General features: G+C 54.6%; 8 protein-coding genes and 2 pseudogenes across 8 annotated transcripts; 8 read left to right on the forward strand and 2 right to left on the reverse strand.

Moving 5' to 3' along the window:
* Positions 1-3,713: 3,713 nt before the first annotated feature.
* Positions 3,714-5,795, forward strand: LOC113991762 (avidin-like). Its single transcript, XM_027728319.2, has 4 exons — positions 3,714-3,800; positions 3,898-4,108; positions 4,541-4,661; positions 5,750-5,795. The coding sequence occupies exons 1-4, from the start codon at positions 3,729-3,731 to the stop codon at positions 5,793-5,795; spliced, it is 450 nt and encodes a 149-aa protein (XP_027584120.1). The 5' UTR covers positions 3,714-3,728.
* A 2,576-nt stretch (positions 5,796-8,371) lies between these two features.
* Positions 8,372-10,056, forward strand: LOC113991756 (non-lysosomal glucosylceramidase-like). Its single transcript, XM_027728315.2, has 2 exons — positions 8,372-9,139; positions 9,233-10,056. The coding sequence occupies exons 1-2, from the start codon at positions 9,026-9,028 to the stop codon at positions 9,458-9,460; spliced, it is 342 nt and encodes a 113-aa protein (XP_027584116.1). The 5' UTR covers positions 8,372-9,025; the 3' UTR covers positions 9,461-10,056.
* Positions 10,057-13,680: 3,624 nt separating this feature from the next.
* Positions 13,681-14,631, forward strand: LOC113991755 (avidin-like). The gene is made up of 3 exons (XM_027728314.2): positions 13,681-13,767; positions 13,865-14,075; positions 14,507-14,631. The coding sequence occupies exons 1-3, from the start codon at positions 13,696-13,698 to the stop codon at positions 14,629-14,631; spliced, it is 408 nt and encodes a 135-aa protein (XP_027584115.1). The 5' UTR covers positions 13,681-13,695.
* Positions 14,632-14,753: 122 nt separating this feature from the next.
* LOC113991761 (avidin-like) lies at positions 14,754-16,112 on the reverse strand. The gene is made up of 3 exons (XM_027728318.2): positions 16,041-16,112; positions 15,026-15,236; positions 14,754-14,791 (listed from the first exon to the last, which is right to left on the reverse strand). The coding sequence occupies exons 1-3, from the start codon at positions 16,110-16,112 to the stop codon at positions 14,754-14,756; spliced, it is 321 nt and encodes a 106-aa protein (XP_027584119.2).
* Positions 16,113-20,939: 4,827 nt separating this feature from the next.
* LOC113991753 (avidin-like) lies at positions 20,940-22,837 on the forward strand. The gene is made up of 4 exons (XM_027728312.2): positions 20,940-21,318; positions 21,416-21,626; positions 22,059-22,179; positions 22,506-22,837. Exons 1-4 carry the CDS (start codon positions 21,247-21,249, stop codon positions 22,549-22,551), a joined length of 450 nt encoding a protein of 149 aa, XP_027584113.2. The 5' UTR covers positions 20,940-21,246; the 3' UTR covers positions 22,552-22,837.
* Positions 22,838-23,783: 946 nt separating this feature from the next.
* Positions 23,784-25,706, forward strand: LOC113991760 (annotated as a pseudogene).
* Positions 25,707-27,729: 2,023 nt separating this feature from the next.
* On the reverse strand, positions 27,730-34,559 carry LOC113991752 (non-lysosomal glucosylceramidase-like). Its single transcript, XM_027728304.2, has 7 exons — positions 34,517-34,559; positions 34,175-34,393; positions 32,832-33,071; positions 32,347-32,449; positions 30,902-31,055; positions 28,305-28,378; positions 27,730-27,854 (listed from the first exon to the last, which is right to left on the reverse strand). The coding sequence occupies exons 2-7, from the start codon at positions 34,250-34,252 to the stop codon at positions 27,730-27,732; spliced, it is 774 nt and encodes a 257-aa protein (XP_027584105.2). The 5' UTR covers positions 34,253-34,393; positions 34,517-34,559.
* Positions 34,560-40,809: 6,250 nt separating this feature from the next.
* LOC113991754 (avidin-like) lies at positions 40,810-42,470 on the forward strand. Its single transcript, XM_027728313.2, has 4 exons — positions 40,810-41,132; positions 41,230-41,440; positions 41,873-41,993; positions 42,321-42,470. Exons 1-4 carry the CDS (start codon positions 41,061-41,063, stop codon positions 42,364-42,366), a joined length of 450 nt encoding a protein of 149 aa, XP_027584114.2. The 5' UTR covers positions 40,810-41,060; the 3' UTR covers positions 42,367-42,470.
* Positions 42,471-42,849: 379 nt separating this feature from the next.
* On the forward strand, positions 42,850-45,388 carry LOC120323619 (annotated as a pseudogene).
* Positions 45,389-48,013: 2,625 nt separating this feature from the next.
* LOC113991764 (avidin-like) lies at positions 48,014-50,110 on the forward strand. The gene is made up of 5 exons (XM_027728322.2): positions 48,014-48,088; positions 48,981-49,094; positions 49,202-49,415; positions 49,768-49,888; positions 49,970-50,110. Exons 1-5 carry the CDS (start codon positions 48,014-48,016, stop codon positions 50,001-50,003), a joined length of 558 nt encoding a protein of 185 aa, XP_027584123.1. The 3' UTR covers positions 50,004-50,110.
* Positions 50,111-50,940: the final 830 nt, after the last annotated feature.

A 50,940-nucleotide genomic window follows, 5' to 3' on the forward strand; every position in this document is an offset into this window, starting at 1 on the left:
GGCAGATCCAATCCCCAGGGGAGACCCGGCTCCCTGGACGGTGACAATCTGAGCCCAAGCAGCAGGTCCTGGTCTGGTACCATGGCCCCCCTCCCTGCTGGCGCCGGGGGCAGGCAGTGGAGCACATTGAAGGGGATAAATCACTTGAAGTTCTTAATAAATTTGTCTGGCTGTCTCCTTTCATTCTTCATTGTCTTCTTTGCCAGAGGACCAGGCCAGAAGAGGGAGCCCTTGCTGCTTCCCTTTTTCTTCTGGGGTTGGACCTGGAGGGCTAGGGATGCAGGGATGGGGCCAGCCCAAATCGCGGCTGGCTCTTGTGGAGTTTTGCCAAAGGAAGCAAGATGTGCCTCTCTGCCTGCCCACTCCGATGTGGCAGCAGGTGCAACCTGCTCCTTCCTTGGCTCCTGGCCTTACCCTGCCTTGCAGGAAGCAGAGGAGAGAGCATTCCTCCTGAAGAGGCCTCTGTGGGGAGCAGTGGAGTCACAGGGCTGCAGCCCTTGACTGAATTGTGTCCCCTTCTGGCCAGGGCTGGGCACTGTGCTTCCTTTTTCTTCTGGCTCTGCCAGTGCAGCATTTGAAGGCTGCCACAGCCTGGTTGGCCTTTCCTCTCATGTCCCCAGACACACAGATCTCCGTGGATAGATAGATGGGTGTGACTCCTGCTATATCCCTTGGACAGAGAGAGGGGCACCCCTGCCACCTTTCTGTATATGGGGATACTCTGGCCAGACTGGGTGTAAACCAACTTGAACAATGCCCTGTTTGCAAAGCTACCAGTGGTGAATGGAGAAGGGGATGTCAGGCTGCTTTTGGTGTTGAACAAGGCTGAAATGAGCGTGACTCATCAATTCTAAAGCTAAACACCCCAATAGTGAGGTAAAGATGTGGTCGGATTGGTAAAGCATCAAATAAAGGAACCCACAAGTGATACTGCTGATAACATATCTAAAGCTGTTGAGCTGACACAACTGGCCTTGAGACACCTGGCTGCCAGACAATAATTTTATACTATGAAAGCCCAGTCCCACTTTTTAACAGCAACATCCTTGAACATAGCCCTGCTTGGGATGTGTGTGGAGTTTCCTCCCTGGAATGGGGACACACCCCAAGGCTATTCCTTGAGTCTGAGCAAAATTTGCCCCCAGTCATTGTTATGAGGGGGTAGCGTCAGATTCTACTTCTCAATTGGTTTTACTGGCTTTAATATAGCTTCAAAATAGTGGCATTATACTATACTAGTAGTATAGTAGCTTCCATACTGTGTAGTTAAATAAAGATATTTGTCTAATTATCATAATAAATCATTTATTTCTATAAATATATAACTGGTTTACCCTCCTTAATCCTGTGGGACTAAGTTGTACAACGTTTCAATTCCACCTATATCATCCTTTAAACTTAAACAGTTGACAAAGTCTGGGGTAAGACTTGATCTGTACCCAGACTCCTCTCTGAGGAGGAGTTTAGTATGCAAGGGAGTCATTTCTGTACCCTGTGACTCAATGGGAGGGCATCTTCAATAAGCTTTACCTGAAGCTCCCATTCTGCCTGTGTTGCTCTCCCAGACAGACACTCTCACCACCCACCCCAAACAGGCAGCTCTGCCCCCACCATGTCCCAGGGCAGGAGCAAGTACAGGTGGCACCGGTGCTGCTGAGCCCCTTGCAGGGGTGACCCCAGGCTCTGCTTGTCGGTGGCTGTCACAGCAGTGTGCTAGAAGCCCAAGAAGGTGCCGGCGTGTTCAGGACCAAGAGGATTGTGTTGGAGCCCAGCTCGTTCCTCCACAGGCCCTGCAGGTCACACTGGGGCTCGTGTGGGTGGCTCGGTCAGTGCCAAGACACAGTCCCGCTTTCAGCTTCACAAAGCAGTGGGATGCATGTCCCATGGCAAAGACCCTCTGCCTGGCATCTGGGACTGCTGGCACCAGTGGGACAGCACCTCTCCCTCCCTGGGCAGGGCAGGGAAGAGCTGGGGGTGCTGGGTACTGCCCTATATGAGGGTCAGGTGACCAACAGTACCCCCAGGGCCAGCACCATCAGAGCTGGCAGCCCCCTCGGTCACACAGGCTGTGCTGTGGGATGGCATGGCATGGCATGGCATGGTGTAGGATGGCATAACATGGCTTGGCACAGGATGGCACAGCAGGGCACACCCAGAGCACGCAGCCCCTTGTCCACAAACACTGTGAGCTGGGGTGTCACAGGACAGCAAGGCATGGCACAGTGAAAACATGCAACCCCCTCAAGCCCTGCACACTGTGCCCCAGGGCTGGCACAGCGTGGCACAGGACAGCAGAGGATGGCATAGCACAGCATGGCACCAGAGAGCAGAGCCTGGCACAGCAACAGCAGGCAGCCCTGTGCCTGCTCACAGTGCACCACAGGGATGGTGGTGCACAACATGGCACAGCCAGGGAGTGACAACCTCATCCAGCCACCCTCCTGCCTGGGAAAACACAGTACAGCACAGCCAGACTCTGCCCCAGGGCTGCCCTTACCTTCCTGGCTGCAACCTGGTGAGGGATGAGCAGGGCCAGGGTGAGCAGCAGGCAGCAGCTGAGGGTCCCCATGGTGTTGTTGGTGGTGGCTCTGCCTGTGCTGCTGCCCCACGCCCGCTTGGCCCCTTTTATAACAGAGGGGCTGTGGTTGGGCAGCAACCGCCCCTGCGGGGCCTCCTGCCAGAGGACAGCCATCAGATGGGAGAGCCCCATCCCCTCTGGACGGTGATGGAGTCCATGAGGACAGCACGGGATGGGGCAGGAAGCATGGCCTGAGCAGCAGGTCAGAAGAGCATCAAAGATGTCACAGGGAGGGCAGGAGCATCTCAGAGTGGAGGACTGGGGAGATCTTGGGACACCACAGGAAGGGCAGAGAAGGTCTGGGAACACCACAGGTAGTGTATGAGATCTCTGGGGACACCACAGGAAGGGCAGGGGATCTCAGGGGACGTCATGGTGGAGGACAAAGGAGGTCTGGGGACACCCCACAGGAAGGGCAGGGGAGGTCTGGGGACACCACCGGAAGGGAAGGAGATCTCTGATGATATGACAGTGCAGGACAGGAGAGCTCTGGGGACACCATAGGCAGGGCTATAAGCTCACTCTCTCTGCCTTAGATCTTTTTTATTCTAAAGAACTCCCTTAATAGTTAATAGCCATGAGGGCTGGGGGAAGGAAGCAGCGTATCCTGCCTGCTGTGACCTTCCTTTCCCCACTTGCCTGTTCTGTGAGCTGATGCAGGCAGCACATCGCTGTGGTGCCCAAGTGCTGCCAGCAGGTGACAAATGGTCTTTTCTTTGCTCCCTAGGGGATTGTTCCTGGGCAGAGGAATAATGTTGTCTGGGAAGAGCAAGTTCCCAGATGCAGTCCCCCCTTGACCAGCTGGTGTCCTCCCATGGCAGAGCCCACAGCCAAGGGAGAGGGACAAAACTGTTCTTCCTTAGGGTCACCGTGGTGAGACTAGAAGGGTACTGTGGTACCAGGATAAGGGTGCAGCTCACCTGAGCTGTCCACTTGCATTTATCTTGGAACAAAGGTATTCTGGAAATACCAGCTGAAACCAACCCCTCATATGGCTGGTAAATTTGGAACCACCCAGATTGCCCAATGCCCTGGTCAGAGCTGCCACCCACCGCCCTGGCAGCAATAAAAAGGAGAAGGAGCAGGAGCATTGGCAGAGTCCTGCAAGGAGTACCTCCCCAGGTACATCAGCTGTCTGCCTGCTGCAGAGATGGTGCAAGCAACTGTCTTCCTCCTGGTGCTCAGCCTGGCCCTGGGGGCTCACAGCCTCTCTGTAGAAAAGGTAAGATCAGGTCTGGGATGCAGAGGGCAGGGTGGGCAGGGTGGGCAAGGGCTGCAGGCTGTACTGTGGTACCTGTGCTGAGTCACCTCTGTTTCAGTGCAACCTGATTGGGAACTGGACGAATGACCTGGGCTCCAACATGACCATCTTGGCTGTGGATGAAAAAGGCAACTTCGCTGGCTTGTACAACACATCTGTGGCAGACCACCCGAATAAGATCCAGCAGTCACCACTGGTGGGCTTCCTGCACCTCACAAACCCAATAGACCAGCCCACCTTTGGCTTCACTGTCAACTGGACCTTTTCAGGTACTTCTCCTTTCCCAGCCTCCCGGGTGCGTCTTCAGACCTGCCCTGCCCTCCCTGCTGCGATGCCCTTGAAGCTCTTCTGCCCCTCCCTGCAGCGTCCTTGCTGATTCTCTGCCTTCCCCTGCACTATGCCAGTGCTCTCTCATCCCCTCTGGTGCCCCTGATGCTCCCCCAGCCTTATCCCTGGAGCTCCTTGGCTGCTGTCACCTCCCAGTCCCAGTGGGCAGGAGATGCAACAGGGACTGAAGCCCACAGCTGTCTGCCCATTTCCATGTGAGACCCCCAGCCCTCTGAACCCTCCTGCCTGCTTTCCACATCCCCAATGTCCCAGGGGCCAGGCACAGCAGGGCTCTACTGTCCCGTGTGCTGGGGCAGGCACTGACCTGACACCCTGGCCAATGCATCACTGCACCTCCTGTCCTGTCCCTGCAGAGGCCACATCTGTTTTCACGGGACAATGTTTCGTGGACAAGGATGGAAAGGAGACTTTGAAGACCATATGGCTCTTTCGGCGTCACATGAACACAACTGAAGACAACTGGGCAGGCACTCTGTGAGTTCCCTGTCCCTGCCCTGCACAGGTCCCCTGTGCATCCCCCAGGGGGTTTGGGTTGCCTACAGTGTCACTGTCAAAGGTGTTGGCAAAAGCAGGTTTAATATCAGTTTGGAAAAGCATGACTTAACAAAGTTTGATGGCAAGGTTCATTCTATTGCCTACTGCATGGGTAAAAGCATTCAAAGGAAAAAGGAGTGAGAATCAATGTAGAATGATTTATGTGGAGACTGGAGATGGAAAAGGGTAAGGGAGATGCTCCCATTGAATCCCACTGGAGTTCAGAGAGGTCCCCCTTGCTTTCAGAACTGCTGAGAGATCCTAGGTGTGGCTGACTCCAATCCTAGTCCAAGACTTGCTCAGTGCTTTCTGTCTAAAGGATTTGACAGCATTTAATCCTTGATTGATTTAACATCCTAAAGTGCTTTAGGATGCTTTGCCACAATTGCAAGAGAGATTTAACTATAGATCCAATCTGGCAGCAGTCCTACTACACTTGCTATAGGGAGTTTACATCCATTCACAGATGTGCTCAGAGGGATATGTTGGCACAGACACCTGTGGGGGTCCAGCAGAGTTTGAGGGGCCTCACTTAGGAATGCTGTTGTAGAGTCGTAAGATGATTGACTTTAGTCATCAGTCCATCTCCATCCTGGACATGGTCCAAGACAGTACTTATGGGAATTTTTCACAAGTCCAGCAATTAGGATATGATTCAGGCAAATCACATCCCAAGGCTCCCAGAGTATTGTTTCTTTCCTTAGCAACAATACTTTGTGGTATGGACAGTGTTTCTGATAAGCTCAAGGGGAGCTTGACCACCTGAGAGGCATTACTAAAGCCAAAGGCCCAACAAGGACTCTTGAATGGTCCCAGAATGGGAATGGGGGTTGGTGTTCCCACCCAGTGGTGATGAGCACCTGGCAGAGCTGCTGCAAGTGTGGAGGTGACAGAGGGCTGGGTGCTTGTGCACAGCTTCACTGGGGGTCCTGCCAAGGTGCAAATGTTTCAGGGGAATATGGGTCTGGGCGGTCATTTGGCAACTCCCATGTCCCACCCTTACATCTCCTCCCTCTCCGTCCCTGCAGGGTTGGCACCAATGTCTTCACCCGCCTGAAAAAGCAGAAGGAGTGAGGGTGACAGCATTGGAGTTCCCAGGCCAGCAGCAGTGCCAGGGACACATTTTGTCCTCCTGCCCCACCACCCGCTTCTGCCAATAAAGCTTTGCTGCAAACACACACTGTCTCCTGTCTTGTCGCAGACCAGCCCCGCTATTCCCCTGTCCCCACCACAGCACTCCCTTGCCTCACCTGTCACCATCCCCAAGGCCAATGTGTTTCCACTGCCATGACCCTCCATGGCTCAGGCTCCTCTGTCTCAGCCCAATCCTCCCAGTGTTCTTCTTTGATGCTGGCTGTGAGATCACAGCCCTCTGCAAAGGGCTGAGGGCACACCAGGCTGCTCCAAGGCCCTCCTCAGCAGGAGACATGTAACTGTCAACACCCTCTTAAGAAAGGACTGGGAAGGAACCCCAGTGAGCTCAGCCCTCCCACAGCCCAGCAAAAGGCTCTGTTCCAACACTGCTCAGGCCACCACCAAGCAGCCCCCAAGGCCAGCCAAAGCACCAGGGTCTGCAAACAGCCAAATGTGTCTCCTCTGCAAGGGGCACAGAGAGAGCTGGCAAGACCAGGGGCTCTCCCACGACAGACAAGAGCCACCTGTGCACCCTCAGCTCGGCAAGAAGGCATCCAGTGTTGGGCACAGAGATGCTGAGACAGCAACACTGGGGGTCTGCAAGTCCTGGGCACAGCAGAGGAGCTGGAGAGGGATGCCGGATCCATGGCACAGGTCTCTATGGCAGGAGCTGTCCCAAATCCTCCATCTCTTCCCCAGCTGAAGACCCCTTTGGGATGTCATCACCTCCTTGCCTTATAGTCATGGGGGATGAAGGGAGAGACCTGTCAGCAAGTGAGCACCACCTTCTGCCCCGGGAGCTCATAGACCATCCAGACCCGGGGGTACAGGGCATGGTAAAAGGCATAGTGGCCACAGTAGCCCCAGTTCCAACTCTGCAGAGTGCTGGGTCTCTCCACAGACAAGACCTGCTGGTAAACTGTCTGCCCCTTGGAATGCAGGCACACAGTGAACTGGAGAGGAGAGGAGAGGAACACATGTAGGGAATGAGATGAGCCCAATGACAGATGTCCCGATGACCCAGACTGCTGCAGTGCCACTGACTCCCCCTGCATACCCTGCTGCACCTACCTGGTTGGCGATGACTGTTTCATAGTTATAAATGCCAGGATTCAGCTGCCAGCAACAGAACTTGCTCCCAAAACACTATGCGTCTAAAAACAGGAGAAAAAAGTGTATGGAACTTTCCACATGTTATTTGCTGCCGTAAAAAAACTGAAATCCGTACCTGAGAGAACTATGGCTTATTTGGGTCCCTCCAGTCTGTTGCTCTTCAGTTGCAAGAGAAGAATTGACTGCAGATTCCTCAGGTGTGCTGGGTGGGAAGAGCTGGTGGTGCCATATCTGGAAGAGAGCTGAGCACCGGAGAGCCGTTGTATGGATTATTTGTGCCTCACGGGCAGTTGTCAGACCAAAGCTTTCTGGTGATGATGGAGAGGTAGACAAGTGTGCTGACTGAAGGAAGGAGTGACTTTGTGTGTGGGAGGGTGATGAACCACTTCATCATCTGTTGTATGGGCACTGAAAGAAAAATGGAGCTGCACACACACAGAGTCCCATTTTGGGACTTGTCCACCCATCCTTTTCAGCATTCCCCTTTTATTCATATTCTCTTGTAAACAGGACCTGGTGTTTTACTTTAGTTAGCCGGAATTCCCAGGATCATCCTAAACCAGTGCCCCGATCCCACACATTCACACTGGCATCAGGTGGTGGCTGTGTTCAGCCACCAGAGAACATCACACACATGCAGACCATTCCAAGTGGTTTTCCACGTGGAGAAACACAATATTGTCTCTTTCAAAGCACTTAGGCAAGGTCCGTCTTCCCTTTGGATTCCCATTAACTAAGTGCAGGTGCAGAGTGACTGAGCTTGTTGCCACATGTTGGTAAATCAGAGGGGAGAGTTCAGAGGACCTGACTTGGGAGTTTGTGCTGAAGACTGTGGGCTTTAATATGAAATGGACCTGGGGTCAGGCCCTCCTGTGTTTATCCCAGTGTGGGACTGGGGCTGTGCCTGGGGCTCCAGGCAGGATCTGGCCCAGACCTGCAGTAATACCCGCTGGGGAGGAAACAGTGAAGGTGGTGCACTCCAGACTGTCCCTTGCCTTTCCTAGCCTTGGACTTGTGTTGCTGAAGGTGGCACTTTTCCCTGCCCTCTGGTGAGCTTTGAGCTCACTGGAGGTGGGACTGATGAACTGGTCTCCTCTGTTCCTGTGAGCATCGAGGTGTTTTCCCATGTATTTTGATCCCTTGCCTGGCTGGCAGCGCTCCTCTTTGTAACCTCATTAACATGTCCTTGCTGCGTGCACGAGTCAGTAATGAAATGTAAGAGAAGCCTGTGACCCGGTCCTGAGGAAACTGTGCCCCAAAAGCTTGTGCCAGAGATGGCTGCTTCACACCAGCCCTTTGGTGATCCCCAGAGCAGCCCGTGGACTTCTCTGCAGAGGCAGACTGAGGAAGAATGGCTGTGTGGATGCTTGGCTTTAGCAGAGCTGAGAGGGATTTGCTGATTTTCCCTTGAACCTGCCAAGGTGTCTGGTTGAAGTGTCCAGCCTCCCCTGGCAAGCTCCTGGCTGGTGTCATCACAGCCTCTGCTTCCCTTGGCTTTGGTGTCACCAGAGTGGCAAGCAGGCTCTGGCAAGTCCCTGGGTTGTGTTGATGAGCTGCCTGGATCTTTGCTATCTTGCAAGTGGTGCCCATAAAGGAAATGAGGGTGGTGTGGGTGTCCAGGTCCCCAAAGCAAAGTCCCAGGAGATGGCAGGGCATTTGGCCTTGCCTGTGGGTGAGAAGCTGGTTTTGGAGATGCACTGGTTGGATGAGCTGTTAGCCTGCTCCAGAGGAAGGTAGAATAAAATTCAGCATCTCTATCTTGAGCAATTTTGGGATTTGTTCTGTTGTTTTCATGGAAAGAGGAGATTTCACTTCCTGCGGTTGTTTTTGTGAGGTGGGAAATTTGTGTCAACTGACCCAGCGAGCAGTGTTGACCTTTTCCTCCAAGGAAATTGAATCCTGCTCTCTGGAGAGCCAGGCTGAGGGTCTGCTTGAGCACTGAGCCCAAGGCTGCCCCCTCCCCATCTCTGTCCTCTCAGGTTTTCCCCAAGAGTCACGTTGTCAGCGCGCTCAGGACCATCTTTGAGAAGAACGTGCTGGGCTTTGCAGGGGGCACCATGGGGGCGGTGAATGGCATGAGACCCGACGGGGTGCCCGACACCTCCAGCGTCCAGTCCAACGAGGTGTGGATCGGCGTGGTGTACGCCCTGGCTGCCACCATGATCCAGGAGGTGAGTGGGGACGCTGCCAGCGCCCCCCTGGGCGCGTGTGCCATCTCCTTGCGCTGTGTGAAGCTGCTGATGGTCGTCTTCCCTGTGCCGCAGGGGCTGGTGGAGGAAGGCTTCCGTACGGCGGAGGGCTGCTACCGGACGGTGTGGGAACGGCTGGGCATGGCTTTCCAGACGCCGGAGGCCTACCGGGAGAAGAAGGTGTACCGCTCGCTGGCCTACATGCGGCCCCTCAGCATCTGGAGCATGCAGCTGGCCCTGGAGCGCCGGGCTGGCTGGGCACCTGCACCCGCACCGCCCTGCCAGGTCCCCATCCACCCGTGAGCCTGGTGGCACTGGGCGGGGCACTGGGTGCAGCAGGGGCTGGGGATGGTCCTCAGATGGCAGGCAGGGACCCTTCCCTCCCCCTCTGTGCTAGTACTCCCATTGCTCTTTTCCTTCCCTACCTCCACTACATGCCCTTGACCTCAGGGGCCTCCAGTCACTGATGCTGAGCACTAAGAGGGGGGGACCAGAGGTGTGGGGGATGTGTGAGCTAAGGAGTTGCTGCTGGAGCCTGTGCCTCGCCTTCCCCATTGCTCAGGGCTCTGATAAGCCTGCAAGCTCGCCAGCCATTCCAAACGGGGGCTGGTCCCTTGCCCAGTGGCACAGGAGTCCTCTTGTGCAGTCAGAGGGCTGGGTAAGGTGGGGACCTGGCCTGTAGGAATAAAAGGTGTGTGTATGTGTGTGTGAGGATGTTGGACTGGTGCACGCAGGCACGTGGCTTTGGTGGTTGTGGTTGGGTGACACTGCACAGACTGAGTGGCTCTGCCCCAGGAGGGCCTGTGGCAGATCCAATCCCCAGGGGAGACCCGGCTCCCTGGACGGTGACAATCTGAGCCCAAGCAGCAGGTCCTGGTCTGGTACCATGGCCCCCCTCCCTGCTGGTGCCGGGGGCAGGCAGTGGAGCACATTGAAGGGGATAAATCACTTGAAGTTCTTAATAAATTTGTCTGGCTGTCTCCTTTCATTCTTCATTGTCTTCTTTGCCAGAGGACCAGGCCAGAAGAGGGAGCCCTTGCTGCTTCCCTTTTTCTTCTGGGGTTGGACCTGGAGGGCTAGGGATGCAGGGATGGGGCCAGCCCAAATCGCGGCTGGCTCTTGTGGAGTTTTGCCAAAGGAAGCAAGATGTGCCTCTCTGCCTGCCCACTCCGATGTGGCAGCAGGTGCAACCTGCTCCTTCCTTGGCTCCTGGCCTTACCCTGCCTTGCAGGAAGCAGAGGAGAGAGCATTCCTCCTGAAGAGGCCTCTGTGGGGAGCAGTGGAGTCACAGGGCTGCAGCCCTTGACTGAATTGTGTCCCCTTCTGGCCAGGGCTGGGCACTGTGCTTCCTTTTTCTTCTGGCTCTGCCAGTGCAGCATTTGAAGGCTGCCACAGCCTGGTTGGCCTTTCCTCTCATGTCCCCAGACACACAGATCTCCGTGGATAGATAGATGGGTGTGACTCCTGCTATATCCCTTGGACAGAGAGAGGGGCACCCCTGCCACCTTTCTGTATATGGGGATACTCTGGCCAGACTGGGTGTAAACCAACTTGAACAATGCCCTGTTTGCAAAGCTACCAGTGGTGAATGGAGAAGGGGATGTCAGGCTGCTTTTGGTGTTGAACAAGGCTGAAATGAGCGTGACTCATCAATTCTAAAGCTAAACACCCCAATAGTGAGGTAAAGATGTGGTCGGATTGGTAAAGCATCAAATAAAGGAACCCACAAGTGATACTGCTGATAACATATCTAAAGCTGTTGAGCTGACACAACTGGCCTTGAGACACCTGGCTGCCAGACAATAATTTTATACTATGAAAGCCCAGTCCCACTTTTTAACAGCAACATCCTTGAACATAGCCCTGCTTGGGATGTGTGTGGAGTTTCCTCCCTGGAATGGGGACACACCCCAAGGCTATTCCTTGAGTCTGAGCAAAATTTGCCCCCAGTCATTGTTATGAGGGGGTAGCGTCAGATTCTACTTCTCAATTGGTTTTACTGGCTTTAATATAGCTTCAAAATAGTGGCATTATACTATACTAGTAGTATAGTAGCTTCCATACTGTGTAGTTAAATAAAGATATTTGTCTAATTATCATAATAAATCATTTATTTCTATAAATATATAACTGGTTTACCCTCCTTAATCCTGTGGGACTAAGTTGTACAACGTTTCAATTCCACCTATATCATCCTTTAAACTTAAACAGTTGACAAAGTCTGGGGTAAGACTTGATCTGTACCCAGACTCCTCTCTGAGGAGGAGTTTAGTATGCAAGGGAGTCATTTCTGTACCCTGTGACTCAATGGGAGGGCATCTTCAATAAGCTTTACCTGAAGCTCCCATTCTGCCTGTGTTGCTCTCCCAGACAGACACTCTCACCACCCACCCCAAACAGGCAGCTCTGCCCCCACCATGTCCCAGGGCAGGAGCAAGTACAGGTGGCACCGGTGCTGCTGAGCCCCTTGCAGGGGTGACCCCAGGCTCTGCTTGTCGGTGGCTGTCACAGCAGTGTGCTAGAAGCCCAAGAAGGTGCCGGCGTGTTCAGGACCAAGAGGATTGTGTTGGAGCCCAGCTCGTTCCTCCACAGGCCCTGCAGGTCACACTGGGGCTCGTGTGGGTGGCTCGGTCAGTGCCAAGACACAGTCCCGCTTTCAGCTTCACAAAGCAGTGGGATGCATGTCCCATGGCAAAGACCCTCTGCCTGGCATCTGGGACTGCTGGCACCAGTGGGACAGCACCTCTCCCTCCCTGGGCAGGGCAGGGAAGAGCTGGGGGTGCTGGGTACTGCCCTATATGAGGGTCAGGTGAACAACAGTACCCCCAGGGCCAGCACCATCAGAGCTGGCAGCCCCCTCGGTCACACAAGCTGTGCTGTGGGATGGCATGGCATGGCATGGCATGGCATGGTGTAGGATGGCATAACATGGCTTGGCACAGGATGGCACAGCAGGGCACACCCAGAGCACGCAGCCCCTTGTCCACAAACACTGTGAGCTGGGGTGTCACAGGACAGCAAGGCATGGCACAGTGAAAACATGCAACCCCCTCAAGCCCTGCACACTGTGCCCCAGGGCTGGCACAGCGTGGCACAGGACAGCAGAGGATAGCATAGCACAGCATGGCACCAGAGAGCAGAGCCTGGCACAGCAACAGCAGGCAGCCCTGTGCCTGCTCACAGTGCACCACAGGGATGGTGGTGCACAACATGGCACAGCCAGGGAGTGACAACCTCATCCAGCCACCCTCCTGCCTGGGAAAACACAGCACAGCACAGCCAGACTCTGTCCCAGGGCTGCCCTTACCTTCCTGGCTGCAACCTGGTGAGGGATGAGCAGGGCCAGGGTGAGCAGCAGGCAGCAGCTGAGGGTCCCCATGGTGTTGTTGGTGGTGGCTCTGCCTGTGCTGCTGCCCCACGCCCGCTCGGCCCCTTTTATAACAGAGGGGCTGTGGTTGGGCAGCAACCGCCCCTGCGGGGCCTCCTGCCAGAGGACAGCCATCAGATGGGAGAGCCCCATCCCCTCTGGACGGTGATGGAGTCCATGAGGACAGCACGGGATGGGGCAGGAAGCATGGCCTGAGCAGCAGGTCAGAAGAGCATCAAAGATGTCACAGGGAGGGCAGGAGCATCTCAGAGTGGAGGACTGGGGAGATCTTGGGACACCACAGGAAGGGCAGAGAAGGTCTGGGGACACCACAGGTAGTGTATGAGATCTCTGGGGACACCACAGGAAGGGCAGGGGATCTCAGGGGACGTCATGGTGGAGGACAAAGGAGGTCTGGGGACACCCCACAGGAAGGGCAGGGGAGGTCTGGGGACACCACCGGAAGGGAAGGAGATCTCTGATGACATGACAGTGCAGGACAGGAGAGCTCTGGGGACACCACAGGCAGGGCTATAAGCTCACTCTCTCTGCCTTAGATCTTTTTTATTCTAAAGAACTCCCTTAATACTTAATAGCCATGAGGGCTGGGGGAAGGAAGCAGCGTATCCTGCCTGCTGTGACCTTCCTTTCCCCACTTGCCTGTTCTGTGAGCTGATGCAGGCAGCACATCGCTGTGGTGCCCAAGTGCTGCCAGCAGGTGACAAATGGTCTTTTCTTTGCTCCCTAGGGGATTGTTCCTGGGCAGAGGAATAATGTTGTCTGGGAAGAGCAAGTTCCCAGATGCAGTCCCCCCTTGACCAGCTGGTGTCCTCCCATGGCAGAGCCCACAGCCAAGGAAGAGGGACAAAGGTGCTCTCCCTTAGGGTCACCGTGGTGAGACTGGAAGGATAGTGAGGTACCAGGATAAGGGTGCAGCTCACCTGAGCTGTCCACTTGCATTTATCTTGGAACAAAGGGATTCTGGAAATACCAGCTGAAACCAACCCCTCATATGGCTGGTAAATTTGGAACCACCCAGATTGCCCAATGCCCTGGTCAGAGCTGCCACCCTCAGCCCTGGCAGCAATAAAAAGGAGAAGGAGCAGGAGCATTGGCAGAGTCCTGTAAGGAGCACCTCCCCAGGTACATCAGCTGTCTGCCTGCTGCAGAGATGGTGCAAGCAACTGTCTTCCTCCTGGTGCTCAGCCTGGCCCTGGGGGCTCACAGCCTCTCTGTAGAAAAGGTAAGATCAGGTCTGGGATGCAGAGGGCAGGGTGGGCAGGGTGGGCAAGAGCTGCAAGCTGTGCTGTGGTACCTGTGCTGAGTCACCTCTGCTGCAGTGCAACCTGATCGGGCACTGGGTCAATGACCTGGGCTCCAACATGACCATCTTGGCTGTGGATGAAAAAGGCAACTTCGCTGGCTTGTACAACACATCTGTGGCAGACCACCCGAACGAGATCCAGCAGTCATCACTGGTGGGCTCCCTGCACCTCACAAACCCAATAGACCAGCCCACCTTTGGCTTCACTGTCAACTGGACCTTTTCAGGTACTTCTCCTTTCCCAGCCTCCCTGGTGTGCCTCCAGACCTGCCCTGCCCTCGCTGCTGCGATGCCCTTGAAGCTCTTCTGCCCCTCCCTGCAGCGTCCTTGCTGATTCTCTGCCTTCCCCTGCACTATGCCAGTGCTCTCTCATCCCCTCTGGTGCCCCTGATGCTCCCCCAGCCTTGTCCCTGGAGCTCCTTGACTGCTGTCACCTCCCAGTCCCAGTGGGCAGGAGATGCAACAGAGACTGAAGCCCACAGCTGTCTGCCCATTTCCATGCGAGACCCCCAGCCCTCTGAACCCTCCTGCCTGCTTTCCACATCCCCAGTGTCCCAGGGGCCAGGCACAGCAGGGCTCTACTGTCCCGTGTGCTGGGGCAGGCACTGACCTGACACCCTAGTCATGCTTGGCTTCAGCTGCTGTCCTGTCCCTGCAGACTCCATCACTGTTTTCACGGGACAATGCTTCGTGGACAAGGATGGAAAGGAGACTTTGAGGACCATGTGGCTTCTGCGGTTACACGTGGATGACCTTGAAAATGACTGGAAAGCCACCAGGTGAGCTTCCTGTCCCTGCCCTGTACAGGTTCCCTGTGCATCCCCCAGGGGATTTGGGTTGCCTACAGTGTCACTGTCAAAGGTGTTGGCAAAAGCAGGTTTAATATCAGTTTGCAAAAGCGTGACTTAACAAAGTTTGATGGCAAGGTTCATTCTATTGCCTACTGCATGGGTAAAAACATTCAAAGGATAAAGGAGTGAGAATCAATGTAGAATGATTTATGTGGAGACTGGAGATGGAAAAGTGTCCCATCAGCACATCCCAGGGCAGAAGCAAGTGTGTGTGGGCAGTCTGTGCCCACAGCCAGAGTTCCTCTGGACATTCTGAGTGCTGTGGGAGACCAGCTGGAGGGCTCCCCACTCCCAGCACGGGCAGGGGATCGCTGGCACTGCTGTACCTGAGAACTGCCAGTGCACGGAGAAGCCGAAGGTGGGGTGTCTCTTGGCACCGGGGTGCTGCTGGGCCCCTGGCAGCTGTGACCCCAGGCTCTGCTTGTTGGTAGCTGTCACAGCAGTGTGGTAGAAGCCCGAGAAGGTGCCGGCTGTGTTCAGGGCCAAGAGGGTCGTGTTGGAGGCCAGCTCACTCCTCCACAGGCCCTGCAGGTCACACTGGGGACCGGGAGTTGTGTGGGTGCCTCAGGTACTGCTGAGCCACGGTCCCCCCTCCAGCCTCACTGAGCAGTGGGAGGTGTGTCCCATGGCATGGCCCCTCCATGTGGCAGCTGGGAATGATGGCATGGGCACCAGCTGGGACAGCATTTCCCAATCCCTGGGCAGGGCAGGGGAGAGCTGCGGGTGCTGGGTACTGCCCTATCCCAGGCCCAGGTGACCAACAGTGCCTACAAGGACAGCACAGTCAGAGCTGGCAGGCCCCTTGGTCTCACACATGCTGCACTGTGGCATGGCATGGCATGGCATGGCATGGCATGGTGTGAGAGATGGCATAGGATGGCACATCAGGGTACCTCAAGGCTGCATCAGAGCATTCAGCCCCTCAGGCAGAAATAACATAAACAATGTGAGCTGGGGTGGCACAGGCCAGCACTGCATGGCACAGTGAAAACATGTAAACCTCCCCCCCCAGGCCCTGCACACTCTGTCCCAGGGCTGGCAGAGCATGGCACAGGACAGCATGGCAGAACAGACTGTGGCACAGCACAGCACAGCACAGCACAACGTGGTACCAGAAAGCACAGCAAGAGCAGGCAGCCTCCTTGGCAGTTTACACTGCACCCCAGGATGGCAGAGCCTGCCACAGCAACAGCAGGCAGCCCTGTGCCTGCTCACAGTGCACCACAGGGATGGTGGTGCACAGCATGGCACAGCCAGGGAGTGACAACCGCATCCAGCCACCCTCTTCCCTGTGGTAGCACAGCACAGCATGGCCAGACTCTGCCCCAGGGCTGCCCTTACCTTCCTGGCTGCAACCTGGTGAGGGATGAGCAGGGCCAGGGTGAGCAGCAGGCAGCAGCTGAGGGTCCCCATGGTGTTGTTGGTGGTGGCTCTGCCTGTGCTGCTGCCCCACGCCCGCTCGGCCCCTTCCAAAGCAGGGGGGCTGTGGTTGGGCAGCGGCCGCCCCTGCGGGGCCTCCTGCCAGAGGACACCCGGTGGGAGATTGGCCACCGGCCATTGCTCCAGCTGAGCGGGGTCTGGCTCCCCTGGGCCAGGGGGGGTCCTGGGGACCATGGGGAGGTGGCAGGGCTGTAGAAGAGGACCCTGGAGGGTCACAGCAGGGGACACACATTGGGTCTCAGGTATGCTGACAGAAGGGACTGCGTGACGCCATGGGGAGAATGGGGGAACGTCCGTGCTGAGCCATGGAATTGTTGTCCAGAATAATTGGATTTGTTCCCCGGTGTGCAACAAGCCAATAATTACACACTCGACAGAGACACTGGTCATTTATTTCAGAGTTGCACAAGCCTGGGTGTTCAGGAGCATTCCACAAATCAAGCACATCAGCTATCAACACTTTTTCCTGTTTATACATTTTAGCAAACAAAGGCATTAATGTTCTTTGGCTACAAGTTACCTAGTTCTTCCATTAGTTAGTATTCTATCTGCTATTCATTAGCGATTCTCTGATTTCTCCTGCTAAGTAGTCTGCAGGCTCACTCTTTCTCTTCTTTTGAGTCAGTGGGTTTCCAGACTCAGTGGGCAATAAGCCGATGGTCACGATCTCCCCCTGCCGGAATTCCTTTCTACCCAGTCGGAGCTGGTTCAGCACAGTTGCTGAGTTATCCATATTAGTTTCTTCCGTATCTTGGGGGTTCTGCCAAATGTCCTTGTGGCCCCTAAATGCTGTATTCTTTTGGTTCACTAGCAGTGGTACATCCTTCTTCCCAAGATTTGTTGACCTCCCCCTAGGTCTGAGATCATGGAAGCCTGTCCAGCCCTAAACCATAACGAGGCAATTCTACCAAGAAGTAATTCGTAAGATGTCACTTAGAGCTTGTTAGCTGCTATCTGTTTCCTGGATTAAATCTCCCTTTTTGTTGATCAGTCTTGAAAACATACAAAGATCAAACATCAAAGAACACACTTTCTTAAGAATGTTTTTTACATACTCCACAGTTTTCAACATCAAGACAGGAAACAGTGGAGCTTTGCAACAAAGCTTTATTGGGAGAAAGAAGTGGTGGGGCAGGAGTGGGGGCTTTCCCCCCAGTGTTGCTGCCGACATGGGAACGCCCCTGCTGCCCTTCTCACTCCCTCTGTGACTGCACACGGGTGAAGATATTGGTGCCGACCCTGCAGGGACACAGAAGAAGATGTAAGGGTGGCACATGACAACGTCCAAATGCCCAGCCAGCCCTGTATTCTCCCATAGCATTTTCACCTTAGTGGGACTGCAGAGGCTGTTATTTTGACATGCTTTTACCCATGCAGCAAGCAATGGAGTGAACTTTGCCACTGAACTTTGCTAAGTCACACTTTTACAAACTGATATTGAAGCTGCTTTTGCCAACACCTTTGACAGTGACGGTGCAAGCAACCCAAACCACTCATTTGTAACAGTTCCAACACCCCCCAGGGATGCATGGGGAATCTGTGCAGGGCAGGGACAGGGAGCTCACCTGGTGGCTTTCCAGTCATTTTCAGTGTTGTCCATGCGTGACCGCAGAAGCCACATGGTCTTTTGCTCAAGGCACCAACCCACCTCTCCAGCTGTGGTGGCAGGCAAGACCTGCCCCCTGCCTCTTACTGGCTCCTCTGCTGCCTGCAGGGGGGCAAGGCCAGGAGGCAGAAAAGGGCTCTGTGGTGAGCAGCTGTGCCAGAGGCTGGCACTAACCAAACCATGTGCCATTCTGCCCAGGGCTGGGCACCTTGTTTCCTTTTTCTCCTTTCTCGGTCAACACAGCACTTGAAGGCTATGCCAGCCTCGTTAGGGAAGGGTGGGGGATAGGGAGATCCACTGCCCTTCTTGTTGTGTCCCCAGACAGACAGCAATGAAGACTGGGGGCTGTGTGGGTGCCTCGGGCACTGATGAGTCACAGCCATCCCTCCAGCCTCCCTAAACAGTGGGACATGTGTCCTGCATGTATGGGGCTGGCAAGGCCCCTCTGTGTGGCACCAGGGACCAGCAGCATGGGCAGCGGCTGGGACAGCACCTCTTCCTCCCAGGGAGGGCAAGAGAGAGCTGGGAGTGATGGATACCCTCCTATACCAAGGGGAGGTGACCAACAGCACCCCCAGGAGCAGCACAGCCAGAGCTGGCAGTCTCTTGGTCACTCATGCTGCTTGTGGGATGGCATGGCACGGAGTGGGATGGCATCAGATGCCACAGCAGGGCACAACAAGAGCATGCAGCTCATCAGATGACATGGTATGGCACAGCCAGGGCACACAGCCCCTCATCCAGCCACCCTGCACCCTGGGACAGCATAGCATGGCTCAGCAGGGCCAGACTGCATCAGGGCTGCCCTTATCTGTCCTACCTGTTGTGACCATTCATCCTCTGCTTGCCTGTCCTGGAAGCTGGTGCAGGCAGGGGATCACTGCAGCAGCCCAATGCTGTCAAGTGGGTGACACATGGGCCTTTCTTCACTCCCCAGGGGAGTGTTCCTGCTTCCGTGTGGGTAGAGGAATAACAATATCCAGGAAGGACATACTGTCCCGGATGTGGCTCCCCCAAACCAGCTGGTGTCATCCTGGCATGGCAGAGCCACTGATGATGGAGAGGGACAGAGATGCCCTCCCTTGGGATCCCCAGGGTGAGGTTGGTGGGGACGGGGGTGCCGAGACATCAGTGTGGCTCACCTGCAGTTCCCACTTCCACTTGTCTTGTGTTGGAAGCTACTGACAGCAGCAGTGATGTCCTGATCCAGCTGGAAAGGGACAAAAGCAGGTACTGAAGCCAGCACAGCTTCTGGCATGGCTGGTGTTGCTGCAACCCATCTGCATTGTTCTTTAACCCCAGGCAACAGGCTGTCTGCAGGCTTTTTTTCAAAGGTTGGGGTATTCAGTCTATATAAAGGGATATTTCTGCCTTTTCCTCCTCTTTTGACCCTATGACCTCAATAAAGCTTTTATGTGATAGGCTCAGCTTTCAGCAGCTTCTACATGGGCACAGCTGCAGACAGGGAGGACAGTCCTTAGTCACAGATTTTCATTACAGTACAGCCTGTACTATTGTTTTTCAAGGCTGATTAAATCCCAGTTTAAGGAAACAAGTTGAATTATTTATTAACCCTTTCTTCTTATTATAACTTCTTATGATTAACCCTTATTTTTCATGGTTACTCCTGATACTGATGTGTTTTAAACCACAGCCCTGTCAATTTTTAGCTTCTTCAGTGCTTTCTGCATTGCATTGCCTCCCTGCCTGCCCATCGTCCCTTGCCCGCTTCCTGCTGCACCAGGGCTCAGGAATGGCATTGCAGAATTTAGCCATAGCAATGATTGCCAGCTCCAAGCTGCTTTGCTCTCTGCCCTTTGGAAGGTGCAAACCCATGGAGATAGCCCAGCTCTTGGCTTGTTTTATTTTTAACTCAACTGAGGCTGGTCAAGAAATTTGCCTCCTTGAGCACTGAACATATCCCTGCCCCTGGAATGTACACCGGTGGGACAGGGAGTGTTCCATACAAGAAAAATAAAGATTTTGGACAGAAATAACCAATATGGTTTGTGTGATGCTAAACTGAACCTACAGCTGTGAATGAGCTATGGGTTGCTGGGCATGGAGACCTTGCATTGCCCATCCCCAGGGTCCCCGCTGGAGCAGGAGCTCCCTGAACCATGGTGATGGCAAGGGGGTGATAGAGAGGGGGTGATAACAGAGGGCAGATGGCAAGGGTGTAATAGAGAGGGGCGATGTGTGCCTCTCTTGCCCCCTGAAACCTTTCCAGACCAACCCTGACCTTTATCACAAACGTCGGCCACACTCCAGGCAGCACCTGCTTGCCAAAAAACAGTCAGAGCAAACAGCAGCTATGTGGGAAAACATACCTGGTTGTGCAGTTAATTTCTGAGACAACAAATACTGGGGTAGGAATGTCCTGCAGGCAGCCAGCCCTCTGGACAGGGATCTCTTGCAGGCAAGGTGCCAGAGGGCTGTGGGACTCCTGGAGAGAGGAATGGAGGTTGTGGAGAAGCCAGCAGCAGAAATGCAGGGCTCTCCAGCCTGGATAGCATTGAATTTTACTGTCAGGGAGAAACTGGGGCTCAAATGTGAGATTAAAGAGAAAGACAAATTTGAAAAGTATTTCTGAGATGTGGCCAAGAGCTGCCCTGTCTCCATTTTAAGAAAAGGATTATTTCCTGGTGAATAGGGCTCCATCAACTCTTGCTATGAGGACTGGGGGAATTAAAACATATTTTTGGAGACTGCCTTGAAAAACATTGAGAGATGGGTGAGAAACTCTGGCATGAACCCAGACACTTCAGCCTTCCTGGCCAGCAACCACTATAACGTAAGGGGAGTTATACAATATGTACTTACAGAGATTCAAGAATCCCTGCGTAAGTACAACTTTTGTCAGCATTAACATGCAATGTCTAAGATATTCAGGAAATATTGGTTTTCCATTAACTAAATAATTTCCTTCCAAGAAACACAAGCCAGTTTGTAAAAAGAGCAGCAAACATTCATGTCAGCTCCAGGTGAGAGGGGACGGGGCACTTTGAGTGTGGAGGGCCAAAAACAAATCCCGAGGGAATCCGGATGCTGGGTGGGTTTGCATGATCATGTCTGGTGAGGAAGAGCAGGGTGAGCTGTGTGCTGTGGCCAGTCCTGAGGTGCACTGGCTTTAAGGCTCCTGGCACTCCGGGGCACAGCAGTGATGTGGCAAATAGGTGGCAGAATGGACAACAGGTCCAGAGAGGGGTTTTCCCATCTCACCATTGCCGACAGTCCTGGCAGAAGCCAGATTTGATCTGCAAGGTGCAGGGGAAGCAAGGAGGGGCATTTCCAGCAGTCTTTTCTGGGAATATCTGCTGCAATTACCCCCTCATATGGCTAGGAACCAAGACTTTGGAAACACCCAGATTGCACAATGCCCTGGCCAGAGCTGCCACCCACAGCCCTGGCAGCAATAAAAAGGAGAAGGAGCAGGAGCATTGGCAGAGTCCTGCAAGGAGCACATCCCCAAAGTACATCAGCTGTCTGCCTGCTGCAGAGATGGTGCAAGCAACTGTCTTCCTCCTGGTGCTCAGCCTGGCCCTGGGGGCTCACAGCCTCTCTCCAAAAAAGGTAAGATCAGGTCTGGGATGCAGAGGGCAGGATGGGCAGGGTGAGCAAGGGCTGCAGGCTGTGCTGTGGTACCTGTGCTGAGTCCCCTCTGCTGCAGTGCAACCTGATCGGGCACTGGGTCAATGACCTGGGCTCCAACATGACCATCTCGGCTGTGAATGGAGACGGTGTCTTCTCCGGCTCCTACCTCACGGCTGTGACAGTCACCACGAACGAGATCAAAGTGTCACCCCTGCAAGGGTCTCTGCAACGCAAAAACCGGAAGGGCCAGCCCACCTTTGGCTTCACTGTCAACTGGAGCTATTCAGGTACTTCTCCTTTCCCAACCTCCCGGGTGTGTCTCCAGACCTGCCCTGCCCTCCCTACTGCGATGCCCTGGAAGCTCTTCTGCCCCTCCCTGCAGCGTCCTTGCTGATTCTCTGCCTTCCCCTGCACTATACCAGTGCTCTCTCATCCCCTCTGGTGCCCCTGATGCTCCCCCAGCCTTATCCCTGGAGCTCCTTGGCTGCTGTCACCTCCCAGTCCCAGTGGGCAGGAGATGCAACAGAGACTGAAGCCCACAGCTGTCTGCCCATTTCCATGCGAGACCCCCAGCCCTCTGAACCCTCCTGCCTGCTTTCCACATCCCCAGTGTCCCAGGGGCCAGGCACAGCAGGGCTCTACTGTCCCGTGTGCTGGGGCAGGCACTGACCTGACACCCTGGCCAATGCATCACTGCACCTCCTCTCCTGTCCCTGCAGACTCCATCACCGTTTTCACGGGACAATGCTTCGTGGACAAGGATGGAAAGGAGACTTTGAAGACCATGTGGCTTCTGCGGTCACGCATGGACAACCTTGAAAATGACTGGAAAGCCACCAGGTGAGCTCCCTGTCCCTGCCCTGCACAGATTCCCCATGCATCCCTGGGGGGTGTTGGAACTGTTACAAATGAGTGGTTTGGGTTGCTTGCACCGTCACTGTCAAAGGTGTTGGCAAAAGCAGCTTCAATATCAGTTTGTAAAAGTGTGACTTAGCAAAGTTCAGTGGCAAAGTTCACTCCATTGCTTGCTGCATGGGTAAAAGCATGTCAAAATAACAGCCTCTGCAGTCCCACTAAGGTGAAAATGCTATGGGAGAATACAGGGCTGGCTGGGCATTTGGACGTTGTCATGTGCCACCCTTACATCTTCTTCTGTGTCCCTGCAGGGTCGGCACCAACATCTTCACCCGTGTGCAGTCGCAGAAGGAGTGAGAAGGGCAGCAGGGGCGTTCCCAGGCCGGCAGCAACACTGGGGGGGAAGCCCCCACTCCTGCCCCACCACTTGTTTCTCCCAATAAAGCTTTGTTGCAAAGCTCCACTGTTTCCTGTCTTGATGTTGAAAACTGTGGAGTATGTAAAAAACATTCTTAAGAAAGTATGTTCTTTGATGTTTGATCTTTGTATGTTTTCAAGACTGATCAACAAAAAGGGAGATTTAATCCATGAAACAGATAGCAGCTAACAAGCTCTAAGTGACATCTGGGTGTTAGAAATACAAATTACTTCTTGGTAGAATTGCCTCGTTATGGTTTAGGGCTGGACAGGCTTCCATGATCTCAGACCTACGGGGAGGTCAACAAATCTTGGGAAGAAGGATGTACCACTGCTAGTGAACCAAAAGAATACAGCATTTAGGGGCCACAAGGACATTTGGCAGAACCCCCAAGATACGGAAGAAACTAATATGGATAACTCAGCAACTGTGCTGAACCAGCTCCGACTGGGTAGAAAGGAATTCCGGCAGGGGGAGATCGTGACCATCGGCTTATTGCCCACTGAGTCTGGAAACCCACTGACTCAAAAGAAGAGAAAGAGTGAGCCTGCAGACTACTTAGCAGGAGAAATCAGAGAATCGCTAATGAATAGCAGATAGAACACTAACTAATGGAAGAACTAGGTAACTTGTAGCCAAAGAACATTAATGCCTTTGTTTGCTAAAATGTATAAACAGGAAAAAGTGCTGATAGCTGATGTGCTTGATTTGTGGAATACTCCTGAACACCCAGGCTTGTGCAACTCTGAAATAAATGACCAGTGTCTGTGTCGAGTGTGTAATTATTGGCTTGTTGCACACCGGGGAACAAATCCAATTATTCTGGACAACAATTCCATGGCTCAGCACGGACGTTCCCCCATTCTCCCCATGGCGTCACGCAGTCCCTTCTGTCAGCATACCTGAGACCCAATGTGTGTCCCCTGCTGTGACCCTCCAGGGTCCTCTTCTACAGCCCTGCCACCCCCCCATGGTCCCCAGGACCCCCCCTGGCCCAGGGGAGCCAGACCCTGCTCAGCTGGAGCAATGGCCGGTGGCCAATCTCCCACCGGGTGTCCTCTGGCAGGAGGCCCCGCAGGAGCGGCCGCTGCCCAACCACAGCCCCCCTGCTATGGAAGGGGCCAAGCGGGCGTGGGGCAGCAGCATAGGCAGAGCCACCACCAACAACACCATGGGGACCCTCAGCTGCTGCCTGCTGCTCACCCTGGCCCTGCTCATCCCTCACCAGGCTGCAGCCAGGAAGGTAAGGGCAGCCCTGGGGCAGAGTCTGGCCGTGCTGTGCTGTGCTACCACAGGGAAGAGGGTGGCTGGATGCGGTTGTCACTCCCTGGCTGTGCCATGCTGTGCACCACCATCCCTGTGGTGCACTGAGAGCAGGCACAGGGCTGCCTGCTGTTGCTGTGGCAGGCTCTGCCATCCTGGGGTGCAGTGTAAACTGCCAAGGAGGCTGCCTGCTCTTGCTGTGCTTTCTGGTACCACGTTGTGCTGTGCTGTGCTGTGCTGTGCCACAGTCTGTTCTGCCATGCTGTCCTGTGCCATGCTCTGCCAGCCCTGGGACAGAGTGTGCAGGGCCTGGGGGGGGAGGTTTACATGTTTTCACTGTGCCATGCAGTGCTGGCCTGTGCCACCCCAGCTCACATTGTTTATGTTATTTCTGCCTGAGGGGCTGAATGCTCTGATGCAGCCTTGAGGTACCCTGATGTGCCATCCTATGCCATCTCTCACACCATGCCATGCCATGCCATGCCATGCCATGCCACAGTGCAGCATGTGTGAGACCAAGGGGCCTGCCAGCTCTGACTGTGCTGTCCTTGTAGGCACTGTTGGTCACCTGGGCCTGGGATAGGGCAGTACCCAGCACCCCCAGCTCTCCCCTGCCCTGCCCAGGGAGAGGGAAATGCTGTCCCAGCTGGTGCCCATGCCATCATTCCCAGCTGCCACATGGAGGGGCCATGCCATGGGACACACCTCCCACTGCTCAGTGAGGCTGGAGGGGGGACCGTGGCTCAGCAGTGTCTGAGGCACCCACACAACTCCCAGTCCCCAGTGTGACCTGCAGGGCCTGTGGAGGAGTGAGCTGAGCTCTAACATGACCCTCTTGGCCCTGAACACAGTCGGCACCTTCTCAGGCTTCTACCACACTGCTGTGACAGCCACCAACAAGCAGAGCCTGGGGTCACCCCTGCCAGGGGCCCAGCAGTACCTTGCCCGTGCTGGGAGTGGGGAGCCCTCCAGCTGGTCCCCCACAGCACTCAGAATGTCCAGAGGAACTCTGGCTGTGGGCACAGACTGCCCACACACACTTGCTTCTGCCCTGGGATGTGCTGATGGGAGAGGTGCCTGTCTGGGGTGCGTAGCGGGGCTGTCTGTCTGGGAAAGGTGGCAGGGGTGTCCACCTGTGTGTCTGAGGGACATGGCAGAGTTGGAGCCCATCTGTCTGTCCGGGTGATGTGGAGCCAGCCCATCTGGCCAATCTGGCAGGCTGGTCCATCTCTCTGTCCAGGGAATGTGCTGCGTGGTGTTTGTCTGTCTGTCTGTCTGTCTGTCTGTCTGTCTGCCAACATCAGGTGGCCCAGGTGTCTCTGTCTTGAGGTGCAAGCTCTCAACCCCCTCTGCCTCTCTCCAACGCTGCCAGACTCCACCACGGCCTTTGTAGGCCAGTGCTTTGTGGATCACCATGGGAAGGAGACACTGGAAACCACATAGCTCCACATGTGGGAAGAGGTCCCATCCCACAGGGACACCTGGAAAGCCACCAGCTGAGCCCTGTCCTGGCTCTCCCACCCCACAGCCCTCACTCCCCTCCTCCTGACATGTCTTCCTCGCAGGGTTGGCACCTCCATCTTCACCCGCCTCAAGTGATGGGAAAAGGGCCCAGAGCTGCCTGCAGCCTGCTGTCCTTCTGCATCCCCAAGGCTCTCCACTGTAGCAGTCTCAGGCTGGGCTCCTGCCTGCTCCCAGCATCCTGCACAGGAAACACACCCTCACCTTGCCCTGTTTCTTCCCAGTGCCTCCCAGCAACGTGCTGGTGGGGCTCTCCCTTCCCAAAGCTTGCTGCTCCCACACGTGGAGCAAATAAAGCCTTCTCCAGCTGGCAGAGAGCCGTGCCCCATGTGTCCCTGGGGTGCAAGCAGCCACTCTGTGGCCATGGGCAGAGCAAGGGGGGGGACGGGTGGTGACTGGGGGAGCAGAGGGAAATGTTTTGGAGGGGCTGGAAGGGATGGGGCTGGGGGACAGGAGAAGTACAGGTGCTGGGTAATTCTGCTTCCTGACCATGGCTTCAGGCCTCAGCAGGTGCCTTCTTGCACATGCATGTTTGGGACATTCACAGGGGCCTTGTGGTGGGTGGCCCCAGGCAGCATCCCCAGCGTGGAGCAGCGGGATACCCCACAGCCAGGGATCAGGGTGAAGGCTGCATGCTGGCAAGCCACTACTGTCAGCTGGCCTCATCCTGTGTCTCTGCCTCCATTTCCAACTCCTGCTGGGGATGGTGGGCTTGGTGCACATGTAGGGGAGAGCTGGGTGCCAGGCTCCACAGATTGCAATCCGGGATGTTGGCGTGGTCCAAAAGCCATGCTGGATACTGGAGGGAACATGAGAGGGACCTGGAGCTCCAGGGGAAGCTGCTGGGGAGACTGGGTGGCTAAAGCCACATACTGAAGGGCTCCATGGTCTATGGGCACAGCTCTGCATGTATTTCCCAATACTTGCCTGTCCCCTGATTAGTGAGAGGGTGGAACAGGGTACAGATCTTTTATGATGTTCAAATTCACAGGATGTCATCTGTACCTTAAACTTTGTTTTATCAGCTAATTAGGAAAGGGAACAAACCAAACAGGGGCCCTTTGCACTGATATGACTGAAACTGGAACTCACTAATCCATCATTTCAGCAACTCATGAAGTTTCGTTAGTTACATAATGTGTACTGTGCAGCTCCCAGCTCCTGCTCCTGAGCACCAGAGGGAGAAGCTGTGTGGGCAGGGAGAGGTGCAGAGCCTGCCTTGGACTGCGGGATGGCTGGGGGAAGCAACTGTCGGATGGGGCAGGGATTTTGGGGCAGAAAGCACACAGTGCCTCAAGTTCCTGCAGGGCAGGGTGGAAGCCCAGACACAGCCCTCAACCAGTAGACATGGGGCTAAGATCCCCCAGACTGGGTGATGCCAATGGGAAGCCCCACACAATCCCTCCTACATCCTGGTTCCCACTCATCCCCGTTCCCATCTCTATTCCAGACGCCATGTCCATTTCCACCCCTGTTCCAGTCCCCATGCCCATTCCCACTCCCATTCCAGTCCCCATCCCCACCCTCATCCCCACCTTCAAGCCTCATCCTTGCCCCGTCCCCATCCCCCCAACCCCTGCTATCCAGCCCCATCTCTGTTCCTGTCCCCATCTCCATCCCTATCCACATTCCCTATCCCTCACCCTTGTCCCCATTCCCACCCCCGTTCCAAACTCCCACGCCTCTTCAACATCCTCCTCTCCTCCAATGCCCCATCCCTGTTCCCATCCCCACTCCCATCCCCGTTCGTCCTCCAAGTGCCACCCCAGGGCTTTCTGGCCTGTTGGCTGTGCCAGCATCTCCCTCTGAGCACATCTGTGAATGGATGTAAACTCCCCATAGCAAGTGTAGTAGGACTGCTGCCAGATCGGATCTATAGTTATGTCTCTGTTATAATTGTGGCAAAGCATCCTAAAGCACTTTAGGATGTTAAATCAATCAATGATTAAATGCTGCCAAATCCTTTAGACAGAAAGCACTGAGCAAGTCTTGGACTAGAACTGGAATCAGCCACACATCTTTCAGCAGTTCAGAAAGCAAGGAGGAACTACTCTCTGAACTCCAGTGGGATTCAATGGGAGCATCTCCCTTATCCTTTTCCATCTCCAGTCTCCACATAAATCATTCCAAATTGATTCTCACGCCTTTTTCCTTTGAATGTTTTTACCCATGCAGTAAGCAATAGAATGAACCTTGCCATTGAACTTTGTTAAGTCATGCTTTTACAAACTGATATTAAACCTGCTTTTGCCAACACCTTTGACAGTGATGGTGTAGGCAACCCAAAGCCCCTGGGATGTACAGGGAATCTGTGCAGGGCAGGGACAGGGAGCTCACATGGTGGCTTTCCAGTCATTTTCAAGGTCGTCCACATGGGACCACAGAAGCCACATGGTCCTCAAAGTCTCCTTTCCATCCTTGTCCACGAAGCATTGTCCCGTGAAAATGGTGATGGAGTCTGCAGGGACAGGAGAGGAGGTGCGGTGATGCATTGGCCAGGGTGTCAGGTCAGTGCCTGCCCCAGCACTTGGGACAGTAGAGCCCTGCTGTGCCTGGCCCCTGGGACATTGGGGATGTGGAAAGCAGGCAGGAGAGTTCAGAGGGCTGGGGGTCTCACATGGAGCACCAAGAGAAATAGAGTTGCTTGCACCATCTCTGCAGCAGGCAGACAGCTGATGTACCTGGGGAGGTGCTCCTTGCAGGACTCTGCCAATGCTCCTGCTCCTTCTCCTTTTTATTGCTGCCAGGGCTGTGGGTGGCAGCTCTGACCAGGGCATTGGGCAATCTCTGTGGTTCCAAATTTACCAGCCATATGAGGGGTTGGTTTCAGCTGGTATTTCCAGAATCCCTTTGTTCCAAGATAAATGCAAGTGGACAGCTCAGGTGAGCTGCACCCTTATCCTGGTACCACAGTACCCTTCCAGCCTCACCACGGTGACCCTAAGGGAGAGCACCTTTGTCCCTCTTCCTTGGCTGTGGGCTCTGCCATGGGAGGACACCAGCTGGTCAAGGGGGGACTGCATCTGGGAACTTGCTCTTCCCAGACAACATTATTCCTCTGCCCAGGAACAATCCCCTAGGGAGCAAAGAAAAGACCATTTGTCACCTGCTGGCAGCACTTGGGCACCACAGCGATGTGCTGCCTGCATCAGCTCACAGAACAGGCAAGTGGGGAAAGGAAGGTCACAGCAGGCAGGATACGCTGCTTCCTTCCCCCAGCCCTCATGGCTATTAAGTATTAAGGGAGTTCTTTAGAATAAAAAAGATCTAAGGCAGAGAGAGTGAGCTTATAGCCCTGCCTGTGGTGTCCCCAGAGCTCTCCTGTCCTGCACTGTCATGTCATCAGAGATCTCCTTCCCTTCCAGTGGTGTCCCCAGACCTCCCCTGCCCTATCTGTGAGGTGTCCCCAGATCTCCTCTGTCCTCCACTGTGATGTCCCCTGAGATCCTCTGCCCTTCATGTGTTGTCCCCAGAGATCTTACACACTCCCTGTGATGTCCAAAGATCTCCCCAGTCCTCCACTCTGAGATGCTCCTGCCCTCCCTGTGACATCTTTGATGCTCTCCTGACCTGCTGCTCAGGCCATGCTTCCTGCCCCATCCCGCGCTGTCCTCATGGACTCCATCACCGTCCAGAGGGGATGGGGCTCTCCCATCTGATGGCTGTCCTCTGGCAGGAGGCCCCGCAGGGGCGGTTGCTGCCCAACCACAGCCCCTCTGTTATGAAAGGGGCCAAGCGGGCGTGGGGCAGCAGCACAGGCAGAGCCACCACCAACAACACCATGGGGACCCTCAGCTGCTGCCTGCTGCTCACCCTGGCCCTGCTCATCCCTCACCAGGCTGCAGCCAGGAAGGTAAGGGCAGCCCTGGGGCAGAGTCTGGCCGTGCTGTACTGTGTTTTCCCAGGCAGGAGGGTGGCTGGATGAGGTTGTCACTCCCTGGCTGTGCCATGTTGTGCACCACCATCCCTGTGGTGCACTGTGAGCAGGCACAGGGCTGCCTGCTGTTGCTGTGCCAGGCTCTGCTCTCTGGTGCCATGCTGTGCTATGCCATCCTCTGCTGTCCTGTGCCACGCTGTGCCAGCCCTGGGGCACAGTGTGCAGGGCTTGAGGGGGTTGCATGTTTTCACTGTGCCATGCCTTGCTGTCCTGTGACACCCCAGCTCACAGTGTTTGTGGACAAGGGGCTGCGTGCTCTGGGTGTGCCCTGCTGTGCCATCCTGTGCCAAGCCATGTTATGCCATCCTACACCATGCCATGCCATGCAATGCCATGCCATCCCACAGCACAGCTTGTGTGACCAAGGGGGCTGCCAGCTCTGATGGTGCTGGCCCTGGGGGTACTGTTGGTCACCTGACCCTCATATAGGGCAGTACCCAGCACCCCCAGCTCTTCCTTGCCCTGCCCAGGGAGGGAGAGGTGCTGTCCCACTGGTGCCAGCAGTCCCAGATGCCAGGCAGAGGGTCTTTGCCATGGGACATGCATCCCACATGCATTCACATTCCCATTGTGAAGCTGAAAGCGGGACTGTGTCTTGGCACAGAATTAAGGATGGCAAACCAGATATATTTTTATAAAAGGAAGTGATTTACTACAATAATTAGACAAAAATATCTTCATTTAACTACAGAGTATGGAAGCTATGGAAGCTACACAGAATGGAAGCTACTATACTACTAGTATAGTATAATGCCACTATTTTGAAGCTATATTAAAGCCAACAAAAACAATTGTGAAGTAGAGTCTGATATTACCCACCCATACCAATGACTGTGGGCAAATCTCTTTTGCTCAGACTCCAGGAGTAGCCTTGAGGGTTATCCCCATTCCAGGGAGGAAACTCCACACACATTCCAAGCAGGGGTGTGTTCAAGGACCCTGCCGTTAAAAAGAGGGACTGGGCTTTTATAGCGATTTGGGCTGGCCCCATCCCTGCATCCCTAGCCCTCCAGCCCAGCCCCAGAAGAAAAAGGAGGGCAGCAAGGGCTCCCTCTTCTGGCTTGGTCCCCTGGCAAAGAAGACAATAAGGAATGGAAGGAGACAGCTTTATTTATTAAGAACTTCAAGTGATTTATCCCCTTCAATGTGCTCCACTGCCTGCCCCCGGCGCCAGCAGGGAGGGGGGCCATGGTACCAGACCAGGACCTGCTGCTTGGGCTCAGATTGTCACCGTCCAGGGAGCCGGGTCTCCCCTGGGGATTGGATCTGCCACAGGCCCTCCTGGGGCAGAGCCACTCAGTCTGTGCAGTGTCACCCAACCACAACCATCAAAGCCACGTGCCTGCGTGCACCAGTCCAACATCCTCACACACACATGCACCCACACTTTTTTTTCCTACAGGCCAGGTCCCCACCTTACCCAACCCTCTGACTGCACAAGAGGACTCCTGTGCCATTGGGCAAGAGACCAGCCCCCGTTTGGAATGGCTGGTGAGCTTGCAGGCTTATCAGAGCCCTGAGCAATGGGGAAGGCGAGGCACAGGCTCCACTGGAGACAACCCACCCACTTGAAGGGCGGCTTCTCCTTGGAGCCAAAGTGAACACACGGCATATCCCAAGCCAGGGCCAATTCCAGTGTCCTGTGTCCCCGGGCAGGCACTCTGCAGCTGGCACACACCGCCGCTGCCGTCACCTCCCCCTTCTCCGTCAGGCTGCTTTGACCTGATGGGAAAAATGATCGTATTCGTAAGGGACCAAGGAAGTCCTGTGAAGGGGTAAATGAAGATCACACACACCCCAGAGGGGATTGAGACCCTTTGGGCACAGCACAGCCCCGCTGCAACCTGCAAGTTACAGCCCCAGGGTTTTAAGGGATGACTGTTGCTGCAGGAAAAGATCCATTCCATGGGCGGAGTCCTCCGTCAAAGCAGAGGAACAAATCAGGCAGGAAAAGCCACCAGGCATGAGTGGAAGGCACAGAAGTCCCATGACTTTGTGCTGCTCAGAGACACTGACTTTCTGGTGACAGTCATTGTTTCCAGCTTTTTGCAGGGTGTTTGAGCCATGCTGGTGTTTAAGAAAAGCCCTGAGGCAGCTGCATAATTATATGCTGGTTGTGACATGTGTACAAGGTAAACTCATTAGAGCAACAATTTTAACATAAGCACAGATCCTGACTATGATAATATCTGGCATTCATGAAGGAAAACCACATCCCAATAGCCTGAAGAGCTCTGAATGCATCCAGGCAGGAAGCTTATTTTTCCAGAAATATTCACACAAACACTTCATTTACAGAATGTAAGGTCCAAGAAATATTGCAAAGACCCAATATCAGCATCACTAGTTTGTCAGTATCATCCTTGCTTAAAAGCTGACAGAGACATTAGGCAAATGGTCACCTTTCATGGCAAGAGGAGGTGAGCAGCAAGGGCTGGGACCTTGCCTGAAGCACCCTGCTTCCAGGCTCCTCCCAAGGGAGCGAGCAGACAGCTGAAGGATGATGCAGAGTTATCGAGGGAATACGGAGACCTTTGGGGAACTGGTACAGTAACAAGCAGACAGCAAGTGATGGCAGCACCAAATGCCAAGGGCTGCTAAACGCCTGCTGGAACCAATCTGATGGGACACAGCTCACTCATCTGGCAACAGGGACTGAGGGAAGGTGGCTGGGCAGCACCCTGGCTACCCAACACAAACCCCAGCTCAGTGGGCAACCCCACACAGACTAAGGAGATACTGGCACCTGGAACTAATAATGCCAGGAACAGCCCCAAAGTGTTGTGAACACCACTCTTTTAGAGAAGCACACAAGGACAAGCAACGGAAAGGTTGGATACAGCCTAAAGTTGGGAAGAAGCCCAAGCATCCCACAGAGCTTTTAGCAATGGCACCAAGGTGGCTGGAGGAAGGGAATTCTGCCTTGGCTCAGGTACCCTGTGCCCCACAACCAGGGGTCACCCATTGCCCCTACTCCCCCTTCACGTGTCCCATGGAGGATGGAGGGACTCACCGGTGGGTGAATCCAGCCTGCCATCCTGCAGGAGGTCCTGCCACACCTCTCTACCCAATCCCGTGGGATTGAATGCCGTCAGGTGGGTGACTCCCGTGCCAGCCTGGAGAAGGGAAGAGAATCCTCAGGGGCTGGTACTTTGGAGGGGCAGACGCAGGCTCTCCACCCCCAACAACAACACTGGTACGTCACACTCGCTCCCTGCTTCTTGCGCTCCAAGTGCAACTCCAAACCTACTCACCCACTGCCCTGCAAGCTTCACCCACAGCTTCTCTCTTGCCACTTAGCCACAAACAGGTTGCCCTCAGGGAAGTCATGTCCCCACCTCTGAGATCAGGCAAGCGCTGAGAACCAGTGCCGGCCCCAGCCCATCGCCCACTCGTCCTTTACCAGCTGCCTGGAAGCAGCTCCACCCCAGCCAGCACCCAGCCAGAAGAGATGCACAACCCTCCAGCAGGAGCCACACCACCAGGGTAGCTCTTTACCTTCTCCTGGGCAGAGATGGCGAGAGTGAAGGGGTTCACACTCGTGCAGTGGTGCAGCAGGACTCCAGCAACTCGCTCGCCATCCTTCTCCAAGGCAAAGGGCTCGTTCCAGTGCCCTCCGCTCCTGTCCTCCTTCCTTCCCATGCCGTTCTGCAGGCTGAACATGGTGGACACTTCCATGTCCTCATCCCTCCCGTTCTCCACCTCCCAAATGAACACTTCCACTGGCAGGCTGGAGTCCTGGCAGAGACAGAGAATGCCGTGTACATGGCTGGTGCTCCACCATTGGCTGCCGGAGGATGATTTCTCTCACTGCAGGGGAAACCACGCAGGACACAGGGGGAGGATCAAGAGCACCAGGAACTCTGGTTCCCTTTCCCCACCCACGACGTGGAGGAGCCCAGTTCTAGTTCCATCTCCATCTGAAGAACCATTCCGACGTCTTGAAGGACGGGGAAAGGGGACTCCAGTGACAGGGTTTTTCAGGCCCCGAGCCTGGAGGGGAGAGCTGCCCTCCCCTCCCTCCCCAGCACCCACGTGGCTCCATGGCAGGCACAGAGACAGCACACTGGCGTGGAGAGGAGGCAAGAGAGACTTTATTGTTGGGAAGGGGTTTATAAAGCTTTTAGGAGGGTCAAAGGGAAAACCAATCACAAGTTCAGGGTCACACAGAAAAAACCATCAGGTAAAGGGTCAACAGCCAATAGGAAGGGGTTAACAAAGGACCAGTGAGAAACACCTCAGGACACCTTCCCAGGACACTCTGTATGGAAGACAATAGCCCTTCACAGGGGGGTGTTGGGAAGAGGGAGGCAGTGACACTGCAGAAAATACAAAAAGCCATTTTGAAACATGTTTATACCAGTTTCTCATCAGATTCACTGCTACAAGGAACAACTCAGTCTTGAAGTCTGTTGCCAAGCTGAGGAGGACCAGCAGGAGCAGAGGAATTTATGGGGCAGGCAATACAAAATTCAGAAGAGGAGCCCTGGGCTAGCAAACACCACACCCGGCAAGAGGGAGACGAAAAGCGGCATTTAAGGTTTGGCCGGGTGTCTCATCCCTCAGCTGCCTGGCAGGTTGATACAGGCTCACGTGCTTCCCTGGGGTAAGAGGAAGGTCAGATGTGTCAGCAGCACAGCCTGCCACCCTCATCTGGGGCTGGGAGCCAGCACGAGCAGCGTGAGGGAGCGCTGAGCCATCCCTTGCTGCCATCCCGAGCTCCCGCATTGCTGCAGGGGTTCCCCCTGCCTGGGACCATTGCTGAGCAGAGACATGGGGAAATGTTGGAAAAGCCCAGCTAATAAGCAGCTCTTCCCTTTGGGATGTCATCACCTCCTTACCTTATAGTCATGGGGGATGACAGGAGAGACCTGTCGGCAAGTGAGCACCACCTTCTGCCCCGGGAGCTCATAGACCATCCAGGCCCGGGGGTACAGGGCGTGGTAAAAGGCATAGTGGCCACAGTAGCCCCAGTTCCAGCTCTGCAGAGTGCTGGGTCTCTCCACAGACAAGACCTGCTGGTAAATCGTCTACCCCTTGCAACGCAGGCACACGGTGAACTGGAGAGGAGAGGAGAGGAGAGGAACACACGTAGGGAATGAGATGAGCCCAATGACAGATGTCCCAATTACCCAGACTGCTGCAGTGCCATTGACTCCCCCTGCATACCCTGCTGCACCTACCTGGTTGGCAAGGACTGTTTCATAGTTATAAATGCCAGGATTCAGTTCCCAGCGGCAGAACTTGCCTCCAAAACACTATTTGTCTAAAAACAGAGAAAAATGTGTATGAAATTTTCCACATGTTATTTGCTGCCCTAAAAAATCCCAAATTGATATCTGAATTAACTATGGTTTCTTTGGGTCCCTCAAGTCTGTTACTCTTCACTTGCAAGAGAAGAACTGGCTGTAGATTCCTCAGGTGGGGTGGGATGGAAAGAGCAGCTCCTGGTGGTGCCATATCTGGAAGGGAGCTGAGCACTGGAGAGCCATTGTATGGATTCTTTATGCTCCATGGGCAGTTGTCAGACCAAAAGTTTCTGGTGGTGATGGAGAGGCAGACAAGTGTGCTGACTGAAGGAAGGAGTGACTCTGTGTGTGGGAGGGTGATGAACCACGTCATCATCTATTGGTAAATAGGAGGGCAGTTTCTGGTGACTTTACCTGGGAGCATTTTTTGCTGAAGACTGAGGGATTTAATGAGAAATGGGCCTGGGGTCAGGCCCTCCTGTGAGGGGTGGGACTGGGGCTATGCATGGACTCCAGGCAGGATCTGGCCCAGACCTGCAGTAATACACATTGGGGAGGAAACAGTGAAGGTGGTGCACTCCAGACTGTCCCTTGCCTTTCCTAGCCTTGGACTTGTGTTGCTGAAGGTGGCACTCTTCCCTGCCCTCTGGTGAGCTTTGAACTCACTGGAGGTGGGACTGATGAACTTTTCTCTTCTGTTCCTGTGAGCATCGAGGTGTTTTCCCATGTATTTTGATCCCTTGCCTGGCTGGCAGCGCTCCTCTTTGTAACCTCATTAACATGTCCTTGCTGCGTGCACGAGTCAGTAATGAAATGTAAGAGAAGCCTGTGACCCGGTCCTGAGGAAACTGTGCCCCAAAAGCTTGTGCCAGAGATGGCTGCTTCACACTAGCCCTTTGGTGATCCCCAGAGCAGCCCGTGGACTTCTCTGCAGAGGCAGACTGAGGAAGAATGGCTGTGTGGATGCTTGGCTTTAGCAGAGCTGAGAGGGATTTGCTGATTTTCCCTTGAGCCTGCCAAGGTGTCTGGTTGAAGTGTCCAGCCTCCCCTGGCAAGCTCCTGCCTGGTGTCATCACAGCCTCTGCTTGACTGCTTTTTGCTTGGCTGGCCAGTTGTTTTTGTGCTCCAGTGGAATTGGTTGGTTGCTTTTGGTTTCTTTTTGTTTGTAGGGTTTCATTTTGATTTTCTTTGTTCTTTTTTTCTGTTCTGGCAAGAGCTTGCTCAGTATGATAATGCAGTCTGTTCTGGTAACTGTCTTCAGATCCAGCCTTAGTGTTTTGAACTTTTTTTCCCCCTTGTTCTGGGAGGGAGGTTTTTGTCCTGGTAATCATCTGAAATAGGAGTGACCATTGTTGACCTTTCACAAGTCTTTAACTTTCACTTTGGAAAAAAGGTTCTGGTATCTCCTGGTAGAGAGAAAACCACCAGGGGTCGTGTGCTTCTGAGTCTGACCTCTTCATCCCCAGTCTTCTCTCTCTCAAACTCTCTCACTCTAGGCCACGACCCTTTGCATCATCACCCGATTACAAAACTGAAAGGATTAACTTGCTTTGGAAATCACTCAAACTAAGACTTTTTTTTCCCCTTGAACCGAAGCTGAATTTTACTTGTACTTTCTTTCCCCAAGATTCCCAGCATTTACTCAAACAAATCTGCTTGTATCCACAACATTCACTTTGCAGCTGCAAGATAGATTCTGTTGTCATCAGACCAGTTTGGCCATAACTTTTGCCTTTGGCAGGAAGTTTCCTCAAGCCTTGCTGATCCTGGACTGTCTGTTGGCCAACTCTGGCCAGCGTCCCACCTCTTGAAAGCGTCGTGATGCCTCCTATAGCTGGTGCAGAGGCCGAGAGAACCTAATGAGAAATGGGCCTGTGGCCTTGTCAGGAGAAAGTCTGGGCCTCAGATAGTCCTCAGCCTGAGCAATGTGACCATAAAACAGATGGGGGTGGTGTGGTTGGCCAGGTCCCCAAAGCAAACTCCCAAGAGACGTGGGAGGGTTGGCCAGTGACTGAGGGTGAGAAGCTGGTTTTGGAGAGGCACTAGCTGGATGAGCTCTCAGCCTGCTCAGGAGGAAGGGTTAGTGTTAGGTACAAGTAAACCTCTCCTGTAGTCAACGGGCAGGGTAAAGTGGGGACGTTAAGTGTGTGGATGTGTGTGTGAGGATGTTGGACTGGTGCACGCAGGCACGTGGCTTTGATGGTTGTGGTTGGGTGACACTGCACAGACTGAGTGGCTCTGCCCCAGGAGGGCCTGTGGCAGATCCAATCCCCAGGGGAGACCCGGCTCCCTGGACGGTGACAATCTGAGCCCAAGCAGCAGGTCCTGGTCTGGTACCATGGCCCCCCTCCCTGCTGGCACCGGGGGCAGGCAGTGGAGCACATTCAAGGGGATAAACCACTTGAAGTTCTTAATAAATTTGTCCAGCTGTCTCCTTTCATTCTTCATTGTCTTCTTTGCCAGGGGACCAAGCCAGAAGAGGGAACCCTTGCTGCTTCCCTTTTTCTTCTGGGGCTGGGCTGGAGGGCTAGGATGCAGAGAGGGGGCCAGCCCAAATCGCAGCTGGCTCTTGTAGAGTTTTGCTCAAGGCACCAACCCACCTCTCCAGCTGTGATGGCAGGCAAGACCTGCCCCCTGCCTCTTACTGGCTCCTCTGCTGCCTGCAGGGGGGCAAGGCCAGGAGGCAGAAAAGGGCTCTGTGGTGAGCAGCTGTGCCAGAGGCTGGCACTAACCAAACCATGTGCCATTCTGCCCAGGGCTGGGCACCTTGTTTCCTTTTTCTCCTTTCTCGGTCAGCACAGCACTTGAAGGCTATGCCAGCCTCGATAGGGAAGGGTGGGGGATAGGGAGATCCACTGCCCTTCTTGTTGTGTCCCCAGACAGACAGCAATGAAGACTGGGGGCTGTGTGGGTGCCTCAGGCACTGATGAGTCACAGCCATCCCTCCAGCCTCCCTAAGCAGTGGGACATGTGTCCTGCATGTATGGGGCTGGCAAGGCCCCTCTGTGTGGCACCAGAGACCAGCAGCATGGGCAGCGGCTGGGACAGCACCTCTTCCTCCCAGGGAGGGCAAGAGAGAGCTGGGAGTGATGGATACCCTCCTATACCAAGGGGAGGTGACCAACAGCACCCCCAGGAGCAGCACAGCCAGAGCTGGCAGTCTCTTGGTCACTCATGCTGCTTGTGGGATGGCATGGCACAGAGTGGGATGGCATCAGATGCCACAGCAGGGCACAACAAGAGCATGCAGCTCATCAGACGACATGGTATGGCACAGCCAGGGCACACAGCCCCTCATCCAGCCACCCTGCACCCTGGGACAGCATAGCATGGCTCAGCAGGGCCAGACTGCCCCAGGGCTGCCCTTACCTTCCTGGCTGCAGCCTCGTGCAGGACAAGCAGGATCAGGGTGAGCAGCAGCAGCAGCCGAGGGTCCCCATGGTGTTGTTGTTGGTGGCTCTGCCTGTGCTGCTGCCCCACACCCTCTCGGCCCCTTTTATATAAGAGGGGCTGCTGACCCTCTGACAAAGGACACCCATGTGGTGGGAGAGTCCCATCCCCTCTGGGGATGCACAGGGGACCCGTGCAAGGTCAGATGAAGCTGGATAGACAAAAGAGCATCAAAGACAACACGGGGAGGGCAGGAGAGGTCTGGAGACACCACAGGTAGGACAGGGGATTTTTGACAATATTGCAGTGAAGAGCAGGAGAGCTCTGAGGACATACAGGAAGGGCTATAAGCTCTTTCTGTCCACTTTAGAGCTTAGTGCTCCCTTAATCCTTAATAGCCTTCAGGGCTGGGGTAGGCAGCAGCCTGTCCTACCTGTTGTGACCATTCATCCTCTGCTTGCCTGTCCTGGAAGCTGGTGCAGGCAGGGGATCACTGCAGCAGCCCAATGCTGTCAAGTGGGTGACACATGGGCCTTTCTTCACTCCCCAGGGGAGTGTTCCTGCTTCCGTGTGGGTAGAGGAATAACAATATCCAGGAAGGACATACTGTCCCGGATGTGGCTCCCCCAAACCAGCTGGTGTCATCCTGGCATGGCAGAGCCACTGATGATGGAGAGGGACAGAGATGCCCTCCCTTGGGATCCCCAGGGTGAGGTTGGTGGGGACGGGGGTGCCGAGACATCAGTGTGGCTCACCTGCAGTTCCCACTTCCACTTGTCTTGTGTTGGAAGCTACTGACAGCAGCAGTGATGTCCTGATCCAGCTGGAAAGGGACAAAAGCAGGTACTGAAGCCAGCACAGCTTCTGGCATGGTTGGTGTTGCTGCAATCCATCTGCATTGTTCTTTAACCCCAGGCAACAGGCTGTCTGCAGGCTTTTTTTCAAAGGTTGAGGTATTCAGTCTGTATAAAGGGATATTTCTGCCTTTTCCTCCTCTTTTGACCCTATGACCTCAATAAAGCTTTTATGTGATAGGCTCAGCTTTCAGCAGCTTCTGCATGGGCACAGCTGCAGACAGGGAGGACAGTCCTTAGTCACAGATTTTCATTACAGTACAGCCTGTACTATTGTTTTTCAAGGTTGATTAAATCCCAGTTTGAGGAAACAAGTTGAACTATTTATTAACCCTTTCTTCTTATTATTCCCTCTTTTTATCATAACCTCCTAATACCGATGTGTTTTAAACCACAGCCCTGTCAATTTTTAGCTTCTTCAGTGCTTTCTGCATTGCATTGCTTCCCTGCCCGCCCATCGTCCCTTGCCCGCTTCCTGCTGCACCAGGGCTCAGGAATGGCATTGCAGAATTTAGCCATAGCAATGATTGCCAGCTCCAAGCTGCTTTGCTCTCTGCCCTTTGGAGGGTGCAAACCCATGGAGATAGCCCAGCTCTTGGCTTGTTTTATTTTTAACTCAACTGAGGCTGGTCAAGAAATTTGCCTCCTTGAGCACTGAACATATCCCTGCCCCTGGAATGTACACCGGTGGGACAGGGAGTGTTCCATACAAGAAAAATAAAGATTTTGGACAGAAATAACCAATATGGTTTGTGTGATGCTAAACTGAACCTACAGCTGTGAATGAGCTATGGGTTGCTGGGCATGGAGACCTTGCATTGCCCATCCCCAAGGTCCCCGCTGGAGCAGGAGCTCCCTGAACCATGGTGATGGCAAGGGGGTGATAGAGAGGGGGTGATAACAGAGGGCAGATGGCAAGGGTGTAATAGAGAGGGGCGATGTGTGCCTCTCTTGCCCCCTGAAACCTTTCCAGACCAACCCTGACCTTTATCACAAACGTCGGCCACACTCCAGGCAGCACCTGCTTGCCAAAAAACAGTCAGAGCAAACAGCAGCTATGTGGGAAAACATACCTGGTTGTGCAGTTAATTTCTGAGACAACAAATACTGGGGTAGGAATGTCCTGCAGGCAGCCAGCCCTCTGGACAGGGATCTCTTGCAGGCAAGGTGCCAGAGGGCTGTGGGACTCCTGGAGAGAGGAATGGAGGTTGTGGAGAAGCCAGCAGCAGAAATGCAGGGCTCTCCAGCCTGGATAGCATTGAATTTTACTGTCAGGGAGAAACTGGGGCTCAAATGTGAGATTAAAGAGAAAGACAAATTTGAAAAGTATTTCTGAGATGTGGCCAAGAGCTGCCCTGTCTCCATTTTAAGAAAAGGATTATTTCCTGGTGAATAGGGCTCCATCACCTCTTGCTATGAGGACTGGGGGAATTAAAACATATTTTTTGAGACTGCCTTGAAAAACATTGAGAGATGAGTGAGAAACTCTGACATGAACCCAGACACTTCAGCCTTCCTGGCCAGCAACCACTATAACGTAAGGGGAGTTATACAATATGTACTTACAGAGATTCAAGAATCCCTGCGTAAGTACAACTTTTGTCAGCATTAACATGCAATGTCTAAGATATTCAGGAAATATTGGTTTTCCATTAACTAAATAATTTCCTTCCAAGAAACACAAGCCAGTTTGTAAAAAGAGCAGCAAACATTCATGTCAGCTCCAGGTGAGAGGGGACGGGGCACTTTGAGTGTGGAGGGCCAAAAACAAATCCCGAGGGAATCCAGATGCTGGGTGGGTTTGCATGATCATGTCTGGTGAGGAAGAGCAGGGTGAGCTGTGTGCTGTGGCCAGTCCTGAGGTGCACTGGCTTTAAGGCTCCTGGCACAGCAGTGACGTGGCAAATAGGTGGCAGAATGGACAACAGGTCCAGAGAGGGGTTTTCCCATCTCACCATTACCAGCAGTCCTGGTAGAAGCCAGATTTGATCTGCAAGGTGCAGGGGAAGCAAGGAGGGGCATTTCCAGCAGTCTTTTCTGGGAATATCTGCTGCAATTACCCCCTCATATGGCTAGGAACCAAGACTTTGGAAACACCCAGATTGCACAATGCCCTGGCCAGAGCTGCCACCCACAGCCCTGGCAGCAATAAAAAGGAGAAGGAGCAGGAGCATTGGCAGAGTCCTGCAAGGAGCACATCCCCAAGGTACATCAGCTGTCTGCCTGCTGCAGAGATGGTGCAAGCAACTGTCTTCCTCCTGGTGCTCAGCCTGGCCCTGGGGGCTCACAGCCTCTCTCCAAAAAAGGTAAGATCAGGTCTGGGATGCAGAGGGCAGGGTGGGCAGGGTGGGCAAGGGCTGCAGGCTGTGCTGTGGCACCGGTACTGAGTCCCCTCTGCTGCAGTGCAACCTGATCGGGCACTGGGTCAATGATCTGGGCTCCACCATGACCATCTCGGCTGTGAATGGAGACGGTGTCTTCTCCGGCTCCTACCTCACGGCTGTGTCTGCCACCACGAACGAGATCAAAGTGTCACCCCTGCAAGGGTCTCTGCAACACAAAAACCGGAAGGGCCAGCCCACCTTTGGCTTCACTGTCAACTGGACCTTTTCAGGTACTTCTCCTTTCCCAGCCTCCCTGGTGTGCCTCCAGACCTGCCCTGCCCTCCCTACTGCGATGCCCTGGAAGTTCTTCTGCCCCTCTCTGCAGCGTCCTTGCTGATTCTCTGCCTTCCCCTGCACTATGCCAGTGCTCTCTCATCCCCTCTGGTGCCCCTGATGCTCCCCCAGCCTTGTCCCTGGAGCTCCTTGACTGCTGTCACCTCCCAGTCCCAGTGGGCAGGAGATGCAACAGGGACTGAAGCCCACAGCTGTCTGCCCATTTCCATGCGAGACCCCCAGCCCTCTGAACCCTCCTGCCTGCTTTCCACATCCCCAGTGTCCCAGGGGCCAGGCACAGCAGGGCTCTACTGTCCCGTGTGCTGGGGCAGGCACTGACCTGACACCCTGGCCAATGCATCACTGCACCTCCTCTCCTGTCCCTGCAGACTCCATCACCGTTTTCACGGGACAATGCTTCGTGGACAAGGATGGAAAGGAGACTTTGAGGACCATGTGGCTTCTGCGGTCATACGTGGATGACATTGAAAACGACTGGAAAGCCACCATGTGAGCTCCCTGTCCCTGCCCTGCACAGATTCCCCTGTGCTTCCCTGGGGGGTGTTGGAGCTGTTACAAATGAGTGGTTTGGGTTGCTTGCACCGTCACTGTCAAAGGTGTTGGCAAAAGCAGCTTCAATATCAGTTTGTAAAAGTGTGACTTAGCAAAGTTCAATGGCAAAGTTCACTCTATTGCTTGCTGCATGGGTAAAAGCATGTCAAAATAACAGCCTCTGCAGTCCCACTAGGGTGAAAATGCTATGGGAGAATACAGGGCTGGCTGGGCATTTGGACGTTGTCATGTGCCACCCTTACATCTTCTTCTGTGTCCCTGCAGGGTCGGCACCAACATCTTCACCCGTGTGCAGTCGCAGAGGGAGTGAGAAGGGCAGCAGGGGCGTTCCCAGGCTGGCAGCAACACTGGGGGGGAAGCCCCCACTCCTGCCCCACCACTTCTTTCTCCCAATAAAGCTTTGTTGCAAATCTTCACAGTTTCCTTTCATGATGCTAAAAAACGTGGAATATGTAAAAAACATTCTTAAGAAAGTGTGTTCTTTGATGTTTGATCTTTGTATGTTTTCAAGACTGATCAACAAAAAGGGAAATTTAATCCATGAAACAGCTAACACCTTGTTAGCAGCTAACAAGCTCTAAGTGACATCTGGGTGTAAGAAATACAAATTACTTCTTGGTAGAATTGCCTCGTTATGGTTTAGGGCTGGACAGGCTTCCATGATCTCAGACCTACGGGGAGGTCAACAAATCTTGGGAAGAAGGATGTACCACTGCTAGTGAACCAAAAGAATACAGCATTTAGGGGCCACAAGGACATTTGGCAGAACCCCCAAAATACGGAAGAAACTAATATGGATAACTCAGCAACTGTGCTGAACCAGCTCCGACTGGGTAGAAAGGAATTCCGGCAGGGGGAGATCGTGACCATCGGCTTATTGCCCACTGAGTCTGGAAACCCACTGACTCAAAAGAAGAGAAAGAGTGAGCCTGCAGACTACTTAGCAGGAGAAATCAGAGAATCGCTAATGAATAGCAGATAGAATACTAACTAATGGAAGAACTAGGTAACTTGTAGCCAAAGAACATTAATGCCTTTGTTTGCTAAAATGTATAAACAGGAAAAAGTGCTGATAGCTGATGTGCTTGATTTGTGGAATACTCCTGAACACCCAGGCTTGTGCAACTCTGAGATAAATTATCAGTGCCTCTGTCGAGTGTGTAATTATTGGCTTGTTGCACACTGTCAGCATACCTGAGACCCAATGTGTGTCCCCTGCTGTGACCCTCCAGGGTCCTCTTCTACAGCCCTGCCACCCCCCCATGGTCCCCAGGACCCCCCCTGGCCCAGGGGAGCCAGACCCCGCTCAGCTGGTGCAATGGCCGGTGGCCAATCTCCCACCGGGTGTCCTCTGGCAGGAGGCCCCGCAGGAGCGGCCGCTGCCCAACCACAGCCCCCCTGCTATGGAAGGGGCCGAGCGGGCGTGGGGCAGCAGCACAGGCAGAGCCACCACCAACAACACCATGGGGACCCTCAGCTGCTGCCTGCTGCTCACCCTGGCCCTGCTCATCCCTCACCAGGCTGCAGCCAGGAAGGTAAGGGCAGCCCTGGGGCAGAGTCTGGCCGTGCTGTGCTGTGCTACCACAGGGAAGAGGGTGGCTGGATGCGGTTGTCACTCCCTGGCTGTGCCATGCTGTGCACCACCATCCCTGTGGTGCACTGTGAGCAGGCACAGGGCTGCCTGCTGTTGCTGTGGCAGGCTCTGCCATCCTGGGGTGCAGTGTAAACTGCCAAGGAGGCTGCCTGCTCTTGCTGTGCTTTCTGGTACCACGTTGTGCTGTGCTGTGCTGTTCCAAACTGTATATGTTATTTCTGCCTGAGGGGCTGAATGCTCTGATGCAGCCTTGAGGTACCCTGATGTGCCATCCTATGCCATCTCTCACACCATGCCATGCCATGCCATGCCATGCCATGCCACAGTGCAGCATGTGTGAGACCAAGGGGCCTGCCAGCTCTGACTGTGCTGTCCTTGTAGGCACTGTTGGTCACCTGGGCCTGGGATAGGGCAGTACCCAGCACCCCCAGCTCTCCCCTGCCCTGCCCAGGGAGAGGGAAATGCTGTCCCAGCTGCTGCCCATGCCATCATTCCCAGCTGCCACATGGAGGGGCCATGCCATGGGACACACCTCCCACTGCTCAGTGAGGCTGGAGGGGGGACCGTGGCTCAGCAGTGCCTGAGGCACCCACACAACTCCTGGTCCCCAGTGTGACCTGCAGGGCCTGTGGAGGAACGAGCTGGCCTCCAACACGACCCTCTTGGCCCTGAACACAGCCGGCACCTTCTCGGGCTTCTACCACACTGCTGTGACAGCCACCAACAAGCAGAGCCTGGGGTCACCCCTGCCAGGGGCCCAGCAGCACCCCGGTGCCAAGAGACACCCCACCTTCGGCTTCTCCGTGCACTGACAGTTCTCAGGTACAGCAGTGCCAGCGATCCCCTGCCCATGCTGGGAGTGGGGAGCCCTCCAGCTGGTCTCCCACAGCACTCAGAATGTCCAGAGGAACTCTGGCTGTGGGCACAGACTGCCCACACACACTTGCTTCTGCCCTGGGACGTGCTGATGGGAGAGGTGCCTGTCTGGGGTGCGTAGCGGGGCTGTCTGTCTGGGAAAGGTGGCAGGGGTGTCCACCTGTGTGTCTGAGGGACATGGCAGAGTTGGAGCCCATCTGTCTGTCTGGGTGATGTGGAGCCAGCCCATCTGGCCAATCTGGCAGGCAGGTCCATCTCTCTGTCCAGGGAATGTGCTGCGTGGTGTTTGTCTGTCTGTCTGTCTGTCTGTCTATCTGTCTGTCTGCCAATATTAGGTGGCCCAGGTGTCTCTGTCTTGAGGTGCAAGCTCTCAGCCCCCTCTACGTCTCTCCAATGCTGCCAGACTCCACCACGGCCTTTGTAGGCCAGTGCTTTGTGGATCGCCGTGGAAAGGAGACACTGGAAACCACATAGCTCCACATGTGGGAAGAGGTCCCATCCCACAGGGACACCTGGAAAGCCACCAGCTGAGCCCTGTCCTGGCTCTCCCACCCCACAGCCCTCACTCCCCTCCTCCTGACATGTCTTCCTCGCAGGGTTGGCACCTCCATCTTCACCCGCCTCAAGTGATGGGAAAAGGGCCCAGAGCTGCCTGCAGCCTGCTGTCCTTCTGCATCCCCAAGGCTCTCCACTGTAGCAGTCTCAGGCTGGGCTCCTGCCTGCTCCCAGCATCCTGCACAGGAAACACACCCTCACCTTGCCCTGTTTCTTCCCAGTGCCTCCCAGCAACGTGCTGGTGGGGCTCTCCCTTCCCAAAGCTTGCTGCTCCCACACGTGGAGCAAATAAAGCCTTCTCCAGCTGGCAGAGAGCCGTGCCCCATGTGTCCCTGGGGTGCAAGCAGCCACTCTGTGGCCATGGGCAGAGCAAGGGGGGGGACGGGTGGTGACTGGGGGAGCAGAGGGAAATGTTTTGGAGGGGCTGGAAGGGATGGGGCTGGGGGACAGGAGAAGTACAGGTGCTGGGTAATTCTGCTTCCTGACCATGGCTTCAGGCCTCAGCAGGTGCCTTCTTGCACATGCATGTTTGGGACATTCACAGGGGCCTTGTGGTGGGTGGCCCCAGGCAGCATCCCCAGCGTGGAACAGCGGGATATCCCACAGCCAGGGATCAGGGTGAAGGCTGCATGCTGGCAAGCCACTACTGTCAGCTGGCCTCATCCTGTGTCTCTGCCTCCATTTCCAACTCCTGCTGGGGATGGTGGGCTTGGTGCTGTGTGCACATGTAGGGGAGAGCTGGGTGCCAGGCTCCACAGATTGCAATCCAGGATGTTGGTGTGGTCCAAAAGCCATGCTGGATACTGGAGGGAACATGAGAGGGACCTGGAGCTCCAGGGGAAGCTGCTGGGGAGACTGGGTGGCTAAAGCCACATACTGAAGGGCTCCATGGTCTATGGGCACAGCTCTGCATGTATTTCCCAATACTTGCCTGTCCCCTGATTAGTGAGAGGGTGGAACAGGGTACAGATCTTTTATGATGTTCAAATTCACAGGATGTCATCTGTACCTTAAACTTTGTTTTATCAGCTAATTAGGAAAGGGAACAAACCAAACAGGGGCCCTTTGCACTGATATGACTGAAACTGGAACTCACTAATCCATCATTTCAGCAACTCATGAAGTTTCGTTAGTTACATAATGTGTACTGTGCAGCTCCCAGCTCCTGCTCCTGAGCACCAGAGGGAGAAGCTGTGTGGGCAGGGAGAGGTGCAGAGCCTGCCTTGGACTGCGGGATAGCTGGGGGAAGCAACTGTCGGATGGGGCAGGGATTCTGGGGCAGAAAGCACACAGTGCCCTGAGAAAGTGCCAGGGCCTCTTGGTCATTCTCTTCCTCTCACAGTGTGCCTGCCCTTCCCCAACCTTCCTCAGCCTCTGCTCCTCTCCCTCATTCCCTGCTGGGCTCTCAGGCTGCTCTTAGCACCACACCAGCTCCCAAAGAGTGCACTGACCATCCAAGGCTTGCTTATACTGAGTACAACTTGTTGATTGCCTGGTGGTCCAGCTTTTGCTCAAAAGCCACCCCTGCATCCTCATCCTCACCCTTGCATCCTTTTCTTTGTGCCCTCATCCTCACCCTTGCACTCTCATCCTTACCCCTGCACCCTCATCCTCACCCCTGCCTTCCACACACAGTCCCCAGTTCATCCCCATTGCACACTGGAGTCCTTGGCACTGCCCTGGCCATAATGGTCTCCCTCTCGTGCTCCCTCTCCCCAAACACCCACTGTGGCTGTCAGTAGCACCATGAGCTGGTTGTTTGGGTCCCCAAACATTTTTCTGAATGGTCTGTGAGGTCAAAGCCTTGGGACCCCCATGAGAATGGAAGATGAGTCTGGGAGTCCTGGTGGGTGAGCCCATGATGGGACAGGGGGCATGGAGAACCTTGCAGGATCAGGGCACAAGATTTCATTTCTGTCCTTTCATTACCCACATGACTGCAAATTCCTTGTCTCTTAGAGTCTTATAAGAAAGGAGCCCATGGGATAGGAGAGGAAGTAAACATTCTGCTTGCTAAACAAGGAAACAGAAAGCAAAACTGCAGCATTTACAAGAAACCAGCACTGGCAGTGCCATCTGCACTGCAATCAAAAGCTATCTCAAAGACTCCACACCCTGGCCCTGAACCTGACCTGATCCCTTTTGCTTTTGTCTGGTATGTGCAACCAGGGCTGCCCCCCTCTGGCCCACAATGCCTGGGGTTTTCCTATTGCTGTTGGAACAGGTTCATTTCCTTCATCTACCAAATCTCTGCATCCACTGCAAGTCACCATCTGTCCACACACAAATACCCTCACCCAGACCTCATGACTCCCTGTCCTTCTGTCCATCCTCTGCAGTGACCATGGAGTGGTTTGGGGTGCAGGAGCTCCTGCGGGGCAGGGTGGAAGCCCAGACACAGCCCTCAACCAGTAGACATGGGGTCAAGATCCCCCAGACTGGGTGATGCCAGTGGGAAGCCCCACACAATCCCTCCTACATCCTGGTTCCCACCCATCCCTGTTCCCATCTCTGTTCCAGACCCCATGTCCATTTCCACCCCTGTTCCAGTCCCCATGCCCATTCTCAGTCCCATTCCAGTCCCCATCCCCACCCTCATCCCCATCTTCAAGCCTCATCCTTGCCCCGTCCCCATCCCCCCCCTCCTGCTTCCATCCCCATTCCTGTTCCTGTCCCCATCTCCATCCCTATCCACATCCCCTATCCCTCATCCCTGTCGCCATTCCCACCCCCGTTCCCAGCTCCCGCGCCTCTTCAACACCCTCCTCCCTCCTCTCCTCCAATGCCCGTCCCTGTCCCCATCCCCACTCCCATCCCCGTTCCTCCTGAGAGTGCCGCCCCAGGGCTTTCCCGGAAAGCAGCGGAGGAGTCGGGATATGAAACACGCCGGCGGCACTGGCACGGCGACTTTCGGTCTCGCCGCTGCATCCCGATGAGCCGCCGCTTACTCTCTGCCCTCGCTCTGCCAGTCGGGGCGGCAGTGGCCGCGGCCGCGGCGGGATGCCAGGTGGGAGCTTCTTCTGGGACACACGAGTGGAAACTCGGCCCCGGGAGAGGCTCAGTGGGAGCAAGTCTGGGGGTCCCGGAGCTCGGGAGGGACGCGCGTAGGAGACTCATCGGAGTGGTGGGATATGACGGGGGAGCTGCAGCGCTTGAGGGAGAGGGACACGCGTGGAAGACCCATCTGCGGGGGAGAATCTCCGGCAGCTGGAGGACCTCCTGCTCCACGGGGTACACAGACGGCGTCCCTGACGAGGGAGGTGCTCCGAGGAGGGAAGGGATGTTCCGGGACTGTCCGAGTCCCCGAGAGGAATGTACATGGGGATTCCTTCCCTGCTGCAGGGGGCACACATGTGGGAACCCTCCACTTCTCCCCGAGGGACATGGAGGTGAACTGGGGCAGGGGAAGGATGGGGCCCCTGCCCCAGCGGTGTGACTTGTCCCTGCCTGGGAAGGTGCAGTATGGGAGAGGACAGACAGTGCATAGAAGTGGAAGTGGAGCCTTGGCAGGTGGGATGTGCAGGGCTCTGGCTGTGACACAGCCCACAATGGACCTCAGGGCTCCCTGCTCATGCCACACATGAGTGCTGAGCACTGCACATGTCCCCACAGACATGGACAGATGTGCCCTGGGCTCTCAGAGCTCACTTGGCAGGGCGACAGTAGGGGGTGTTTTCTGTGTTCCTGCCAGTCGAGGGTTCCCACCTTTAGCTTTTCCTCTTCACCTCTCTCCTTTGCTCATCTTACTCCAGCTTTTGACCTTCCTGGCACGGCTGAGATAACAGCGACTTTATAAGTTGTGTCTTTTAAAAACAAATGCTTGGGCACTCACGGGGCTTCAAACACACCCTGAAGTGCCACTGTTCACGGTTTGACCTGTGTTTTCTTTCTTTTCCAAGCTTCTCTGCCAGGAAGCAGAGATCCCAAGGGAGAATAAGGCCACTGAGAATGAGGCAACCAACAGCAGGTGGTGGCTGGGCCTCTGGCAGAAACGCCCCACAGGGAGTGGCAAGGTGAGTGACAATATCCCATGGGAATTGGGGGGTGCAGGCAGGGGGCACAGCCTGTGGGGCAGGGGCTGTGTGCAGGCAGCCCCCTGGACACATCTGCCTGTCCCCAGCTGTGCGACCTGACCGGCTGGTGGGAGAATGATCTGGGCTCCAAGATGCACGTGCTCAAGGTTGACAGTGAGGGCAATTTCTCTGGCGAGTACCACACCGCTGTGTCAAGCACTGACAAACCCATCCAGCCATCCCCCCTTGTTGGCTCCCAGCACCTGGACAAGGATGGGCAGTGCACCTTCGGCTTCACTGTCAACTGGAAGAAGTTTTCAGGTCTGTAGCTGCAGCTATGGCTGCTTGGGGGTGGGGTAGTGGGATGAGGAGGGGAGCTCATGCATGTCCCGATGCCCATCCCAATCCCTGTACTCTCTCTCCTGTCCCCCGTCTGTCCTTTCCTGATCCCTCCCCACTGTGGATGGTGTCTGCAGACAGCAGGACACATCCTGAAACACTGTTTGGGTGAGATGGCACCAAAAGTTGCTTTGGCAATATCTCTGTCACGCAACGTTTCCCTACAACTATCAAGATACACTTGGGCTCCGTGAGCATTAAGTCCACTAGTGCTTGTGAAGCTCCAAAATCAGCTGGGGTCCTGCTGGGGTGCTAAAAGCCACCACTTCTCCAGATTCCACAGCTGTCTTCGTGGGCCAGTGCTTCTCTGGGGACAATGGGAACGAGGTCCTGCAGACCTCTTGGCTGCTGCGGGAGAAGGTCGACTCCCTGCCCAGTGACTGGAAAGCCACCAGGTGAGCCAAAGGACACCCAGCCCATCTGGGATCCCTGCCCCTCTGCTGGCTGGGCACCAATGGGCTACTGGTTCCTCACAGGACCGGCCACAACACCTTCATTCGGACAGGCTGAAAGAAGGGAGAAGTCTCACTCTCACCAGGCTTGGCAGACCAGGAGCCCCTCAGCAGGATCAGCATCCCCCAATGTTGTCAGCTCTGGAGAAAAATGTTTCAAAAGTACCATATAACATTAAAGATTTTTCATTTAAACCAAACCTTGTGTAGTTTGTGGATATGTCCCGGGAAAACTGGGCTAAAACGCTGTGGTGGGTGCAAGATGAAACTCTTTTTGTCCTATTCTGGGAAGAGACTGGCCCCTAGAAATCCCCTTTTCCAGCCCAAACAGGATGGTGCATCCCCAAAGTGACCCTCTGACACTAAGTGTGACCAGCACTCGCTCTTTTCTGCTCAAAGCCTCATGAGTGTAATGGGAGAGTAGGCTGGGGAGCACTTCTGCACCCCAAAGATATGTCTGGGAGACCCCTGGGCCTGAGACAGCCCTCGAGCAGGCAGGTGAGGGTTCTTGGCAGTGTCTATACTCCTGGACAGTGTCAAGGACTGCTCTGTACCAGCATCACAGTGCCAGTAGCTTTAGTACATCCTGTCCTAAAACTCTTCCTAGGGAAATGTGTGATTTACTGGAAATCAGATGACTTACAAATCCAGCCCCAAATCTCTGCCTGATGGACTATGTGACTTACCAAAATGGGCAGTGCATGCCAGGTAGATTTACTGGAAATCAGATGACTTACAAATCCAGCCCCAAATCTCTGCCTGATGGACTATGTGACTTACCAAAATGGGCAGTGCATGCCAGGGCTGCCTGACACACCCCCTTCAGCCAAAAAAATTATTTCCACGAAACAGCTCTGGATCTGAAACTGAAACTTAGTCCTTGTGTTGTGGATTCTCAAAATAACCTGGAACAGTGATGCAAGCCCTGAGCTGGCATACTGCCTGGGATTTGAGGAGCCTAAGGATAGGACTGAGCTGCTGGGGCTGCTACCGCC

This window comes from Pipra filicauda, unplaced genomic scaffold (assembly GCF_003945595.2).
Source record: "Pipra filicauda isolate LSUMZ 115617 unplaced genomic scaffold, ASM394559v2 scaffold2_size9829703_pilon, whole genome shotgun sequence".
Lineage (NCBI taxonomy): Eukaryota > Metazoa > Chordata > Aves > Passeriformes > Pipridae > Pipra > Pipra filicauda.

Excerpts from the sequence above, each read along its gene's own strand:
- LOC113991752 (XM_027728304.2), bottom strand. The coding sequence starts at position 34,252 with ATGGTCTATGAGCTCCCGGGGCAGAAGGTGGTGCTCACTTGCCGACAG. Across the intron at positions 33,072-34,174 it reads TCATCCCCCATGACTATAAG|GACTCCAGCCTGCCAGTGGA; the intron begins GTAAGGAGGTGA and ends TGTCTCTGCCAG. Across the intron at positions 32,450-32,831 it reads CCATCTCTGCCCAGGAGAAG|GCTGGCACGGGAGTCACCCA; the intron begins GTAAAGAGCTAC and ends TCCCTTCTCCAG.
- LOC113991761 (XM_027728318.2), bottom strand. The coding sequence starts at position 16,112 with ATGGGGACCCTCAGCTGCTGCCTGCTGCTCACCCTGGCCCTGCTCATC. Across the intron at positions 15,237-16,040 it reads ACCAGGTTGCAGCCAGGAAG|TGTGACCTGCAGGGCCTGTG; the intron begins GTAAGGGCAGCC and ends CCCGGTCCCCAG. Across the intron at positions 14,792-15,025 it reads CGTGCACTGGCAGTTCTCAG|TAGGCAATAGAATGAACCTT; the intron begins GTACAGCAGTGC and ends TTACCCATGCAG.
- LOC113991762 (XM_027728319.2), top strand. The coding sequence starts at position 3,729 with ATGGTGCAAGCAACTGTCTTCCTCCTGGTGCTCAGCCTGGCCCTGGGG. Across the intron at positions 3,801-3,897 it reads ACAGCCTCTCTGTAGAAAAG|TGCAACCTGATTGGGAACTG; the intron begins GTAAGATCAGGT and ends CCTCTGTTTCAG. Across the intron at positions 4,109-4,540 it reads TGTCAACTGGACCTTTTCAG|AGGCCACATCTGTTTTCACG; the intron begins GTACTTCTCCTT and ends CTGTCCCTGCAG.
- LOC113991764 (XM_027728322.2), top strand. The coding sequence starts at position 48,014 with ATGAGCCGCCGCTTACTCTCTGCCCTCGCTCTGCCAGTCGGGGCGGCA. Across the intron at positions 48,089-48,980 it reads CGGCCGCGGCGGGATGCCAG|CTTCTCTGCCAGGAAGCAGA; the intron begins GTGGGAGCTTCT and ends TTCTTTTCCAAG. Across the intron at positions 49,416-49,767 it reads CAACTGGAAGAAGTTTTCAG|ATTCCACAGCTGTCTTCGTG; the intron begins GTCTGTAGCTGC and ends CCACTTCTCCAG.
- LOC113991756 (XM_027728315.2), top strand. The coding sequence starts at position 9,026 with ATGGGGGCGGTGAATGGCATGAGACCCGACGGGGTGCCCGACACCTCC. Across the intron at positions 9,140-9,232 it reads CTGCCACCATGATCCAGGAG|GGGCTGGTGGAGGAAGGCTT; the intron begins GTGAGTGGGGAC and ends CCTGTGCCGCAG.
- LOC113991753 (XM_027728312.2), top strand. The coding sequence starts at position 21,247 with ATGGTGCAAGCAACTGTCTTCCTCCTGGTGCTCAGCCTGGCCCTGGGG. Across the intron at positions 21,627-22,058 it reads TGTCAACTGGAGCTATTCAG|ACTCCATCACCGTTTTCACG; the intron begins GTACTTCTCCTT and ends CTGTCCCTGCAG. Across the intron at positions 22,180-22,505 it reads AATGACTGGAAAGCCACCAG|GGTCGGCACCAACATCTTCA; the intron begins GTGAGCTCCCTG and ends GTGTCCCTGCAG.
- LOC113991754 (XM_027728313.2), top strand. The coding sequence starts at position 41,061 with ATGGTGCAAGCAACTGTCTTCCTCCTGGTGCTCAGCCTGGCCCTGGGG. Across the intron at positions 41,133-41,229 it reads ACAGCCTCTCTCCAAAAAAG|TGCAACCTGATCGGGCACTG; the intron begins GTAAGATCAGGT and ends CCTCTGCTGCAG. Across the intron at positions 41,441-41,872 it reads TGTCAACTGGACCTTTTCAG|ACTCCATCACCGTTTTCACG; the intron begins GTACTTCTCCTT and ends CTGTCCCTGCAG.
- LOC113991755 (XM_027728314.2), top strand. The coding sequence starts at position 13,696 with ATGGTGCAAGCAACTGTCTTCCTCCTGGTGCTCAGCCTGGCCCTGGGG. Across the intron at positions 13,768-13,864 it reads ACAGCCTCTCTGTAGAAAAG|TGCAACCTGATCGGGCACTG; the intron begins GTAAGATCAGGT and ends CCTCTGCTGCAG. Across the intron at positions 14,076-14,506 it reads TGTCAACTGGACCTTTTCAG|ACTCCATCACTGTTTTCACG; the intron begins GTACTTCTCCTT and ends CTGTCCCTGCAG.